Source organism: the organism of the source record quoted next, unplaced genomic scaffold (assembly GCF_019419815.1).
Source record: "Pyrus x bretschneideri cultivar Hongxiangsu unplaced genomic scaffold, Pyrus_bretschneideri_v1 Contig3, whole genome shotgun sequence".
Taxonomy (NCBI): Eukaryota; Viridiplantae; Streptophyta; class Magnoliopsida; order Rosales; family Rosaceae; genus Pyrus; species Pyrus x bretschneideri.
In genome coordinates, this window is record NW_025999612.1 from 6620566 (window position 1) to 6689985 (window position 69420).

Here is a 69420-nt window from a genome sequence, read left to right on the forward strand (position 1 = left end):
CGTGACACTCGAAGATCTATTACTAGATATTGCATCTTCTTTGGGCAGTCACTAGTTTCATGGAAAACTAAGAAGTAAACCACGATAGCACAATTAAGTGCGGAAGCCGAATAATGATCCACGGTGCTACTTGTTGCAAAATTACTTAGTTGAAATATATTTTGCAGGACTTGGGCATCAAACATCCTTATCATGTCAAGTTATATTGTGATAATCAAGCAGCCATATTGCTTCAAACCTAGTCTTTCACGAGTGAACAAAGCATATAGAGATTGACTGTCATCTTGTACGAGGAAAGTTCAAAACGGAATGATCAAGACGACTCACATGTGACAACCCATTCCAGAATTTACGGAACAGAAGGGCTTTTTAGTATTTTCACTTTGGGTTTCTACAAGATTTTTTTAAATGTGCGTTTGGACCTTATTTGGTATGCCCAAAGGGGGCTCAGCCTCTCTCTTCTTCGACTGCCACTTGGCAGCTTTCCCTCACCTTCTCTTTCTTTCATTCTCCCTGAGTCAACTCTCACACTGTCACTCTCGGATCTCTCTCTTTCTCATTTCAACCTCCCTCTCCCCTTCCCAGCGACACACACACTCACTGTCACCCTCACCCAAGACAAGAGGATCGACGACACCACCCACCGTGTTGGACCTTTCTCTCTCTCTCTTTGTCTCTGTGAAGCTCCGGGACACCCAGAGGGCACCCAACCCAAGTCCGACGAGCTCGTGACTTTCGAGCAAGAATCCAGCCACCTCCGGCCATTTCACGATGTGACACAATTACCAAACGCTGTTTCTCATCTCTATCTTCATCTTAGTTGTTAGATCGTAGGTTAAATTGACAAGTCAACGCCAACCAGAGCTCAGGAAGCTCCGGCCTTCGTTCTTAACAAAACCGGGTCAGCCAACCTAAATTCAGCAACCCAAGTCCATTGGCCCAATCCTTTAGGCAGAGCTTTCAGGCCCAAAACCCTTTAGCCCAAAAACCTAAGGGCTTCGGCCCACTGAAAAACCCCAACCCTTAACCTCATTTAACCCAAACCACAAACCCTTTGGAATTGGGCCTTTGGGCCTTGCCAGCTCGGGCCTTCGGCCCGTTGAGCTTTAAACCCAAAACCCTTTAACCCTGGACTAGGCTTTCAAGCCCAAGCCCAGTTGTACCAACCCATTGGACCCAAACCCCAAGACCCTTGGGTTGGGCTACCAACCCACTGACCCAAGCCCAAGAACCAAACCCAAGCCCAGACCCAGATCCTAAGAACCCAGACCGCACATGGGCCTGCGTGTGAACACAAGTGAAGGGCTGCCAGTGCCGGCGCGTGGAGCACACGCACCACTATCCATAGCGGCGCCGGAGACTTTTCTGGCCAACTTTCTGGCGACTTTTCCCGGTGTGCTGCAGCGCGTGTGGGTACCAAAGATCTCCCTTTACGTTTTTCGACGTCCTGAATCCGTTTTTGACGTCTGTTTTTTGAAATTCAATCATTATGATAGAGTTTTATTAATTGGACCCTTTATGTGCTTAGGTGTGTTTATTAGGGGCGATTTTGTTCTTCCCATTTCGCACGGCTCTTCGACGACGAAGTATCTGTGAGTTGACCGCTTCTAAAATGCATGTTTTAATAGTAGAAATGCACACATGAAAAGCATGATTTAATGGTTACGTTTTATGAGTAAACTAGATTTACACTTTATGATTATCATGTTTTACCAAGAATATTTTGGAATACCATACTTTATCAAATTTATGTCCTTTGTAGTATATAGGATGGATGACTATATACTATTTATGAACATGTTTTTACACTTCTTTGTAGCATATATGGGCCTTCGGCCGAAAGATATTTATATTAGCCTACGGGTCGGGTGATGTATGGGCCTATGGGTCGTATGATACTTATATTGGCCTACGGGTCGGAATATATTTATATTGGCCTACGGGTCAGGTGATGTAAGGGCCTAGGAGTCGTATGATACTTATATTAGCCTACGGGTCGAGTAATGTAGGGGCCTACGGGACGATTATGATACCACTAGTTAGCACATTATATACAATATATGTTTTATGAAAGGTTTTATGGCATGCTAGGGTTTTCAGAAAAACCTATTACATATTATACTATTGATTTTCCATAAAACTTTGGGGGTTAGTACGTTGAATAACTGTTTCAGTATTATGTATATATCAACTTGGTCGATTCATGTTTGTTTTGCGCCCCCTCAGGACTTAGATTCAAGACGTACAAAAACGGCGTCAAGGCATTTCCACATCAGCGTCTTTAAGTCCTCTCGGTGTAGGACCCATTCCTTTGCTCATTCAATTTTATATTATTTCTTTTTAGTGTTCTAGTTAGTTGTATGTTCTGAACAAGTTCCTAAGTTGCATACTCATTATATTTAAATTTATAAGTCTTATTTATATTCATTGGTTCTCATGCATATTAGTATGGCTTCGTCACCTTCGGGTGTCGGCTAGCACGTGCCTACCCTGGTGTTCAGGGAATATCAAGGCCAGGCGTGTCATCACATATCTACATCACAGCAACCAGCCGACATCTTCACAAAGTCATTAAGCTCTACGCAATTCACTACTTTACTTGGCAAATTAGGAATCATTGACATACATTCCAACTTGAGGGGGAGTGTTAAGGAAAGTAAAATCAGTTGATTCTCTATTATGGTAATTTCCTTGTATCATGGAAAGTCAACTAATATTGATTCACCTTCCATTCTGTACAAATACGTAAACTACGAAACAATTTGTATAGGCTTTAATTTAGGATTGTGCGTAGTCTTTGTATTGCATAAAACTCCCATGTAACAATCCAATTAATCATATTCAGCTAAAATCAAAATTTTCAACAAACTTGAGATTGGGATTTGATGCTTGAATCTCATTTCTAACAAATTCAAATCTTCCAATCGTTTGCTACTTAGTACTACGGTTTAGTGGTATTCCTCTGCATATGTAAGTGAGAGGTCTTAGGTTCGATTATCACCAAAGGCAAGATAAATCATCCATGAAAATGACATAATAATGATAACTAGAAACGGAATCAACAATTGACATCCACACATCAGAATGAACAATGAAAAAAAGGAATAGACAACGAAGCAAGAGCTTTAGGAGATGAAAACGAAAATAGATATAGTCCATCTCTACATAGGCCCTGAAGAAATATACAATAAAAGGAAGGACGAAAAAAATGGCAACGTTATTATCATATGTAAACCTATCTATAAAAGAAATTTTTACGTAATGAAAGAGCAAGAAAGACACTACGAAGAAAAAATTGGAATTGTACCAGTGGAAGTTATGTCAAGAGTATCACCATTACCCAATTCAACTGAGTTGTGACCGTGATAGTGGTGTGGATGTTAAAAGAGCATTTGCATCCCCGATCATAGGATGTGCGGCGCTAAATAGGAATGATACTATGTAAAAAACCTAAAACAGGTAAACCGGATTGTTAGAAGCCTTAGCTATCCTTCATTCATTCAATCGTATAAGTACATTTGATTACAGAGTCCTATTGGGATACAAAGTTTTCCCATCTATATCTCAAATACAAGATAACATATTTCACTAACATTGGATTTGTTCACTAGACTAACGGAATGGCTTTTGATAAGGACTCTTGTTTATTTTGTCCATTTTTTATTAATTAAGTTAGACTAATAACATTCCAGATAGTCGGTCATGACATTTCTTCTTCCGCACGTTCAGCTCTGCCACTATGAAGTTCCTTCTAGCCCCTTATGCCCTTTTGCATTTTGGTGGTGACTGTCGTCCAAGTTTACACGCCACTGTGATCGTCGCAAACTTCCAAAATAAATATTTTTCTTTATTCAAAACGCTTAATGTATTTTCAATAAAGCTGACTTCTTTTTTTTGTTTTCAAGCTAGACAAAACAAGTCACATGGCAATAAATTTGTGTTGTATAAACGTCGTTCATTTTCGGAGTGATTTTTAAATGTCGGTAAATATCCATTGCCAAATTACCCACAAAAAAAAAAATTTGCCACGGAAAGATGCAGTGGCCACTAGCTGTGAGATTGAGATCGACGAAAGAAACTAATACGTTCCCATTTGAAATAAGTGATCCTTTCTTAGCTGACCCGCCATGTGCTCCTGCATGCAATCGCTGCCACCTCCATTTACCGTAATTTTGTTTAATTGTTTATGTGTTTGGTGTTTTTTATATCCGAATTTGCATGCATTTACGAACCATACCACAACGAGACCCCGCGTGTAGACCAATATACATTAATTGATGTGGTTGATTATTAAGTTTTGTTTATTTCTATTTTTTCAAAAATAGATCAGTCGGTCGTTTCGTCATGGTAATCCATTTTTTCGAAGATCGAGAAGGCTCGCTGAAGTATTTCAATTTCTCTCTAACCATCATCGTATGATTCATTAAAAGTAGAAATTAAACTTAAAACATACCGTATGAAATACGAATCTAAAATTTATCATCAATTACCGGATCATCCCGTAGTGGTTGGTTAAATATTAGTTCAAGACGGTCCAAGACTCCAAGTGCGTACGCGATGGGGTAACATATGTTTCCAATAATTGCCACAGCCATTGCCATGTGTCCGCGGAAGAGACATGGGACAGAGCCAAACAATAGTTGAAGGCAAGTGCATGGACTTTTTTATTTAATGGATGGATCGAGCATGGGCCCATGCATCTTCTCCGGTCCATTTCATTCATCGTCCACACCCTACTTTTGGACACTTTCCATGTTTTTGTGCAGAGATAATCGTAGTTGTTGAACTTCAATTTCCTTTTCGTCGACTTTGAATAATAATGTTGTGGAGTCCACTTGGCCATTTGGAAGGTGGATGGTATTCAAATATGGGGTCCAAAATGTTTGAACAAATTAATGTCTATCTCTCAAATTTTATCTTTGTTACATTTTATTGTGAATTTCACGAACGCAACGAATTAAAAACTTTAAACCTATTTAGTTTGTTAAAATAAAAAATGTAGGGTTCATTGGTAACAATTTTTATTTTTTGTGCTCGCTATAGGAGACGAGTATATAGAAGAAGGAATCAAGAAGACTGGGAAAGAGGGGAAAAAGTAAGAAAACGGATGAAAAAAAAACTAGTCAAAATAGTTTTTGGTTTTCTATTTTGTGGCCTTACATATACATTTCTTCATCTCTTCAGCCAACCTTTTGTTGCTCTTCTTCATCTAATTTTTTTTTTTTTTTTTTCCTCTCTGTCACTAACACAAAAAATAAAAACTAAAAACTAAAACCGAAATGATTATTAAATGAATTCATAAATTGTTTATATATGAGCATCAAACTCAATTTTAACCAAATAATGGAAATCTTGATGACCTTATAAAATTGTGGCGAGCTTGACACGGCGGGATTTATATATATTGCTTTGGTTAGGTTTCTAATTTATGAATAAAAATGGTTCTATGTTTAGATTTTTGCCGTCTTGAAGTTTGCATCTCACGCACGCAACCAGCCGACGACCATTGACTAATAATTTATCAAATATGTTAATGTATAAGTTCCTTTTTCGAAGGTTTCAAATCTTGTTACGAAATGTGGTTCGTTAGTTGATACACATTTTTAGTGGAAGTCAACATATGTTTAATGTAAATGTAATTTAGTCAATATATATACATATATATATATGGAATGATTGATGTTAGACTGGAGAGCCAGAAGTGCTTATTGGGTGCCGCCAGCATTGAACAAGCATATTCCAATGGCATCACACCAAGCCTAGCAAGCTAGGGTCCAATTTCATAGCATGATCCTGTTTTCGTTTTTTTTTCTTCTGCTAATATACGGTTTTAATCGACAGTCGAATTTGAGACGCTTTAACTTTTCGTTATTTTGCAAAGTCAAAAATTACAAAATAACCGATTAATTAAATATGTACGTCTTGAGCAATGCTACAGATTAACTATTTAGACCAAATATCATAAATCATATGATGTGATTATTAACGATTGAATTATTACTTATGTATTGATTAACGTGTTTATTTTTTATTGATGACACATCACATAATTTACAAATTTAATCTAAAAAACTGGCCTCCTTACCATTACTCACTCGACTTAGCTTCTTTTTATTTATGAGAACTTTAACGAAAAACTCCTGATACTATTTATTTTAACGAAAACCATATTTTTACACTAAAAAGTCAATCCTGGTACTATTCACTTTACTCTTTATTTTGTCCATATTTTTAAAACTCAAAGTTTTAAAATTATTTTCATTAGTTTTATTTATTTATTTATTTATTGGTGTTTTGTATTTTTACATACAAAAGGCAATGACAGATAATCCCACCTCCTATGTATACATGTCATTCTGATTCATACGCATACATCAATTTTGCCAACCCATTAAATGTAAAGCTATCCTTGCAGTTGCAGAGTCCAACCCTACCCAAATCCTGACATAGATACACACACACACACACACACATTGATCAGGTTATAAGACCAACCACACACGAAAAAAATATCAAGATCAAGATGGAGAACCACCACCAAAAAGCTACCAATGGTTTCTCCAAACCAACCGGTTACAGTACAGCCGGAAAGGTCATCACTTGCAAAGGTAATGGATTCATTTTGTAAAAGAAATATTCATATTTTCTCGTTCTTTTATGTCCATTTTATAGAACACTAAAACTTACATGTGTTTGTGGTGGTGAAGCTGCTGTTGTATGGGTTCCAGGAGAACCTTTTGTCATGGAACAAGTTCAAGTCGATCCACCTCAAAAATTGGAGGTTCGAATCAAGATCCTCTTCACCTCAATCTGCCACACTGATCTTAGTGCTTGGAAAGGAGATGTATGTATATATAATATATAAATATGTCGCTAAATCGATACACACACACACACACACTAGTATATTTAAGCTAATCTTTCTTGTTATTTTTTATAGAATGAAGCTCAACGAGCCTTTCCTCGAATATTAGGCCATGAAGCTTCCGGGTAGGTCATGTCTAACAAAAATTTACAGTACATATAACGCTGACCTTATAGATAACAATATCAACTAAATATCGATCAAAATATCAATCAAACTATTAGTCTTACCCTTTTTAGAATTAAACCCCTCAAGTTAATCTATTTCTATTTGTTGGGAAATGAACAGAATTGTTGAGAGTGTGGGTGAAGGTGTGATGGACATAAAAGAAGGGGACCATGTGGTACCAATTTTCAACGGAGAGTGTGGCGAGTGCAAGTGTTGCAAGTCTGAGAAAACCAATATTTGCAGTAATTCTGGAGTGAACGGATTTAAGAAGGTGATGACTAACGATGGAAAAAGTAGGTTTTCGACCAAAGATGGAAAGGCAATCTACCATTTTCTCAACACTTCAACTTTCAGTGAGTATACAGTGCTTGAATCTGCTTGTGTTGTCAAGATCGACCGTGAGGCTCCTATGAAGAAGATGACCCTGCTAAGTTGTGGTGTTTCAACTGGTAAGTCATGCATCAAATGTGTTGAATCAGTCAGTGCATGCTTTTGACCAAAAAAAAAAAATCAGTGTACGTGTTTATTCTTTTTGGTTATAATTTATAATAATCTGGGGGTCTATTTTAAGATCAACTTGTCCCTTGCCATCAACCACACGTTACATTCTACTTTGAGATTTTTGTTTAGAAAAAAAGCTAAAGAGACCAAATAAATTAAATTTTGTAAACCAAATTATATACGGTTATTAATTATTAGATTATTATTTAAGTATTGATTAACTTACTTATTTTCTATTGATGACACATCATTTAATTTGCAAATTTAATTTATAAATTTGATATTCCTAACATTATTCTTTTCTTTTTTTTTTTCATGTGTGATCTCAAATTCAGGTCTTTGGTCAATCATACGTATATGACTTTTTTTTTTGTCATGGCACCACAAATAGCAATTTCTTATTAGCGTCATGTGAAGATAAATTTGTGTATAGTTAGGTTAGTTTTGTTGGTTTTTTGCACCCAATTTTGATGTGGCGGCTATAATTGGATTCATCCTCTTTTTTAGGGATTAAGTAATGTTAGGGAAACTCAATTTGGAGACTCAATTTTGGAAACTAAAGAACATAGAAGTTGATTATTGGTTTATTAGTTAAGCGTTGATGGATGTGTTCATTTATATTGGTGATAGATCATTTAGTTTGTAATTTGAGTTTCCAAATTTAATCTCTCTAGCATTACTCTTCGGGATTTCATATATCTTATTAAAATGAGATGCTATAATAATAGTGTACTTTGTGACATATGAGTAATTCTCAAACATCAAGAGAGCCATTAAAATAATTTTGAACGAAGGATGGTGTTATTGTAAAAAACAATATAAAAAAATCTATCAACTTGAAACATTAATGTTTTGTTAATTTTATTTACAAACGAATATTGAAGTACTTATTTGAAAATAATGTCCCTTTTAATCTTATTATTTTTATGGGGACTAGTAGGGATCTCATTATGAGTAACCATCACCTTAAAATCAAGAATTTACCATCTATTTTTTTCTTTAAAATATCTTTACAATGAATGGTCATAATCCTCCTTATCAAACGAGACCTTATAATGTTAATAATAGCTCACGCTTTATTTAGGTATTTAATCTTTTATTAAATATTATATTTCCATGAAATATGATATAGGAGTCGGTGCTGCATGGAATACTGCTAATGTGCAACCTGCCTCAACTGTCGCCATTTTCGGTTTAGGATCCGTGGGACTTGCTGTGAGTTTCTTGACCTTTTTGTTGAGTTGCCGAGAGTTTGCTTAATGATGATTTTTTAGGTGTAGTAAATACACTTTTTTCACTTTAAAAAGAAGGAAATGTGAAGTCAAGTTCTCAGATTAGTTGTATGTTCACCAGTTATTTTTCAACATACACGATTCACCAGGTATTGACTTGTACAAAATATATCGATGCTTAACCCAATATTTACTACTAAATCAACACGAATGTGAACTTAAACTATATTTGAATTATTTTGCTTTATAATATTTAATTTAATTGTTCCTTAATTTCATGCTCAACTGGGGTTTCTTAATCCCCAAATTACTCAACTAAATGTGGCTTGCAATCTGGATCAGGTCGCTGAAGGAGCAAGAGTCAGAGGAGCATCTAAAATTATTGGTGTTGACATTAACCCCGATAAATTCATCAAAGGTTCTAGTTTATATTTAATCTAACGTCTAATTGTAATTAGTTTTTAATTAGCACTTATCTTTGGTTTCTAACTGAATGTTTAATCGTTATCTCGTGGGAGTCACGTACTTTATATACATTAATTTTTCGCGTGAACTTTATAGGTCAAGAAATGGGAGTCACAAATTTCATAAACCCAACCGAACCTGGAAAGCCAGTGCATGAGGTCAGTACTTTTACATTAATGTATACACCTAAGTTCCCAACTAGAAAATTGGGGGAAACTAGAAAATTGGCGACGTTGTCATAATTGTTGATGTCATGATGCAATGCTATTACGTTATTCTATTAATGAACACGGAACGCAATATAATTATATGAGGCATGCAATCATATTAAAGAATGCTAGCGCCACACGCTTATTCAATGTCAATAATCGCAAGATAAATATCTACTAGCATATTCCACGACATACTTACTATCTTACAAGATCATGATTTGTGTAACGATAGAAAATTTCATTTTATTGACATGGTTGCAGAGGATAAGAGAAATTACGGATGGAGGGGTGGACTATAGCTTTGAGTGTGTAGGCAACTTGGATGTTCTTCGGGAGGCCTTTCTGTCCACACATGAGGTACTTAATAACTACTCTATATTCTATATGTTTTTCAATTTCTTTTAAACAGTAGTATGATATAATGTTCTCTTACTTATTGCAGGGTTGGGGGTTTACTGTGATACTGGGAATTCATGCAGCCCCAACAACGCTCCCTTTCCATCCAATGGAGTTGTTTAATGGTCGAGGAATTATTGGGTCTGTGTTTGGAGGCTTCAAAGGGAAGTCCCAACTCCCTCATTTCGCTATACAGTGCATGCGTGGGGTTAGTCGAATTCCACTAATCTCAACCTCTTTTAGTTCAATGTCCAACAACATCAAATGTTTATGTCGACTATGAAATAAAACCATGTTCAATAAGATATTCTTGTCCGAATGTGTGGTTCAAATTTACAGTCTGACGTCATAAACATATGTATCACGAGATAACGTTATCCGTAGTAATTAATTTCCATATCTAAACAAGTTTTGTTGATTTTGTGCTTTTCAGGTTGTAGGTTTGGACAAGTTCATAACGCATGAGCTTCCATTTGAGAAGATAAACGATGCCTTTCAGTTGCTCATTGAAGGCAAGTCATTGAGATGCGTTTTGCAACTCTGAGTTAGCCATTGATGCTCTGCAAGCAGACGTTAATACGATTTTCTTACCTTTTTCTTTACCTTCTCGTTGTGATGTATTTGACGAGTTATTCTAATTGTGTGGTTGTATTATTATGTTGGCTTTGCACATCTCTCTTTACTTCTGGCCATCAAATCGAATAAATCAAACAACAATAACCAATTATAGAACTAAAAAGGGTATTATGCAGAGAAAAAGAATATGTAATTATCACTTTCCTTATCCTTCATTAAAAAATATATATATTATAAAAATTGAAGAGGATAAAATAGCTCATGGACCCTGTATTATTGCACAAATTTTTAAATATTCTCACTAGTATCATTAGTTGGTTGGCAGGTGGACTAAATTACTTTAGGTCTTAAAATAAACCCTTACTTTTTCTTCCTAATCTGTCTAATCTTTTTTCAAAGGCAACACAATAGCCTCGACGTACCATGGGGTGTGGAGTAACTACCAAGTTTTCAAATAAAATCCCTATACAGCACTTACTGTTTCCTTATCATTAAGTTTATTTTCCAAAGACGACGACAATAGCCTCTGCCTACAATTTGGCGTTCAGAAAAATGATTTCTGTACATCTTTTTTCTTTTGCTCCACCTTACTAATTTGGACCTTTTAATTCTCCTTTAGTTATTTGATTCAAAGATCGAAAATAAACCTGTGTATGAATTCATGAGAGATAATAAAGTGTGCAAAAATAACTCCTCAGGAGGCAATAGAATCTTTCTTTCCCTTTGCCTCTCCACAATTACATTTCAGTCCCCTCGTTGCATCCAAAGAACAGTAATACAATTCACAAATTTTATCTGAACCCATCTAACCTCCTTCTATACCCAACTTATTATATTCACTCATATTGTTTTTTTTATTAAAGAATTAATCTCTCTTTAAACCCAAATTTATTACCTAAATTATCATCTCAAACCCAATTCAAAATGTAAAAATATATTTACACTCATTCCCTTTATAAAATAACATCTCTAATTGAATGTTTTTTTTTCTTTCAAAGAGGCGTCCTTTGCCCCTCTATAATTGCATATGCCGTATAGGACTAGCATTTTCATGGCTACTTTTTTTCTTTCTGCTACCACAACCCATCCATGGACTTGGGATCCAAGAGATCATTCCATAGACCTGAATTTGCCAAGAGAATGTTATGCAAGCTCCAATTTAGTCCTTTTTAAATTGAGCATTTTCATGTACTTTTTAAGAAACTTTAAAGTGACATAGGGATGGGTGTTTTGCTGCTACGTTAATAAACACATAAACAAATTGGAGCTATTTCGAATAAAAAAGGTGCAAGACATGCCACCTGCTAGTTCGTGGTTAAGGTTGAGCAATATTTATTTGCACCAAGAATCAAGTTTTATGTCTTTACAATACTAATCAAAAGTCATTGCACTGGTGTTTTGGGGCGCATACAGACGGCAGAGAAAAACAAATACAATATAATATAAAAAGTACGAAATTTAATCCAAAGAAGCAAACAAACAAAATATCCATAAATTGAGTCATACCTTAGTTGGAGAATTGAAAACTTCAAAATCACCATCCATCAATAAAAAAAACTTATTTTTCTCTATCAGAGTTATTAGGATTTTAGTCGGAATGAAAGTAAGATAAACAAAGGGTAATGCTAGGGTTTAATTATAGTTTGAGGGTGTTTTGATAAATTTGATTTTCATTACTAATTTCATTTTGTACTTAATAGTAATTATGCAATAGGATAAAATAGACAACTAATATTTAAAATTAAGTTAGGTGTAGAAAGATGTTAGATGCATTTAAACAAAAATTCCCTAAATACTGTGTTTTCAGACCGAAAAGGAAGCATTGCTGATATTGCCTCAAGACAGAACAAAATATGGGGTAGAATCCTCATTCCTCCAACACATCCAGTAAAATGCGGCAGTCCGGGCGTGCCTCGTGTGTGCTCGCAAGCGTAAGCATTCGTGTATGTACGCAACACAGAGAGGGAGTAATCCATGAAATATGAACAGATTCAATCCAGGCATCCATTAACAAAAGGACCACATTTCATTGAACTTACAAAGGGCTGTTAAAAGGGGGGGTCTTCATGTGTCGTCAAGAACTACTTTGCAACGCTTAGTCCAAGGACCGGACCAAACCAAAAGGAATAATACATCGAATCGTCATTTAAGCCTCAAGGTTTTTTTTTGTCCAACTCTATAGTCCAGGACATCATAATAAACCTCTAAAGAGAACAAAAGATCAAAGGCCAAGAAAGCCGAGGACAAGTATGCGACAAAACGCAACGATCAGAGAGGCACGGAGAACATCTTTACATAGTTGTATGTGTATTTAAATATATTTCAGCTGGATACTTAAATCAGTCTGGGATGCCGAAGATTACTCAATGTATGGGAAGGCGAGGAGCGCGTGGACGAACAGGTGTCTTTGAAGGACTTACCCTGCTTGTACAAGACGCCATATATTAATATACCAAAATGAAGCTTATCTCGAAATTATATAACTCAAAGGGGTAGGAAAAACAAAGAAAACTCCAGTCGGAATATAGATCAAAAAGCATGCAATGGCTGGACGAGTGGAATGAGGGAAAGCGGCTTAACCTGATTGGCAATGATCCCAAAACCACACCACTACAGTTGAGAGCAGCAATTGCACTTTCAGCCTGCAGGAATGGAAGTACATTACAATTAGACTTTTATGAATTGCAGCATTGAATCTGGAGTTCTATTTTTTATGTGTATGACTAGGTAGGTGGACATCAAGTTTACGGAACTCAATTTGCAATCCAACTTCATCACTGACGTATCTTTGCAGGCTTTCTGGAGAACATGCATGCTATGGGTTACACACATGATTCAAGCCACTTAACAAATCTTTTGATTTACTTCTACTCATCTGTTGCCATAGAAATCAGGAAGTGTGCCTAAGAAATGCATGTTTCCAACGTCCTTACATGCTCTCGTGCCCCTAAATTTCACAACCACTAAAATATTCCCAGCATGCATACATCAACACTCAAGCAATACAAATCCTACCTTACCCATACCTTCTGTCCCGAAAAACCTAACATAAACTTTAGCATCACCCGACAGAGATTTTCCCAGAGGAGAAACACAGAAACTTGGGTTTTGTTGAGTTGTTTCTGACAGTGGAGCTGAAAGGCATCAACTGCTTCAACATCACAGTTGGACATTAACGCCAACAAAAATAAACCGTTTGGAAACACCACCACTCTCCAAATATACTCTCTTAAGCAGCAACCAAGCTTCTCAGTACATTCCACAATGCACAAAAAATTTAATCTCTAAGAATATGAAACATAACTAAATTGACAAGACCTAAAAAGTCTTCCCTCCAATAAGCTGGATATCACAAGATAGGTACTGCAGAAATAAGCTTACTACATAATAAACACATGGGCTGGAGAGGGCATGCAAGAACAACGTTGTATGACTACGGCAAAACGTTGTTTGACAATGGCAAAAAAGGATGGTAAAAGCAACAATAGGAAAATAAGATACACTTGTCAAAACCAAAAACAGGACCTAAGAATCAGGGGGAAGGAGAAGGAGCCACGCTTAATAAGTGACCACCTCACAAACAAAGGTACGAGCACAGGAGAAGATCTATGAGACATGGTCAGCAACCACTGCTCAGACAATGGTACTGTTTAAAATTTCTGGCAGTTTACCACATGACGTCTCTGATTTCAAATCTGACCCATTCCAAGAAAATCAAGATCCTGTATATTCTCAGCCCCAAAAAGCAAAAAAATCTAATAAATTCATTTCCACTTTTAACATAATTCATCTCCTTTTATACCCAGACATACAGATAATGCCAAGGAAACTTACGAGTTTTAAGTTCTTCGGATACAATTTTTCATTTCTTCATTCAACATACCTTGAAACTAGTGGGTTATCTATTTCAAACCAATCCTAGACACCCAACGAGTTTTTAAGTTCTTCGGATGCATAAACTATTGTTTACAATCACCAACTAACCTTCCATGAACCATATACTTGGCCTTTACTAAACTAAAGACCTCAAAATATCCTATCAAATGATTTCATGACAGAAAGGATAGAGACGAATGAACTTCAACGCACAACACAGATTTTCAAAGAATATTCTCCCTCTATCAGAGTACTACAGCCCCATTCCTTCTAATCATTTATCTTATCCCTTTAAGTAGCAAATGATTTCTTAAATAGCAAATGCTTTGCATCATTTAGAAACATTAGTCACACTTGTAAAGTGAAAATCAGAGATGCATTCAAGGGTTGAATACTAATCTGGAAAAATAAGAGAGTTCCATGTATTACTACATAATCCACGTTTATACCGAGCTTGTCGTCATGGCTTAAAAATAAACCAAATAACGATAAGGAAAATAATAAAACAGCATGCAAAGTGTAGAGGAATAAGCAATTACCATCACAAACTCAACAAAGGCAATGCGAGTAGAGTGGTGATAGTCCCCTAGTAACCTCAAACGATAAACCTGCATCAGATTCATAAGAGATGTCCTCATGAATAGTCCAATACATTAGAGTGTAAACGACATAATAGCATTGTTGCCCAAAAATGAAATGTAAAATACAAACTTCCAATGAAATCACAAACCTCTCCACAGACAGATTCAAAAAAGAGTTTGACATCAGCTTGAGTAACCTGCACAAATACAGCCATGTAAAATTTTAGAATTCACAACCTGGGCCACATCAATGACAAAAAATTCCAAGAAACTTACCTTTTTGTCAATATTTGTACAATAGATAGTTCTTGCACACATCTCACGTTCGTCTTCAGTCTGAAACCAAAATACAAATGGATAAACAAGTTACCATGCAAGAACATATTGATTCCAAAAGGCCAAAACTTTCTCTGGTACAGAATTTTGCAACTGCCACAAAAGAGTAGACTCACCCGGGGCAAGAATGTGGGGTTAACAGGCGCAATAGCTGTCTTAGAGGGCAACACCCTAACGGGGTAGAATCCAAGCATTGTCCCAGCCAGACTCAAAGCAGCTCGTGCACCATCTGCATAATGAAAAACCACAACCAATCAGTATCATAAATCATAAAAACATCTATTCAAGCTTATGCAGCCACATGATCTCCGCATACACCATCTAAATTACCTTCGTCAGTGAACTCAATAAAGGCAAAACGGAGAACAGAATTAGGATCACCACAAATTCGGCAGTCAACAACCTTCAGCAACAGAAAAGTGAAATTATTCAAAACCAGAATTTACAATCAACCAATTACAGAGCTCTTCGAACGAAGATCATTACCTGCCCACAAGTAACAAAGAGAGCTGCAAGCTGTTCCTCAGTGACCTATGTCCCAAAAAGACCAGAACTTTAGTCTCACATGCACCAAAATTGAAAATGCTAATCACAAACCAAAGGAAATAAATGTGGTCATTTGTACCTGTTGATCAATGTCAGACACGTACACAGTCCTTCGGATTCTATCTTCCCGTTGCGCTAGACTAGTTCTGCTGTTGATTCTCCGTTTCCCTTGATTGTTTCTCTGATAAAAAAACAAACAGGAAAGCAAAATAGAAACACCCATTAAATTTAGTTCCCTAATTCTTCTCCAAAAACTTAACCAACACAAAATACCAAACAATACACAATTTTCCCATTCATTTTCTCAGCAGCCAAACAAATAATAAAAAAAGGAAAGAACCCAGAAAAGCTGAAGTCTTATACATACCCGTCGACCAGGAAAGCCATTAGCTTGTCCAATTCTGTTCCTGTTCTGCATCATCAGTGCCATGTTAACAAACCCAGCATTGAGTCCATGGCCGTTAGCCAGTGAAGGCGGCACGAACTCCTCCGCCATGGGGTTGAGCTTCGAGAAGAGCTCCCTCAGCTCCCTCATATCCCGGTCCACGTCGTGACGATGATCCCCATTACTCATCTGAAAATCTCCGCCGTTAGATCTCTGCTGCTGATGATGATGATTCGCCACGTGATCAAAGCAACCCAACTGAGCCGCCACCACCTGGCCGTTGCCGTTGATGTTGCCGTTTCCACTAGGGGGCGGCGTGACCATCACGTACATGCTCTGATCGATGCGGTGCCGTAAAGGGGCAGCGGAGGCGCTGTTAAGCTTGGACTGATCCTGATCGTTGGATGCGGCAACAACACCGCCGTCCTGCGTCGTAGCAGTCTCCGGGTTCCGATTCGCCGAGTTCGACCCCACGCTCTTCCCAAGCTCCACCCCTGCATTCTCAACCACGGCCATAGCTCTCTCTCTCCTTTCCTGTCTCTCTCTCTCTCTTCTCCCTTTTTCTGAAATGGGTATTTTAAATAAGTAATTAAAAATTAATTCTTTGATGGGTCGATCAACAGCCAGACAGAGCCTAAGAACAATCGCGCCTCGAGATCACTACTACGGAGAAAACGAAATGAAAACAGTTTTTAAAAACAACCCAAATATTATAAAAACGACTCAGAAATTCGGGCAGTGATTTTTGGGGGGTTTTTGTTTTTATCTCTCTGCGAGCTGTTTTTTTTTTATCAGTGAAGAAGGAGAGTGACGAACCGAAAAAGGAGGTTCCTTTTCGGATTGGATTGGATCAAACCTCTCTCTCTCTCTCTCTCTCTCTCTCTCTCTCTGAGTTGTGAAGATCGTCTTCAATTCCAATACGACATCGTCTTAGGAGGCTCTTCAACTCAGATTCTGCTGTTCCTCCTCTCTCTCTCTCTCTCTCTCTCTCTTCCCCCCCATTGTCAAATGTACTGCCTCTTTGTTTGATCGTCTGTCATGCATACATGCATGCATACGCATCCGCATGATGGTGATGGTGATGATGATGATCATGGGATGTAGCGCAGTGGTATATGGACACGTGGCGGGGTGGGACTGGAGGTTTAGGAGGAAGGGCAGGCGATTGATTGTGTGGGATCATTTTATTGAAGGCCTTCATTTTTGACCTTTCCGTACTATTTGGATTTTTACAGTAGCGGGAACAGCAGGGGCTTTTGTGTTATTTTGCATTATCAAATTCAAGGGAGTAATTTGATCGATTTTTTTTTTTTTTCCAACAAAATTATCACGTGAGGCATATGTTAGGTAAATTGGACTTTTTTTGACAAATTGATTTGGGATTGTGGTACTTTAAAAAAAAAACAGTATATTAAAAAATCTGAAACATTAAATGTGTTTGGTAAAATAAATAAAAAAAATGTTTTTTTTAACTGTTGTCAATGAAATTAAAAAAGCATATAAAAGTAAAAGTAGGATCTATCAAACATTTAACAACTTTATTTTATAATTGTTTATTTTCACAACACATTGAAAGCAGTTTTTTTTTTTATTATTTTAAACACAGCAATACAAAACTAGCCCTACATGTGGGTCTCTCAATTATATAGAGTGGTACTGTACACACCCAAAGTCTTATTTTCTCACACCACAAAATGTTTACAAAAATCAAACAATCTCTTCTCACCCATTTATATTCCTAGATATCCCTAACAGTTTTAAGGTTTAAATAAAATAAATATAAAAAATGATTGAATCGTGGAGATTTTAGGGAAAATAGAACATCAACAAATGTTCCCGCCTAATCCAGTTGAAAGTAACCACAACCAAGCACCATATACAACGACGGTAACTCCTTAACTCTTTGTCCCTGGGAAAGTCACCTTCCTTTATTCCTATTTGTCTCTTTCTTTCTCCCCCTACCAAATTTGGATTTAAGATTCATATCCATATTTATTTTCGAATTCCAATTCATAATTAAGGATTGAAAAGTCGAGAAAAAAAATAAGAGATTGAATTTGGGGTGGGTGGGGTGGACGGAAGTGATAAAAGATGGAGAGGGAGGAAATAATCAGAAATAGTGAGGGATTAAGAGATAAAATGAGGAGATTTGATTCGTTTCTCATTTTAAGTTTTTAATTTTTTTTTATTACAAAAAATATATAAATGGATTAATTTTTAACAGGGCTTTTGATGTCTTTTTTAATTAATTGAGATTCACTCGTTAATTTCCGTAGAATTCTTTGATGTGCTTTCAGTTATTAAATTCATACTTAACAATTTATATCATACATCGATGTAAAACACCTCTCATGCAGCCATACCTTGCAAATTCGTTAAAATTTTGACAAAATTAAAGAATTATCCTTCAACCGGAACAATTTAAAATTGTAAAATAATAATAATAAATTGTACGTTCAAAGTGAAAATTTATTGATAAGAATTTTCATTTCTAATTGCTGTTAATGTTTTATTTCATTTACCCTATACTGATAGAACAAATTTACCTCGCAATGAAAAAAATAAAGATAGTATTATTCACATTCTTATTTTTATCTCTCATATATTTTTATTAATTTTTTATTCTTGATCTTCTTTAATTCATTTGATCTAACGATTAAATATTGAGGAAAATATGTAAAATTAAAAATCAACGTGTGAATATTCCTATCCAAAATAAAGGATGTATGGCCTCCAATTTGACTTTTGGGCATGAGAGGGTTCGAATATTAAAATGTAGGTGGAACCTTCAATAATACATATAGAAGAATATGCTCCCATGATGATATGAATATTGGTACTTCAGTGTACATTTGTACATTTTTTATGTGTCCAAATTTTTAATTTTAATTTTTTCCTACTTTGTGGTTAGCAGACGGTCAAAATTAATAATTTGTTCTTATTTTTTGTTTAAAAAAATAATTTGTTCTTATTTCTATTGGGGCGTGACAGATGATTTTTTTAGTCATTATTGCAGCATCCATGGGCGATTGGTTTCAAAGGAAAGATTAAATTTTGTAGTAAAGCAAATGATGGTTTTGAAGACAATAACAAATGACAATTAACTATGGTACATAAATAAATATTTTAAATATAGTTTTGAAGACAGCTTAATTATTTAATCTACTAACGTTATTGTTTGTAAAAAAAAAAAATTATTATTAGCACATGTGGTTGCAGGAAGATAAAAAAATAGTAAAAAAAAATTGTGCGAAATTATCACTAGCCCATGATTTTTCTTTTTTGATACTTTTTATTGAATTATGAATAGAAGACCAAATCGTCTTTTCATCATTTTTTTGTTGACAGAGAATTCTCTCTTACTATAGTAAAGAGAGAAATCCAACCACTAAGTTTGCTTCTTATGACATTGTTGCTGCAACGATGTGAATGGCCAAGTATTTTTTTTTTTTTAAACGAGACTCATATATTATACTTAATAATTGAACTCACTCAAATTATGTGACATCCCGTCCCGGAGTTATCGGAACCGTACGCGTGAAATTACCATTTTACCCCTAGTTACTTTGTTATGTTGTTTGGTTGTTTGTGTCGTGTTGGCAAACTTTGGGCCACACACACACACACACACTGTCTCACTCACCCTCACCCTCTGTCTCTGTCTCTGTCACTCTCTCCCTCCCGTGTCTCTCTCTCCCCCTTCTTCTTCACCATATACGTACGGACATACACACACACACCCTAAAACGTCACAGATCGAGGGATCCAAGGCTACCATTGAACTCGTGGAGCTGAGAGGAGTCTAGTGGTGCCATTTTCAGGTAAGAATCTCGACGTTTTCACGTCGATTTCACAAGGTCCGTTTTGGGTTACTATTCATGCAAACCTAATCTAGGATGTTTTTGGACATTTTAAGCTTGTAGTTGTGTTAGTGAGGCCTCAAGGAGCTTGGGAATGCTTCGTTGGGTGAATTTGGACGTCGGGAAGGCTTAGTTCCAAAGTTGGCCGAACTTAGATCGTTGTTGCAGGTGAGATTCCTTGATTTTTAGGCCTTAAAAGTAGTCTAACGTGATTCTACTAGTCCTAAGCTTCATTTTGGTATAAAGAACGTGAAAAATGGTTGAAAAACGAGGGAGAAAACAAAGTTTGAAAAATTTCCAGTTTTCCGGCGACGGCGGCGGCGCAGACGGCGGCGGCTCGCCGGAGAGGACAGGGGAATATTCCGTTAAGTTTTAACGGAATATTCCTACAGGACTAACGGCGTCAGTTAGGGAATATTCCGTCAGTCAAACGGCACGTGGCCGCGCGTGGGGGCGCGTGGACCCGTGCCATTCCAGGCGCGTGGGGGCGCGTGACGTGTCCAAAAATTATTTTAAAAATATGGTTGTGATCGTGAGGTTGTGTAGGTCACGTTGGTATATTCATTTGTCCATTTTGAGCAATGTATGAGAAGTTATTTTGAACGGATGGTTATGTGCTTTAAAGTTAACGTTTTTGTAGTTAATTCGCATATAGGTGACACGTATCCCGAGGACGAGCGTGCACATTCGAGGCAGGGGGGCTACGACCCTTCTACTTACCAGTGAGTGGGCTTTTGTTTTCCGTATATACCTATATACATGTTATTTCCCAGAAATTAGTATAAATGCTTCGTTTTACGCCGTTAATTTTATATGTTTGACTATGCATGATTAGTGGCATATGAGTTGGTTTATATATTTATTCTTACGTCATTTACATATTTATTGGTGCTGCGGCGGCCTAGGTAAGTGCCAGGTAAGCGTTGTTTTACATTCGCATTAAATAGTGGTTCGAGGTGCTTAGAGAGCTCATAACCTGCACCCCCGGTGTTAGTGCTCCCGCCCAGAGTAGGGCACAGTCTTTCACGTGTTGTTCACCTCCCGCACCACACTCTCAGCTTGAATCCAAGTTAGGTGCACAGTCCTGTCGTACAGACCACTATAGGTGGTTCCGACTCGTAGGTGACCCGCGATTATTCGCACAGCCTTCACGTGATCGTAGCACTAGAGCTTTTATATGTATTATACCCAGGCTTGTCGTACAGACCACTATAGGTGGTTCCGACTCGTGGGCAGGTTTAAGGACTGAGTTGTGATTTGAGCTCTAGATTCAGCCGTACAGGTCACTTAGGGGACTCCGGCTGCCAGTTTAATTATGCTAATGATGTGATTTACATGTTTGAGCACTTGCATATTATTACGTGGCGTTGAGCATGACGGCATGCAATTGAGCATGTTGGCATATCCTTGAGTATACTTGGTATCTTTATACATACGTATATATGTTTAGTCCTGGGAAGTATACAGGTTTTACGACGAGGGGTTATATTATGTTTTATGAAATGGTTTTCTAAGAGATTTGTTTTGCCCACTCACGCTTTTGTTTTTGCGCCCCTCCAGGTTCTAGTAGCTTAGCGGGTTCGGTGGTTTCCCCAGGGACGTCCCGGCATTCTGACAGACCTTCACCTATGTAGGGTCGCCTACGGGCGCACTATTGTCGTAACATTTATATTTGGGCTGCTGTATGCCTTAGGCTCTGAATTCAGTGTTTTAATTACTAACACATATCCTATTACTCTATAGTTGCTAGTTTTAAATTATTCGTACTTTTCTATTACTGTTTCTAGCTTCCGCACTGTGCACATGGCTACGTCACTTCCACGTGGCGGCCAGCATGCCCCGATCTCGGTTGGGGTGTGTCAAATTAGATTTAAGTGTTCCAACTCACCATGAGAATTTCATTCTAACTTTCATGCCACTCTTAATCGTCTAACGAGAAAATTCTCACGAACCATCTTATTTGCTGACCCTCTGAAATAAAACATCTTAAAAAGTAAATTTGGAGCAGGTCCAACCACTCGTAAACCACATATATCACATACACCAATAAAAATCTCTTGCGTTAGTATATGAAATGGTTTTTTTAATCAAAAAATGCACCTTTATGTTTAGCTAAGTCATAGTTTGACTTTTTATGTTTTCAACTCATTAATTTCGTCCCTTATTTATTTCTCCATTCATCAATGTGTTCCTTGTAATCTCATTTTGTTATACTTTGTTGACATGGAAATCGTGTGAACCTACATCGCCAATTATATTATGCCATGTGAATGAAATAAAAAAAATCAGTTTCTTTATCTAAAAAGAAAAATAGTTTAGAATTTCATAACGCCTTAGACTTTTTTTTATAAATAAAATCAATCAACTTAAAAGTAACGCTGTCGGGTCGGGAAAATCTTGGATGGGTGGGGAGGTGTGCGACGACGTGGTGGAGGGGGAAAGGGGGAAAGAAAGGGCCTGGGGAAACTTGGGTGGGTGAGGAGGTGTGCGACGATGTGGTGGAGGGAGAGAGACAGGGCTTGGGAAATCTAGGTGGTGGGGGAGAGGGTGATGGCGGGGGAGAGTGTGGCGAGTGAAGGTGGGAATCACGATTGGAAGGGGTTGGGACTGAATTTGGTCGGAGAATGCAGGAATGGGGAGGCAACTTCAACCCCAACCCCTGCAACTAATTAGCAGAGGGTGAGTTGGGGAGGAGGTAACTTCGGGTAGAGAGGGAGAGAGAGTGCTTTTTTTAGTTTTTATTTCTTTTGTTTTATTTTCTTTTTTGTTTCTTATTGTTTTAAAATTTTAAAATATTTATGAGAATAAGATTTAGTTCATGTGGCATCATATGATTGGTTTTATAGGCTTCATTTAGTTTTACATCCAGCATTTGAATAGATTTTTTAACGGAATTTGACATCAATGATCACATTGATGAGCGAAAAAATAAATAAAAAACGAAATTAATGAGTTTGAAACATAAAAAATTATTGATACGTGCTTCAAGATGCTTCGCAAATCGTAATGTGGCTTTGTCCCAACGCTACCACCCATTTCACACACAAAATTAAATTACCAAAAAAACAAAAAAAAAAAAGGCGAGGGACGAAAAAATTGACATGTGGGTCGAAAAGAAAGGTCCATCGGACCGTCAGTGTGTCCATTCCCAAAGCCCAATGAGACCCATTCCCATTGCGAGTCGAAACGCAGCGTCTCGAAAGTCGTCTGAACGCTCCGACAAACCACGGCCCGGCTCTTTCCAGTTTCCACGAGTCGCATATTTAGGAGCCGTAACGAGCCGAGCCGAGCTGAGCCGTCTAAACGAGTCAATACTCCACGGACGCCAAACACAAAATCCACAAAACTCAGAAAAACAAAATTAAAAACATAAACTGGCTTTCTCTCTCTCTTTCAGTTCCGCTCAATCCTCTGCAAGAAGAAGAAGCCATTTTCTTCGCTACGGACAGAGATCCCCAGAAGCCAGAGGTCAGAGGTTTCCAGATTCCAGGTACCGGAATTCTCAATCCCTAAATCTTTCGATGTTTGGGTGATTTATTGCATAGAATTTACAAGAATCCGTAGTTTTTTTTGAAATTTTGAAAACAATGCATCCGGATTGAGAATTAGGGGAATTGGGATTTTAGGGTTAGGGTTAGGGTTAGGTTTAAGTGTAAGGGGTTGCTTGTTTGGTTGCAGAGATAGTTGGGGTTTTTAAGTTTTGGAGGGTAGGAGGTTGTAGCTATGAAGGGTCGGTCGCACCGGCTTCAGAGTTCGGACCCGCCGGATGACTGGGTTAACGGGTCGTGGACCGTGGACTGCCTGTGCGGTGTCAATTTTGACGATGGGGAAGAGATGGTCAATTGCGACGAGTGTAGCGTTTGGGTGCACACCCGGTGCTCTAGGTATGTGAAGGGAGATGATAATTTTGTTTGTGATAAGTGTAAGAGTAAGAACAATAGGAATGATAGTGAGGAAACTGAGGTTGCGCAGTTGTTGGTTGAGCTTCCGACGAAGACTGTGAGGATGGAGAGCTCTTATGCACATCCGCCTAATGTGCCTACCAGGCGGCCTTTCCGGCTTTGGACTGATATACCGATGGAGGAGAGGGTGCATGTTCAGGGAATCCCGGGCGGGGACCCTGCTCTATTTGGTGGGTTGTCGTCGGTTTTTACTCCGGAGCTGTGGAAGTCTACTGGGTATGTCCCCAAAAAGTTTAATTTTCAGTATAGGGAGTTCCCTTGTTGGGATGAGAAGAAGGAGGATGATGCTAAATTTGACGAGGAAAATGAGAATCCGGTTGATAGAGGTGCTGGCGTTCTGTTCTCCTTGTTGAAGGAGAGTATGTTGGCAAACCCAGTAGCTTCTTTGGTGGGGATGAGGGGCCGAACAGAGGATGGGGCGTATAACAAGAATGCATCTTTGAAAGAGAGGAAAAGGTGGGATAATGAAGCTGTTGATCTTAGGTGTGCTCAGAGTGGTGTGAAGAAGGAGAGAAGTCTACTTCGGCCTGTTGTGTTACATTCGGGCAAGCGGAAAAAGGATGATTTGGGGACATCCAAAGATCGGAGTGGCAAGAAGAAGGCTAGAGCCGCTGAGAAAGAGGCTGATGCAAAGAAGAGAGGTGCACAATCTTCTAAATCAGGTGATTTTCTGTGCTTTGGACGCTTTCTGTTATACTTATCTTTTATGATGGGAAAATATTAGTTTTTGGTTTTGAGAACTTACATGGCAAGAATATTAACCCTTGGTCAACTTACATGGCAAGAATTTTATGATCGGAAAATATCTGTTTGACTCCAAATTTTGTGTTTTAATTTTTATTACTAGTGTTTACACCCACGAGTGATGCAAAACAATTGGAATTTTCTGAGGACAGAGGTCCGAAGATTTCCAAGGGTGACATTCAGAGTAAGAATAGCAAGAAGTTTAGCGATTCCATGGTCAGAGAACCTGCATCAGATGGTTGTCTTCCAGTAGACTCTACTGTTGAAAAACACTTGTCAGAAGCCTTAATTTCTGACACGCATAAACAGAAAATTTCAATTGGTGATGGACTGAAGGAAGACAAGGTCGGCCACCAAGTTCCTGTAGTGCCGGAGAATCTCACTCTCACCAAAACTATTGATGCTGTTGCTTCATTGTTAGAGCACAATGATGGTGCAACTGATTGTGAAAAGAAAGAGGTACGCTTTATTGATACTCATCTTAGTCGGTTGCTAGTGTTGATTAAGTATTTTGTTGCTTTATTTAACCATTCATCCACGTAATGGAACTATTACTGCAAAATCCACTTTCTTTTTATATTTATTCACCATGGATAATTGAATTATTCACAATTAATTTTTGGAATTTCATGCCAAGCATATAGTAAACCTTTTAACAAGGAAAAAAAGAAACCATACACATAAGCATCAATATCAACTCTCTATGCACAAAATGGATTTGTACATTTCTTGACTACTGAGTTTGGCACTATTTAATGCTAGTTCATTGGACTGCACATCTGTGTATTGTGTGTTTGTGCACATAGACATCTCTAAGTGTTTCAGATTTGAGACAAAACAATTTTTTGGAATTGACATTTCTTGTGCCATAGGGAGATAGGACAGCAGATGACACGTTGGATGTGCAACCTCTGATTGGAGATGTCGCTGCTTCAGAAGTTAAGAATCAGATTCAATATTCTACTGGTGGGATCTCTGTAGAACCTCATTCTAAATTGAAAACAGAAGAACGTAATGAGAATTGTAGTAGCTCATTGAAAGTTCAGCATTCTCCTCATGCTGATGCAAAAGATCTCAGCGTATCTTCTGATCACATGTCTGAAAGTCTGAGAATCAATGAGGTACTAGTAAACAGCCCACTATCAAGTGACCATAAGGTGCTTGGTGCTGACAGAAATTCAGAAGCGGCTAGTGATTCTCGTAAAGACAAGGGCGATGAGTTATCTGGTGATCCTTGTCAACTTAAACAGGAATTGGAAGGTTCTGAGGGTTCCATGGCTCTGCAACAAAGTCCGGCAGATCCCAAACACAGTTTGGGGTCTCCTGAAGAGCTTTCAAAACCAGATGGAATTATGTTAAACTCTCCGGCCATACCCAGTCAGTGTAAAACAATAGCATGTGCTGGAAAATCTTCTGCCGTTTCATCCACCGTTGCAGTGTCCATATCATCCACTTCTGATAACTTAAAATCTGGTGATGCTCAGAATCCTCATCCAATTTCGAAGCAACGAGTAATATCTGAAAGTAATGTTAGCACTAAGAAGGATCGTGCTTCATGTGACAACTTGGACGAAGACAGGGACAATATGTCAAGGAAAACAGTAAAAGAGCATATCAGATCCTCTACAAATTCTACTCTGAAAACCTCACACTTGAGCAGGAATCATGATTCCAAGGGGGCCACATCAGAATCAAAAGATTCAATGCATCACTCATCTTCCAAGACATCTCCAGCAGGGAATACTGCTGTTCCTTCAGGATCTAGTGAGCCTGCTGGATCACTGCCCAGCCAGAAGGCTTTACATGTACAAAATAAGAGTTCAGCTTCTAGTGCATTGCAAAGAGGTGAAAAGTTCAACCATACAACTTCATCTAAGACTAATCAGAATCACACACCATCTGCTTTTCCCCCTGCACCACCAAGTGTGCAGGCACAATTAAGTGACCAGGAGGTAAGAAAAGAAGTTTCATTTCGTTATCTTATTATCTTTTATTGCTGGTAAGTTATTGGGATGACATCTTAAATATTTTATTGGGAATTTGGCAGATAGCTATGCTTTTGCATCAAGAGCTCAACAGTTCTCCGAGAGTACCTCGTGTACCACGTGTTCGCAATGCGTCTAGCTTACCTCAATTGACTTCTCCAAGTGCAACAAGCACGTTAATGAAGCGTACATCTAATTCTGGAGGAAAGGATCACAGTTCGGTAAGATGTCAAACTTATTTCATCTTTTGAGAAAAATATGATGTTGATTTTATCATCTTTTGATGAAGAGGATGTCTTGCACTCGTATATATCTGAGTCAAGTTTGTGCCAACTAATCCCATTAATACAATCTCTAGGTCTTTAGAAGAAAAATCAGGGATGCACCTAAAGATGGGTCCCGAAGTTCACGTGAACATGATGAAGAAGCTAAAAGGACGGGCAGAATATCATCTTCTCCAGATCGAAGACGACAAGATGCATCAGATGTTGCTAGTAAGAGGGAGGACAATGGATCTTCGGCAGCGGTACTCTCTGGCAGGAAGAATATTCATTCTTCCTCCACTCATACTGCAAACAGTGGACCATCTTCGTCCAATGAGGCTAATGATCGCAATATGTCATCTGTACGCAGTTCGCCTAGGAATGTCTCTGATGATGATACAGGCTCAGTTGGTCCGATTCATCGTACATTACCAGGTAGCTGTAATTCTGTAAGGTTTCCCATTTCTTCTTAGGTTTTGTTCATTATTTGCTCATTGTGTTTTCCTTGTACAGCCTTGATAAATGAGATTATGAGTAAAGGCAGACGCATGACATATGAGGAGCTTTGTAATGCTGTGATGCCGGTATGGTTGCTTTCAAAAGAATACTTGAAGTTTTTCTTGTTGTTTAATTGTAGTACGCCATAGTGCGTGAAGAACAATGAATGTATCTGAATTTTTTTTCTCCTCTCTTGTTTCTTTTTGCAGCACTGGCATAACCTGAGAAAGCATAATGGAGAGCGTTATGCATACACAAGTCCTTCACAGGCTGTTCTTGATTGCCTTCGAAATCGACATGAATGGGCTCGGTTAGTTGATCGTGGTCCTAAGGTATCCTCATCAACATACTCGCATTTGTGTTTGATCAATGCACATATGCTTTATTGCATCCTTTACTAATTTCATTGCAAAAGTCTGTTGCATGATCCAAATTATTAAAACTGCTGAACCAAAAACATGAACTGTCAATATTCAACCATGGTCGTTTATGTGCTTTACATGTTTCTCTTTTTTATTTTGGGGTGGGGGCGGGGTGTGGGTAATTAATCAATCACCTGATAATTGGAATAAACTGGTGTAGCAAGAGAACTTCCCATGTGAACCTGGTGAGACATGGATGTGGGACAACTTAAGTTCATAATAAGGAGCTGACATTGTGTAGTTTGGGTAGAATAAAATGTTCAGATTGTGGCTCAGTGTTCTCTCGTTCCTATTTTGCTGAAAACAGTAGTTATTAGGACTATGCATTTTCTCATGTTTTTTTTTATCTCTGTAGCAGACAAATTCAAGTAGGAAAAGGCGAAAAGCAGATGCTGAAGATTCAGATGATAATGAATATGGCAAGGGAAAAAATCCAAAGGAGTTGGATGGTAAAAGCATTGAGACACAGAGAGAGGACTACCCCAAGGGCAAGAGAAAAGCTCGAAAACGTAGGAGATTGGCTCTTCAGGGAAAAGGTATAAAGGATGTCAGGGAGAAGCGGAAGGCAGATATGCTTACCGACGATGATGTTGGACAGTCATTTTCTAATTCCACCGAGGGAAGCATGTCCACTGAGGATGATATTCAGGGAGGCGGAGCATGCCCGGTAAGAGGAAGTGAGGCCTCTACTAGTTCGGATGATGAGACCGGGGCAACGTGATTTTTCGTTGTTTGCACTGTTTGGTCTGATATCAAGGCTCTCAATGTGGCCATGAAGCCTCTCAGTCCACCATCCCTTCTTTCCCGTGACGCTGTTGCAGCTGCCCTACGGCTTTGACAGCTTTTCGTGATGAAGTCCCAGTTGGGATTTCATGCTGGATCCGAAAAATGTAATACCAGTGTACATATGAGTTGTTTAATTTTTGTGACAGTGGATTAGAACTCCTCGTTTATTGAGGCGTAGATTCGATTTGATTCTGTAAAAACTTAGGCAGGCTGCACCTCCTCCATAAATTAAACCTAACCTTTTGTGAATTCATCATCTTGGTTTGTTCGGCTCAGGGAAAGGTCAGGATCCATTTCAATATATGGTCTTCACCTTCAAATTTGTGATTGTACGCAGAGGATTAAAAATGAGAATATACCCTTTGCCTTGCGTGGACTGGTTTAACTTTTGCAACAAGAAATATGAGAGTTAAAAGTGAATACTGCATCTTTTTATTCATTGTATGCAGTATTCATCCGTATCTAGTATACATTAGCGTATAATGTATAATAGAATTTTTGACTAGTGAATCTTTAGTCACTCATTCAACGCTTCATTCTTTCGTTTGCATGCAAAATATGAAGTTTCGTCGTCAAATCAGTTGGTCTGTCAAAATACCGGTATATTTTAAAATATTGGTATGTAAGATGGCCGTAACACGATACGTATGCAAGTGGACCGTCGCGTTGCGTCCACCAAACACCAAGAAGTCTTGAGGAATTCAATATCTCCCGTGGAAGTTGGGCCTTTAAGTTTACCCGTTCAATCTTCTCTCTCTCTCTCTCTCTCTCTCTCTAGATATAAAAAGGCCATTCAGACGAAGGGGACAAATCATTGAAAGACGGTAAGAGATTTCTGGGGCATTTCTCTCTCCCCCTCCCACAGATCATTACCCATTGCCTTTACCCCCACCAACTACCTTCAACTGCAATCCCTCCACGCTCCTCCGCCGTCCCGCGGCTGCTGCCGCTTTTCACATTCTCTCTCCGCCGCGATCTGGTTCGTCCGATTTCTCAATTTCGCTTGATATTTATGTGTTTAATTTGTTGCTTGTCGATTTTGTTTAATTGTGGTCTCGATTGAATTGGGCCGGATTCGAATTTGGGATCTTTGTTTCTTTCTTATTTGATTTGTTGATTGGTTAGGTTGTGTGAATCATCAGCCATGACAATTCCGGACTCGGATTTCATGATGGAAAACGGAGTTAGTTGCTTACCCAACACGCCGGAGGAGGAGAAGCGGATCGTCGATGAATTGGCTCGAAAATCGGATGCCAACGTCAAAGAAGGCAACTTGTTCTATGTTGTTTCCAATAGGTGTGTGCTCCTCTTTCTTTGAATTTAATGCTAAAGGTTTTATCTTTGGATTGGCAGCCATCTATTTGCATGTTCGTGTTGCTTTTGTTTTGAATCTTTATTGAGAAGTGCTTTTCGCATCGTAATTGTTTGGTTAATTAAGGGTTCTTAGCTTCTTGTGGATTTTACGTGCTTTCTAAGCCAAGAGCATGCATTTGTGCTATGCTTCTGTATCGAGCAATTGGGTACTTGATTATATTTTCTTTTGTTTATTTTCGTGTTGAGGAAGTCACTCTCTTTTTTGTTTTCTTTTAGCGCATTCATATGGTTGCTTTTTACATGGAGCATGTTGATTCCAAACTTTGGTTCGACAAATTAAGACCATAAAATTGAACAATCACACCAAGAACATGAGTGAAGCGATGTAACACGGTTCACCTAAGTAGCACTGTGTCCACATTGATTTGTATTGTGTTTTCACTGAAAGTGTTGCCTTTACTTAGAAGGCTCGAGAGCCTTTTTTGAGAGAGTGAGAGTGAATGTAGATGGAGTTGGTTACTACGAGAGGGGGAACCTTTTAAATAGGCTAAGGCTTGAGCTTTTTAAACTGGTGGGCCTCCTTTGTGGGCTAAGGCTCGGCCATCGGTGTAGCAAACCATGCGAAAAGGACTCCCCCAAGTCTCCCAAGCATTTATTAGGGCTTGTTTGAAACTGCTTTTAGGATGATTTAAACCACAATCTGAAAACCCAAGGTGTTTTGACATTGTTTGACATAAAATCTTAAATAGTACTTCTGAATTTCAAAAGTTATTTTTAGTATATCTAGAGGGCACCTCCCTTCTACTTTAACAGAAGCATTACTAAATGAAGTTTTAATCTGGTGCTTTTACAAAAATTGGTTATGACGTTGTTCAGTATGACCAATATCGGGATCAGTTTTAACTAGGCCAAATTTTCCTTACACTTTGTAGAACAGATTTAACGTTATCTGCATTACAAGAATCTATACTACTGTATGGGTGACACTACTTTGAAGACTTCTTGACTGTAATTTGGGTTTGTGGCTGTTGTTTCAATAGTAAAAATGCTTGCATGTTTGTAACTGGGTTTATTCTACTGTTTGTCCAGGTGGCACTCAAGCTGGAAGAGGTATGTTGAGCAAGGCACTGGAAAACATCTATATGACGAGCAGGATTCTGTGTCTCAAAAGTTGGATCTGCTCTCATCTAAAAATATAGCTAGACCTGGACCTATTGATAATTCTGATATAGTTGTAAATGAATCTGAGGGCGGTGATTTACAGCTGCATAGAACACTGGTGGAAGAGCATGACTATGTCTTAGTTTCTCAAGAAGTTTGGGAAAAGCTTTTCGACTGGTAATTACTTACTTTGCATCAAACCACTTTCACTTGTATTCTATTTTCTTTAAAAGTTTACAGGGAGTGTGTTTAATAGTAAATTCAACTTAAAATAGGTGCAAGGGCACCTTTTTCATATTTTGTTCCGTATTTTTTATAAAAATATCCTTTAAATCTTACAGGTACAAAGGAGGTCCAGCATTACCAAGAAAGATGATTTCTCAGGGTGACCTTATCAAGAATCTGATGGTGGAGGTCTACCCGCTCTGTCTTAAGATTATTGATTCAAAAGACAGCAGCCAGACAGTTATAAGATTAAGCAAAAAGGTACATTAATCTTTCTTTTGCTTTTTCCTTCATACATATAAGTTTTGGAAAATTTTTCATTGCTTGTAGAAAAGGATATGTAAGGGGTTGCCATCTAGAGCTGTATTTTCATTGTTTTTATTTGTCTGATGGTGTTGCATTCTTGGAAGTGTGTAAACTTTGGCTGTCGTGGTTGTGAATCTTGTGATGACTTTGACCATATGTATATACTATACAATGAAGGTTTTAACAAATTTAGTCTGTTTCAGGCTTCTGTACAGGAGCTTTACGAGAAGGTGTGCAAAATTAGAGGAATAGGGCAACAAAAGGTACATATACATAGTTGTTCCCCCCTTGCTGTCTTTTGGGAGTTTTCGACTTAATTTACTATGAAGTTAATCACATTGGTTTTTCCTTTCCTTCTTAATTTTTGATCACAGGCTCGTATTTGGGACTACTTCAACATGAAGAAGAATTCATTATTGAGTGCTTCAAACCAAACCCTGGAGCAGCTGAACTTGCAGATGGATCAAGAAGTGAGTTATACTGTATTATTAATTTATTTATCATTAATTAGGATGTTCTTTGTTACTTGAATTGAATGATTGCTTATCATAAATTATTATACAAAAGAATAAATCGAATTGGTAAAGATAAAAATGAGATATACTAAGTTGGGTTTTCCAGCCTACTTATTACTGATTAAGCTGCATTTTTAAGTAGACATTTGCTGCGTGGTTGTTATTTCTGCACTCCTTTCTTATTTCCCGCTTGGGATTGGGTTTTATGTGCATCAGCATTTTACTTTGACTTCTGAATTCTTTCTGGATTATCATGAGATTTGTCAGTTGTGACGTTTATTTTGATTTTTCTAATGACTTTATTGATCTATACTTTTCCTGCAGATTCTTCTTGAGGTGCAAGTTAATGGGAACTTATCTTCTCAATTCTCCATGGATTCAACAGGAAATGAGTTAGCATTGGTACCCCTAGAACCATCAAGGTCATCTATGACAATTGCAGGAGGGCCTTCCTTGTCAAATGGTCATTCAATGGATTATAGTTATAATAATTTGCACCAGGGAAGTGCCTTAAGCAGCTCAACATCAACAGAAACAGATGATAAAAGTTATGTTTATAATCCAATGAAAAAATTAGATAGGGGAGGTTTGGCTGGATTGCAAAATCTTGGAAACACATGTTTTATGAATAGTTCACTTCAGTGCTTAGTCCATACGCCTCCACTTGTTGAGTATTTCTTGCAAGATTACTCCGATGAGATCAACACTGACAATCCTTTAGGGATGCATGTAAGTGTGGTTATCATTTTAGTATCTCCTTCACGCCTCCTCCATGCAGATATTATTGAATATTAATTTATTTTCTCCCTTTTTTTCCTTTAAAATCTGACATATGGAGTAATTCTGCAGGGTGAGCTTGCTCTTGCCTTCGGTGAGTTGTTGAGAAAATTGTGGTCATCAGGACGAACAACAATTGCACCACGTGCTTTCAAGGGAAAACTTTCTCGATTTGCTCCCCAGTTTAGTGGCTATAATCAACATGATTCTCAAGTTAGTACTATTTGTTTTCTTAATATCTTCTGTTTAATGCTTTTCAATGTAATAGTATGCTATTATCTAATGTTAAATGTGCAACAGTGTTTCTTTTTTTAAACAAAATGTCACTTGATCTTGAAAAGCCACCAAGAGTGTTTTTCTACGGTATTTATAACAAGCTAAATTACTATTGTATTTTTCTGAATGGTGAGTTCTTTTTTCAGGAACTTCTTGCGTTCTTACTTGATGGACTACATGAAGATTTGAATCGTGTCAAGAGTAAGCCATACATTGAAACAAAAGATTCAGATGGTCGTCCAGATGAGGAAGTTGCAATTGAATGTTGGAAAAATCACAAGGCCCGAAATGATTCATTGATTGTGGATGTTTGCCAAGTAAGAATTCTTTTGTGACTGTTAGTGTTATATCAGACAATGTGTGCATGTTGCTATTGCTAGATCTTAAATGTCAGCTCTTTTTCTCTCTTCAGTAATCCTATGTTTGTTATGCTAATATTTTTCAATTTGGTTCTTTTGACCAATTTGATCAATTTATATCGAAATGGACTTGCTCTTTTGTATTTAGCTGTGTCTTTTTTTTGTTTCAAGAGTAATTTTTGCTTCTCTGTGTAGTTGGATGTTCACTGTGTCATACAAGTAATCTATTTCTTAATTTAGGAACTTTTGTTAAATGTATCTTTTGGTTATTGACTCACATTTCTGGTTTAACTAATGTCCAGGGTCAATATAAATCAACATTGGTATGCCCAGTTTGTAGCAAGGTTTCAATTACTTTTGATCCCTTTATGTACTTATCATTGCCACTACCTTCAACTGTCACCCGGTCAATGACGGTAACTGTGCTTTATGGAGATGGGCGTGGGCTTCCACTTCCGTACACTGTAACCTTGATAAAAGATCGGTGCTGTAAGGATCTTATTGAGGCATTGGCTACCGCATGCTGCTTGAACAGTGATGAAACCCTTCTGCTTGCTGAGGTAATATGGAGTTCACTGACTTAATAGTTCCTTTTGTTTTTCATTCTTTATTTTTTCTGTAGCATCAAAACCTTTTTGTTAGCTCGAAATCATTTGTTGGCTCATTTCAGCATTCCCTCTAGTTTAAGTTTTTAAGCTACAGAAGTAGCCTATATGGTATCAAATTTATGGTCTCAAGAGGCGTTGGAAACCTCTCATCCCCATTCCCCAATTAACTGTGAACTATAGATTGAGGCCCATGCATATGTTTCTCTCTCGACCACATGCAATATAATATATAGGGGCTGCAAGTTAAAGGGGTGTTAACTTGATATATATTATTGTTGGCACCTAACAACTTGAGTTTTTGGGTAAATTATTAGTCTTAACACTTCCATTTCAGGTATATGAACATCGAATTTATCGATATTTGGACAACCTTTCAGAACCATTGTCTTCAATTAAGAATGATGATCGGATTGTGGCCTATAGATATTCTAAAGCAGTAGCTTCCAGAACCAGACTTGAAATTATTCATCGACGGCAGGAAAAGTGAGTCTGCTTCCTTTATCTCTTGTAGTTGAGTTTGCATGCAGGTAAACTTACAAAGTGTGAACTCTAATTTGCCCTGGGCTTCTAAGGTTTAATTTACATAAGCAAGGAATGTCGATTTCAGTGAAAAATCTGAGGACCATGGAATTGTTCTTTTTTTGTAAACCCTGAGAAATAGGTGATTAAGTATAATTGCTTAATCACCTAGGTTCTGCGTGTATCCATTGGATGGGCTCTTTATCATTATTGTGTTTTCCTTTTTGGCTGAATTATTAACAAAAGCTATTGTCAATTTGCAGATGTGCTTTAGATCCTCTGAAGGGTCAGAGAAAGCTTTTTGGAACACCTTTGGTTGCCTATCTAGGAGAAGACCGGATAACTGGTGTTGATGTCGGTAGAGCTGTTTCTAAAATTCTGTTGCCTTTGAAGAGAGTGGTTAAGCTTCATAGCACGAAACAAAATGGATTAGTTTCAGAAGCCATTCATGAACCATCAAACAGCCACAATTTGAGGCCCACGGAGAACATAGAACTAGAGGAAACATCAAGTGGCGAGTTATCCTTCCAGCTATTTTTAGCTGATGAGAGGGGTATGAACTGCAAACCACTTGAAAAGTCTTCATCCATAAGTCCCGGTAAAATCATAAAGATATTTGTGGACTGGACCGACCAAGGAGACGAAGTATATGATGCTAGCTATCTCAGGGATCTACCTGAGGTACACAAGAATGGGTTCACAGCAAAGAAAACTCGGCAAGAAGCTATTTCCTTATTTACATGCTTGGAGGCGTTTTTGAAGGAAGAACCTCTAGGTCCCGATGATATGTGGTTTGTTCTTTTACCTATTCTAATGGTTTCTGTACGGCATTATTTATAATTTTCAGGCAAGTAGGTATCATCGTTGACGTATGTTATTGAATTTTGCAATACAGGTACTGCCCTAAGTGCAAGGAACATAGACAAGCTACAAAGAAACTGGATTTGTGGATGTTGCCGGAGGTTCTTGTTTTTCACCTGAAACGGTTCTCATATAGCAGATACTCAAAGAATAAACTTGATACTCTGGTGACTTTTCCAATTCATAATCTTGATTTGAGTCGATATGTGAAAAGCAAGGATGGAAAGCCTCATCTCTATGAGCTATACGCCATTAGCAACCATTACGGCGGTCTAGGTGGTGGGCACTACACTGCATATGCGAAGGTAGGATAGCTCTAGTGCATCTCATCATCTTTAATTTGAATAGTTTCTGTCGGTCGGTCAAGTATTAGCATGGCAAGCCTTTAAGTGACATGTTATCTTTCCGATTTTGCAGTTGATTGATGAGAACAGATGGTACCATTTTGACGACGGTCACGTATCTCCGGTCAATGAAACTGATATCAAGACTTCGGCCGCCTATGTGCTGTTTTATCGGAGAGTTAAAAGTGGACAAAATACCGGAGAGGCCGAGTCATCAGGGACTCATATGGAATCTTGAGCGTGGATGTCTCGTGCATCTTGCTATATTGTAAGGTTTTGAAACTTCCCACCAAGTTAAGCCGACTTGGTGCAAGAAGGGCGAGCATTGTGGCTGGTTGAACATACAGATTGCACGGCGCTGGGAGTGGACCAAACGGCAATGCGAGGGGAAGGAGCTGCACGACATGGCGGTTGGTACTAAAAATCTGTTCTCCATCTCATACAATATTTTTTAAGAAAACGAAATTTTGATAGACATTTATTTGTCGGGAACTTGCATAAGACGTTCGTGTTATTACGGCTGCCACGATAAAGCAGTGAAGGCTGTATGTAGACAGAATACATTATGTAACGGAGCACTTGTGTAATGGAACCAGACACGTATTTGGTGGACAATTTCAAAGAGCCTTGTGTTCTACTTGAATGTTGCACGTTAATTGCCGTTTACTTTGTCACAGTTTTTTTCATTTTGGTGACAATTTTCTGTTAATTTCATTACGTACAATGCATATACAAACGATAAGGTGAATGGTGATAACCATTTTGTTTTTTTTTTTTTTTTTTTTTTTTTTTTTTTGAAATTTGAAAACTGAAATCTTTGGAAGGTATTTTTAGTTTTTCAAAGAAAAGAGAACTGAAAATTGCTTTCTTAAGGGCTGTTTAATATTATGTTCTTTTTAGTTTTCAACTTTTTGGAGATTGAAAATTAAAATTTTGTTCGATAACTGTTTTCATTTTTCAAAAGAAATTAAATATTAAAACTTTTCCGAGTTAAGTTATCGGTTATTGGGTTTCAATTTTTTTAAAAGTGAAGTGACAACTAAAATCTGAAACCAAATGTTCATCCAATGAACCCTTGAGTTTTCAAAATTTCGCCTAGAGTTTAATTTAAAATTTTTAGTTTTAATTCTTTTGAAAGTTAAAAATTGAAAATAATTAAGGTAAAAAATACTACAGTCAATACAGTAATAAAAATACTCTTTAAGTACATGAGAAAGGTAAAATATTTTACAAGAACAAATACAAAAGTGGGGCCCCCTCCCCTCTAGCCTCTGCCTTCTAAAACGCTCCTCAGCACCATCATTAAACTTTAATTAAACCCTAATCACCCTCCTACCCTAATCCACTAGAGTTGTTATTAAGACACTGAATTATAAATAAATAATAATTGTCCTGCAAAAGCCCAAAAGAGAGAAAAGTTAGGATAAGCACTTATTGAATAAGGTTTGGTACCAATTGAATTGAGTGCCACCAATTGCCAACTAAAAAGACTAAAAGCCACCCACCACCATCATCACTTTCAGTAAGTGAGCCCCACATCATCTCAAATAATCAAAGCCTAGTTGATGATCTCAAGAAAATATAACCTATATGCATCAAAAGGTGTGGGGCTCATTGCGAATTTTGTGTTAGGACCGAATTACAAGAGATATGATAGCATCACTCTTCTATGAGCGAGTTCTTGACTATTGGTGTGCACGTAGTGTTCACAACGCATCAAGAGTTAAAGAATTTTAATGCGTGAGTAGGGGGCTCATACCAAGCGAACGACTCTTGACCGTTGATACATGACTGTTGATATATGTGAGACTCAAAATGCATTAAAATTCAATAAGCATCGACCAGAAAGTGGGCAACTGACCGTAAATGCATCAACAGTTAAAAATAACCCGTAGTGGGAAATAGTATTTAGCATGGTGGATTAGTTTTACCTTGTTCCTAATTCCCAAGTAACCTCTTCTATTTATTTTCTCTCTTTTCCACCGTCCTTTCAGATTTTGAGATCTGATCTGGAGCAACTTTGGATATTTTGCTCTCAGCTTTTCATCAACAACGAGGCCACCAGCCACATCATCGCAATCCAACCAATCACATGGAATCTCTCCTGCAAACGAAAATAGCAAAAATTAAATAAAAACGATTCCATTTAATCACATGCGACACGACGTCGTATTCCGCGGCACCACCGTCCCCGGTAGTTTTCAACACTGACGACCAATAAGGACTCAACACTTATCCACGATTCCACGGTTAAAAAGTAAACAGTGAAATTGAAAGACTTACCGTGGCGGGGGCGGAGGAAATGGACAAGTATGGCGTGCCGGAAGAACCCGACGGCGACCAACCATTACTAATCGGATTTACCTGTCCCTGGCCCGAACTCGAACCCGAACCCGAACTCGAACTCGAATTAGAGTTACCAAAGGAAATGTTGCCCGTCGAGAGCCCGATCGAGTACGCGGGCGACCCGTCGGGTTTAAACAGCCCGAAGTTCCTCTCTGAACTCGGGCCGGGTTTCATGTTCTCATTGAACAGGGCGAACACGTAGATGTTGAGATCCGACCCGGGCCTGAGCGGCGTGCCCTTCTTCTGGCAAATGAGCTTGATCAGATTTCCGTTGTACTTCTTCGCGTTCTCCGGCGTCGCTCCGGCCTCGTCCTCGTCCCCCTTCGACGGCCACCCGGTCTCGGAGATGTGGACCGGAAGCTTCTTGAAACCGAGGGAACCCAGGGCGGAGTACACGGCGTCGATCTGGGCGAACAGCATGTTGTCGTAGTGGAGATTGGTGGCAGGATCAAGGGAGCCGGAGTTCGGCTGGAAGAGGACGTACTCGAGCGGCACTTGCTTAGGGTTCGATTTGTAAGCGAAGTAAGGGTAGGCATTGATCAGGAACGGCGATCCGGTTTTGGCGTGGAAATTGAGGATCGGAGTGATGCAGCCGGTCAGATCTCGGCGGAAAGCGCCGGCGGACGGCGGATACGAGGTCTGGAGAATGGAGAGGGAGTGGGCGGTGGTGACGGCGACTTGCTTGTCGAGGCCAAGACCGACGAGGGCGGTGTGGACGCTCTGCATTGCCGGGAGGAGATTGTTGCTCAACGACGTGTCGTTGAAGGTGAGGACCTCGTTGCCGACGAAGATGCAGGTGATGTTGGTGGCGGGGAGATGGGCCTGGACATTGGACTTGACCCAGGATTGGGCCTGGGCCGGGTCCTGGACCTTGGCAAGGTAGTCGTTGGGGAGGCCCACTATGAACTCGACGCCGGTGTTGGCGAAGGCTTTGAGGACTTTGGGATCAGCGTCGTAGAGCTTGATCTTGGAGATGCCGATGGATTTCACCAGCGGAACGACGTCGTCGGGAGAAGGTAAGTTGTTGGCGATTTGGCCGTAGTTTATCCCCATTGAATTTACCGTTACTGGAACCATGAACCCTTTTCAAAAACAAAAACAAAAACAAAAAACAGATAAAATGTTGTAAATTAGCTGACCAGAATTCAAAATTTTCAAAAAAGATTGCAACTTTGGAAGCAAATAGGGAAATTGGGAGCTGGGTTTTACCTGAAATGATGAGAATTGAAAGGAAAATTGCAGAGAAGTAGGGGAAGCTAGTGGCTGCCATTTTTGGAGCTCACTGCTCAGCTTGGAGACTGAAAAGGGAAGAATGTAGCTGCAGGTAGCTCCAAATTGGGCAACAATGAGGGGAGAGAGAGAGAGAGAGAGAGAGAGAGAATGGGCAACTGTGAGGAGTGAGAGTGAGCAGTGATAATATAAAGCTGTGAACTTTCACTCTGAGACTCTCACTCTCACAAATTCAGAAATGAGCTGGGACAGTGGGTCCAATGTCCAAGTAGGCACGCAACTGTGAAGTTGAGAGGAGAGAGATTGAGAGTGTGGGAGAGAGAGAGAGCGCTTAGGTTTTAGTTGGTAGAGGGGGTTAGATATTTTGGACTTAAAATGTAAAAAAAAAATGAAAGAAACAATGTGATACAACTGTGATATCATATTAATCTAATAACATGTTGTTATACGTTTTAATTTTTAAAATTAGTAGTACATGACTGTAATACTGTTATTGTGGCATTTGCGGTAAACAGTATCTTAAGCTAATGAAGCAGTGTTATGCATTTAACTTTTTTCAGTTGATATGCGTTTTGATTCAAGATACTATTAATGGACAATTAAGCTAATTAAACAATATTATATATTTATCTTTGACGCGTGACATGTCTTGTTGATTCAAGTTACCGATACATAAGGGTGCAACTTAGGCGAGTTGGAAGGTCAACTCAATCCTAACTTAACTTTTACAATTCGAGTTCGGGTTTAGGTTGGGTTTCATTCGGGTTCATTTGGGTTCATATTTAATTGGGTTAGGGTTTACTTGGGTTGGGTTTGTGTTGTCCAACTTTTTCAAGTTTAATCTTATAATAATTTAGTTTCCAAGAATTCCTAAAAAAATTAAGCCAAGTAGCATCAAAGCTAGCTAACTTTAATTTCATAAATCCATCTACTATAAAGCTTTAGGATTTAGAGACTACAAATATGGGCTAACTAATCAAAGTTTCTTATTTCCTAAAAGCTTAAGTAATTATAAAGGGTAATATATGAAAAAAATATTTGAAAGCGTGTTGGTTTTTTGGACTTGGCTCACTTAGGTGTAATATGAGCATTAATTGATACGTGTTACAATCTGGTTAGATTGTGTTTGGTTAGTCGGGTTGAGTTGGGTTAGGGATGAACTGGCAAATGATCAGCCCAACTCAACACAATCAATAAACGGGTTGGAATTAGATTGGGTTCAGATGAGTTATAACTATAAAAAAAAACTACTTGTTCAGGTTTAAAATCAGGTTAGACATGGGTGGGTTCGGATTGGCCCAATCTAAGTTTCACCCCTACTGATACAATACTTCTAGGTATAAATAAAGAGAACTTTAACGAAAAATTCCCGGTACTGTTTACTTTAATGAAAAATCACATTTTTACTCTAAAAAGTCAATCTTAGTAATATTCACTTACAAAACCATTTTATTATTTTCATTAAAACGCAAAGTTTTCAAATTTTTTTGATTAGTTTTCTTTCTTATAAATGTTCTCCAATTTCACCGGTTCTGGTTAAGCAAGGGAGTGATTTGTGTGAGCTACTTTGATTCTTCCTTGACATCCATGCTATGATTGATGCATTGGTGTTGTCATTTTGCGGTGGTGATGGGGTTTTTGGTGGGGTCCAAATGACTGTTGTCCGACAACCTCCACGTGATCCCCCTTCCCAATCCCACTCAATCTGGGAGAGGTTCTTTTATTTTTTTTATTTTTTTATTTTTTTTTATTTTTAACTTTTTGGGGAGGCAGTGAAAGGATAGAGTGGGCGCAAACTTTGCTTTATTGGGAGGAATGCTAACCACCCTTTCATTTCATATGAACATTCTCAGTTTTATTTTTTTTCAATTTTCCTTGTCGTTCTACCTGCTCGATAATTCAAACTGCTTATTTAAATATATTGGAAATTATTGAAATTCAAAGTGGTTTAGGAATTTAATAATTATTCGATAAATGTACAACCATGTTTTTAATAAAACATTAAAATATTTTGACAACGGTGGTGGTTGTGGCTGGGGAACCTCTCTGCCACCCGCGCCTCTGCTCTGCTGTCCTTGCTCTGCGACCAACATCTCCTGCAACTCACACCTCCTGCCACTTTTGTACCCGCATCCTCCTTCACCCTGGACACGAATCGGCTTTATTAGTTTATTTTAGTTTCATGCATTTTGTTTTCTTGGTTTTTTTGTTGTATTCTCTAGATTAGTAGATTTTGTGAGTCCTTACAACGATTGTTTGTGTTCCGGCGATTTATGTGTCCTCGTTGTTTGCGATGGATGTCAGTGAGATACTTATTTTAGGTTTGTCAGGTTTATCGTCTTTGCAGCAGATCTATTCCAAAACTCTTGATTTTAATGGTCTTTTGTAATAGCTGTATAGAAGTTTGAAATTATCAACGTTCTGTGCGAATTATCTTCAGATCAAAAAAAATGTAACATCTACCATTCTTTATGCTTGATGTATATGGTAGTAAAACACTTTATCGTTTCTGTAAAAAATTTGAAAAAAAAGTCCGTTAGAAAAGATCGGTAGCATCTCTTACTTTAAATTTACGATTGACCTTTTTGTCTTTATCTTTTTTTAATTTTTTTTTTTTAATTTATTTTTGAAGGAGCTGCTATTGCGGTAGGTTTTTTTTTTAGGGTTCGAGAAAAACGGCAGAGGCAATTGCCAAACAGAAGGAAGATACGTGGCATGCATGCCAAGCAAAGGAAAGCTGTGTGAATCGCCGTTTCTGGCTGGTTGCTGGTTGGGAAGAATACTAAATCTTATCTCCTTCATTATCTTCTTGAACTCTGATTTGCTTTTGCTTTGTTTTAAAGGTTTATGATTTAATTATTCAACGGCCGCAAACAAAATATGAGATATTTGCTGATCCAAAGTCCGCACCTCATGTGTCACTCCTACGTAAATTTATTGTCTTTTATTCATAACGACTTATATACCATGAATTCACTTTCACACGTTATGTTGGTAATATAAAATCATATATTATTGGTATAGGATGCCAACGTTATGATAAACTTGTGCCATAAAAGTTTTTCTTCTTTTCTCCACCATGTCCATTTGCGCCTTTTGCAATTAATTTCATATAAATATTATGAGGAATCTATTTGATCCACAAGAGAGGGTGCCTTGATATAGCAATTCGAACGTTGAGAGAAATTAGCGTGCGATCGTATATCAGAAATTAAAGGACGGCGTATTTTTGTGCGAGTTGTCTTATAAGTTTTTCTCTTTATATATTGAATCGTGCCCTAGAGCATCATCATGATTGTTGCTGAAATTATTACTCGGAGCATTTGGGTTGATTACTCGAGTCCTGACTAACTATTATTATTCTACATTCCTCCACCATCATATGCCCTTTTGTTACTTCTAATTGATTGTGGGTTGAAAGTTCCAACTTAAATCTTTCATTTTTGAGGACTCGGACGAGTTTTGTTGAGATTTTCTATGGTGTTATGGAGTATCAAATACTCTTAAACTTTCTATCCGTAAGATATTTCGTTAGAAATATAAAAATCAAGATCTAACAATTAAACAACTCGAACTATCTTGTACCGCAAAGCATGGTAGAGATTTTAAAGGTTTGTTTGCTCAATATCTTCTTTCTCAATTCTGTTTCTTGTGTGCTCAACGTTTGATGGATTCGAAACACTTGGATGATCAAACACCTCAGTCGTAATCGAATCTGGCCCGTCTGGAGGGATCTAATCTTGCACTCATAGGTCCTGTTGAAAGACTTCTCCGACTCACTTTTATGTATCTTTACTTCAAATTGAAGACAAACACCCTTACGAAAGAAAGGATAATCTTTAGTGTCAACGGGGTGTCTAGTGAGAGATTGCGACACATGAGTTTATATGCCCCGGTGACACGGTATAATCTCTTGAAAACAAGGCACGTCAACGCTTGCCAAAGACCACTATAATAGCTTAGGACTCCACGAAAACATAGTGTTCTACAAACATATGTCCAAGTATTCACAACCGCATCAAAGACGAGTCAGATTCATTATGTTCTTACAAACTTAATTGATCATAGAACAATCCCATAGATTTCCACCAAGAAGCTGGAGGTGATACAAACCAGTAGCCATTGTCACAGGTGGAAGTTGGCATACTAGCTTGTACGTTAATATTCGAAACCTAATGCTCAGGGAGTGGCAACATTTTCCTTTGCAAGCGGGGCAATCTCTTCCCCTTCAAGGCCTTGTTCGTTGCCAGCAACTTCCAGGCTCAACAGCAGCTTTTCCCATTGTTTCGAAGGTCCCTGAATGAAAGACAACGTTGTTCAATTACTGTTCTAATTGCAGAATAAAAATTAAACTCGACTTAGCAACTCCGAGTTAAACTAACCTTCCACGAAAGATCTTGGGCCATGCAATTCTGGATCATCTCATTCAATGCAGGAGTACCATAAGTTGCAACAGCTCTCTTGACAGTAGTAGCAATTGCAGCTACATCTGCTGGATCAACTTTGTCACACTGAAAAAAATCACGAGAGAAATTTGTTGTTATAGTTATATAAGTAGCACAAAGGAATAGAAACTATAGTGCAATTCTGTGTCGTAGATGCAAGCCAAGCATTGACTTACTTCGACGTTGAAATCTCCCATCTGAAATCCAGTAAAACCTTCTTTGACAGTGTCGACAAGTCCACCAGTTGAGGCAACAATAGGCACCTGAAGTTGTTGCATTCATCAGTTGAAGGCATCAGCAATGCAAGTATCAAACGAGAACAAAGTGGTGAAAGGGGAGTGATCTAGCTCCTTACCGTTCCATATCTCATTGCGTGCAACTGAATGAGACCGCAGGGTTCGAATCTGCTTGGGATCAACATGAAATCAGAACCACCAATGATCATGTGGGCTAACGGGACATTGAATTTTGTAACTCCTATGGCCTTTCCCGGATATTTGATCTCTAGCTGTTCTATCTGCGTCTCCATGTACTTCTTGCCGGTTCCCTAATAGAAAGTACATATCCTTCTATCAAACTCAAACTCTCTATGCTTAGTGCCAACAGAAAAGTGCTAAAGAAAGCAAACAAATGAGATCTTACAAGGATTATTATTTGCATGTCCTCCTCTCCAACAAATTTCGAGATAGCTTCTACTAGAATATCCGAACCCTTCTGCTCCTCTAGCCTACCGATGAATCCAAACACGGGGATGTTCCTGTCAACTGGCAGCCCAACTTCTGCTTGAAGAGCCTCCTTCAACAAAGGCTTTGCATCCAGTACCTGAACATACAATTCTGATCAGTAAAAAGTTTTCTTTTCCTGCTCCATACATCAAGGAATTTAAAATTCTTAGGAGTTACTCACAGTTGTATTATCATATTTGATATCTAAGTATTTGTCAGTGGCCGGATTCCACTCTTGAACGTCCATGCCATTCACGATACCAGTGATGCCGGTTTTGCGAATGATGTTATCTAATTCCACACCTTTGTCTTCTCCAGAAACAAGTTCATGGGCATAGTACGGGCTCACAGTTACAACCCTGTCGGATTCAAGTATTCCGGCTTTCATCCAATTGATTTTTCTTCCTTTCACGGGTTTGTCATACCTGCAAACAGAACATTCACAAAAAGGAACAATTTCTCATTTCCGCAAACAAACCTTTACAGTCCATCGTATAGTTTCGACATCAAATGTGTCATATGTTATACATACCCATCAATGAAGTCGAAAGAACCCTTAAGGTTGTCGGGCAAATCAAGAAGTGAGAAGTCCGAAAAAGGAAATCTGCCCTGGTAAGCTATGTTGTGGATGCAAAATGCGACCTGCCATTCAGTAATCCAGCATTGTTTCAGTTTTCATTTAAACAAAATTGTTGTGGACTCCAAAATGGTGCTCTTCAAACGCAGGCTACCTTACCTTGGCTTTTTTGTAAATCCCCTTCGGTTTGTAGATGGTTTTTAAGTAGCAGGGAAGAAGAGCACTGTGCCAATCATTAGCAATGAATACAACATCCTCACCTGCATTGTGGTACCGATGGATATACATCGTTAGTTATTCTCTTTCTTCCAAGAAATTATACTTTTTGTTAAGAAAAAGTTTTTGAGGAAAAGAGAAAGATGCACACCATATGGTCCAGAGAAGTATTTGTTGCTGTTCAAATTAAGAACCCTTGGTGCCTCCAGAGCAGCCTGAAAGATCGAAAAATTCACAATTGAACCTTATGCGTGTTTCAGGTTTGTAAGATTCATCCATTGCTTTTCGTGAAGAAATCCTTCGATAAATTAGATAACACCAGGATAGTTTCATTTTCTATTCTTTCAAGCGGATAATTTCTAAAGTTTGAGAAAAATAAATCAAACAAAGAGCATGACATGCCCGGCACAGCAAGCTGAAGCGAAATTGGTTGTCCATGTAGTCCACTCCTGTCCTCGGGCCATAGATTTTGGATCCCGTTTTACCCCATACCTTCACATCCACATTGCTCAAGCATCAGTTGAAGATCTAATCAACACATATTCATGCAATATCCTAGAAACTTTCAGCAAATAGCCTTAGACAATTGGAAATCAATTTCATACCTTCTCAAGGAACAGTGGGTGATCCACAAAGACACGGTCAACTCCGCGTTTGTAGCAGTGGAAGAAGCGAACAGTTTCAACCCTACCACCAATTTCTATCTGTACATACAACTTTTGATCATTCAAAGAGAGTTTCCACCAAAGCATACATTACTCACTGAAGCATGAAACTGCGAAAGCATCTCCGAAACATTTTAACATTGTTCAAGTATAAGAAGCATATAGAACCTGCATATCTTACCTCAAGTAGTACACTAGTGTCCCATGCATCTTTGTACTGGTCGTAGCGTGGAGACACGGTCATAACACGGTGCCCGTTAGCCTAGACATGAATCAGGCACAAAAATCAGTTCAATTAAACCCAATGAGATGAAATGTAAAACTCACAGATCAAACTTAAAAAATTCACTAACCGCCATAGCTGGTGGAAGTCCTCCAAGAACATCACCAAGGCCACCAGTTTTGCTCCATGGACCAACTTCAGCCCCCACAAACACCAAGTTCATTCCATTCCCACATACAGTCTCCCCCACAGACAGATCACTCTCTGCCTTCTCAGATTTCCTCATGGCTTGCCTAGCAACCGCAGTGCGACGGATCTTCATCCTAAGCATATCCAAATTCCTCAAAGATCCGAGCCCATTGTGAGCCATGGGTTGGTTCCACATACCCATCTGCCCCAAGTTTGTTCTGATTTCTAACCCTGAAGTTCCATCGACATGGGAACTCTTTGATACAAATTGTGAGGCTGCCAGAGTTGCCATTTATGGAGTCCTTGCTTTGAAACACATCAACCAAACCAATATTTCAGAAGAAAAAAAGTATAATCAAATCCACAAATTTATTTTTATTCGAGCGGTATTCTAATTAATTTAATCTAATCTACGTGAAAGGGGATTCGTAACCAGCTAGACTAATTCCATGTCTGCAAAGTCAACAACTATTAAGCCAAAAAAATTAACATGAATACAGAACAAGATGATCAAGCAAAATCAAAGACAGATTACCCTAAAAAGATGACCAAGGAAAATTTGTGAAGTTTCAGGCTCATAGGGTTGACAGATTAATAAAAAATATAGACCTAAAAATTATGATCATGCAAATTTGAACACTTTGAAGATCATGGGATCTTTAGATTACTCAAGCAACAGAGACACAATGAAAGGATCATTAAATCAAACACCAAAACGATTACCTTAATACTAAAAATTGAAATTATAACAAACTGAGAAAATCTCTGAATATTCTTTCATGCAAATTTGAAGACTTTGAAGATCATGGGATCTTTAGATTACTCAAGCAACAGAGACACAATGAAACGATCATTAAATCAAACACAAAAATGATTACTTTAATACTAAAAATTGAAATTATAACAAATTGAGAAAATCTCTGATTATTCTTTCATGCAGTGATCAAAATGTTAGCGAAAATAGGAACAGATCATACCAAATTATGTGACACATTACAAATTTAAATCAGTTGCAAAAAAATTGTTTGATTTGATTAGATGAAGCTACTTACCAGATCACAAAAACCAGAGATGGTGTCAGTCTCCGAGTCTCACTCAACAGCTAGCTCAGAGTGTTCGTGCGAAATGGAAACCGGGGAGTGTAAATGTGTGGGGTTTATCTACTTGCTGCACAATATTGTCGCATGAAACGTGTCAAAATGGCAACGGTCGAGCTTTCTGGCCTTCCAGAATGATCACATGCAATCATTCCGTCATATTGTTATTAATTCACTTGTTATAATTAGACGACATGAATAATATTTTTTTAAATATATAGAATAGTATTAATAACTTAATACACGTGTTATGATACGAGAGAGATAATTGATTTTGTATGACTGTAAGATGATCACATCAAAAAATTATTAGGCGTTGCATGTAAGGAGTTAGCTCACCCTTATTGCGAATTGTTTTAGGTTAGATACTCATATTTTAATAGACGGATTGCCCTAATTTTGCGTTTTTAGAATATACACCTAAAATATTTATCTCGTAATAAATGATATGCTTCATTTCTAGAGTATATTTAAAAAAATTCAAATACATATATTATCATTTGACAGTGTTCCGAGTACATCATTAAACCTCCCACAAACGAGAGGCGATTCATTTCACCTCATGTTCATTGCAAGTTGGAAAGAGAGCAACTGGAAAATCTTTTTCTTGAATCAAGTGGCGGAAACGACACCGTTGCGAGCGGTGTGCGGTTGAGAATGCATGGTTTGGTGGTGGGGAGGATTCTGAGGTTGACGGTTCCCACATAGGAAAACGACATCCCGAAATTTTGTGAAACAGTGAAGCTACCTGGTACGTTAACGTTGCTTTCTTCCACATGTTTGTTGACTCCTATGGAATGTGGAGTTGCTGAGATAATCGACGGTGGAAACCTTAAAAAAAAGTTGTGTTATTGACATTTTAAAATTTTCATTTTACACTTTTTATAAAATGTATTTTTTTTTATAATATAGAAAATTTGGAGTGTAAAATGAAGTTTTTTTAGTGCTAATAATAATTCTCGAAAAAAAAAAAGGAAAACTAATGAAGATGGTTTGAAAACTTTGAGTTTTGACAATAATGACAAACTAAAGGGTAAAGTGAATAGTACCAGGATTGCCTTTTAAGTGTAAAAATATGATTTTTCTTTAAAATAAATAGTATCAGAAGCTTTTCGTTAAAGTTACCGAAAAAAATTGTATCAAGTTGCAGTTTTGTATTATATTCTGCATGGACATCGTTGAAGCGGCAATCTTTATCACAATGATCTGGAGGTTGGAAAATTGCTTTCAACCCATCTTTTTTATCAATTTTTTTCTTGATTTGACCGGAAGAGTTGGTTCTGCACCATTTTTTGTGATTTAAAATTACTAATGCCATTGAAATTAAGAAAAGTAGAAGGAACAACATTATTTGCATTGTGAATAAGGCTACATTTCTATGCCATCTTGCCAACATGACTACTTGCTCTTTACCCTTCTACTTAATTAGTAATGGGGAAGTTCAAATTTCAAACAAAGTAACCTGACTTGTTGAATCCATGGCATCTTAATAAGGTGAATTGGCTTACAAATGTTCTAATTGTTGAAAAGTTATTGGGTGGTGCTGGAACACAAGGTATAATTAGTTAATGTACATGTCTTATAATATGGATGAACAAGATAGATTAAGACCAAGGGTCTGATTGACACGTCCCGATCTCGATATTCCCTGAATACCAGGATAGGCATATGCTGGCCAACACCCAAGGGTGACGAAAACCATTTATTGAGTGTAAATGCTGAAAACAAGGGGTAGATAAGGCTTATAAATATAAAAGAATAATAAATATGCATTTAAGGAACATGTTCAGAGCATTCAACTAATTAGAACACGTTCCTTAAATGCATATTCATTATTCTTTTATATTTATAAGTCTTATCTACCCCTTGTTTTCAGCATTTGCACTCAATACATGGCTTTTGTCACCATCGGGTGTCGGCCAGCACGTGCCTATCCTGGTATTCGGGGAATATCAGAATCGAGGCGTGTCAGATTGGTATCAAAGCCACTCTACCGTGTGGTGCGAGTGTGCCAATGAGGACGTCGGGCCCCTAAGGGGGGTGAATTGTTAGATCCCACATCACCCAGGGGAGATGATCCTCTATGTCTTATATGTACATGCCCACCTCCATATAGCACGAGGCATTTTGGGAGCTCACTTGCTTTAGGTTCCATCGGAACAATATTGTGCTATGGCAGAGTCGAGCCCGGAATGTGGTGGAGCCCGGGTCAGGATGTGACACTAATAGGGAAGTTGAAGGGTCAAAAGGTAAGGTTCCACCATAAAATCAATTTAGCAATATGGAGAGTCGTTGAACTTTTTAATGCAATGTCTTTTTTTCCTTAATGTGAGATTCATATTCTCGACAACCAAAGGTAATGGGGTTTCAGTTGTAGACAAAAGTTGTTCTTATTCTTTGCCAGAGAAATTTTCATGGGATCATTGAAGTGGATGTAAGCAAGATCGGCCGAACCACTATGAATTCTTGTATTCTTGTGTGTTTGTTGCTTTTGCATGTGGTTGTTTATTTCTTTGAGGTTGATTGCGTGTGCAGTCATCAGGGTTGGTCCTGAGTTTTTGATGTCCGGGGCGAACGTTTAAAATGTGTCTTTTGTTAATACACGAACATATATTAAAAAGAAATACAACACGGGGACATAGTACCTAAATCATCATGAGACTCATCACAAACACCTTCTTCTACATCACCACTATTTTCGTGATCATGAGATTCGTCACCAACATCTTGTAAGTCTTCACCAACATCACTTTCTTTTAAATTTTCAAGCACTTAAACTTTGAGCAATTTTTAATTCTTTGCCTTTTTTTTTTCTTTTCATATTACTAAAGAGTTGTTTCCTAATAAGCATAGCTTCAATAAATTTTTTTTGAAAAATTACCTACACCAGATAACAAACAATTCCAATTCAAATTAGGGAGTTTTAACGAAATACTCCATATACTATTCACTTTTAACGAAAAAAACATTTTTACTCTAAAAAGTCACTTTTGGTGCTATTCACTTACAACACATTTTTGTTATTTTGATTAAAACTCAAAATTTTGAAGTTCTTTTAATTAGTTTTCATTTCAAATTATCATTCCAACGTATAGTATATATTATTAAATTACTAACATATCACCCCATGATTCTAGTATATATATTATAAGACATGTTAATATATAAATAATCATTTATATAATATAAAATTAGAAAATTACCTACTCGGGTTTTACTGCTTTGGTGCTTTGCAATTGCAAATGGAAATGATTCTCTCCCATTCTATTATCATCATCTTCCATTCCCTTCTCTCACACTTTCTTTTTTGTCTTTTTCTCTATAAAAAATTCAAATTAAAAATCGACGTAACTTAATCGTAACCATTTAAGTAAAATGATAAACAGAGAGAATCTTACTCTATTGCAAATTGCAGCAAGTTGCAGCTTTAGTGCTTTTTGCAATCTTGGTCTTTCTACTCTTGCAGTTGGAAACTTGCTAAGTTTCACAGCGCATGTCTCAGACTCTGTCACTCTGGTGGCGAAGAATGCGAAGACTTAAGTCACTGTAGCAATTATTTATTTATTTTAATTAATTTACTGCTAAAGGACTTAACTTCGCTGCTGCTGAATTTGCAGCAGCCAAATGCAGTTCACTACAAAATACTTAAAAGGGCTTGTGCATAACATTAATTATTAAAGAACATGACTGTATTTTAATACCTAATAATCTCGTGTTGATTACATATAAATTCAGTTTTTTCCTTTCCATCAACAAAATACAGTTATCCTTTCAATGTTCTGCATTAACCCTAAGTAGCCTATGTTGGAGAGTTGACCTTTGTAATTAGCTTAGTCACCTATATGGGTCCTCGTAATTAGGATAGATATTATTTGGTGTTTCTTTCCTTGTAAATCAATCTTGTACAATATATATTTCCCTCCTTGGTAAGAAGAATAATATCAGAAAAATTAAACCCTAAAGATAAGTTGTAATTAGCATGGTATCAAAGCAGAGATCCTAGGATTTCTGCTCTGCCCGTTCCGTCAAGCAAACTCGGCCCTCCCATGGAGAACCTACCACCACTCGACGGTGAAAACAGCCTCATCCTAACTGATCATACCCTTATACTAAACACTACAACCCTAAACACTACTACCTTAACCGACCCTACCATGAATCCTCTTCCTATTTCGAGTTCTTCCGACATGCCTCCGGAGTCCTCAGGTAACTGTGGTTATGCTTTTAATATGAATAATGGTGTTACTCAGTCTGGTTGGATCATTGACTCCGGTGCCACAGACCATATGACATATGACCCCATCCACTTCGATGAAATATTACTAATGCTAATGGTATCACTTTATTGGTAACTGGCGTTGGCACTCTACGCCTCACGCCTACCATCTCTTTGCCGCATACACTACTTGTACCTTCACTAAAGCATAAATTGATGTCTCCTGGCCAAGCTACTGAGCAATTGAATTGTTGTGTACTATTATATCTGAAGTTTTGTCTTATTCAGAATATTCTCACTAAGGAGATAATTGGTCATGGTACTAAGAAAGGGGATCTTTATTTTGTGGACAATGTCAGTACAGGACGGGTCAATCTTGCCCAAGGAGCCGTTGATCATAAGCGGCGTTAGATATGGTTATGGCATCACCGTTTGGTTCATCTGCCTTTTAGTTATTTACAGTATATGTTTCCAGATTTATTTGTTGGTTGTTCGATTTCAGACCTTAAATGTGACACTTGCGTACTTTCTAAGAGTCACCGTGTTTCTTATTTGTTGAATTCTAATAAAAATGTTATTCCTTTTGGTCTTGTTCATTCAGATGTTTGGGGACCATCTCCGATTACTACTTCATCTGGTATTAGGTGGTTTGTAACTTTCATAGATGATTGCACACGAATGACATGGTTATACCTTTTGAAGCATAAAAGTGATGTGTTTCTGGTGTTTAAGACATTCCACACCATGGTTCAGACACAGTATTCTACTACAATCGAGATTTTACATTCTGATAATGGCGACAAATATGTTAATAATGATTTTACACATTGTTTAACTAATCACGGAGTCCTCCACGAGACTACTTGTCCTCAAACTTCTCAACAGAATGGGGTGGCTAAGCGCAAAAATCGCCATCTATTAGAAATGGCTCGATCGCTATTGATTGGGGCAAATGTTTCCCGTTCCTCTTGGGATGTTACTCTTCAGACTACCACTTACCTTATCAACCGCATGCCATCCAAAGTATTGAACTTTCTTTCACCTTTGCAAGTTCTTGCTAATATTTGTGCCTCTACCGTCCGTTTTAGTGCTCCCACCTTGAGTTTTTGGATGTGTTGCCTTTCTTCATCTACATAAAAATCAACGGACAAAACTTGACCCATGTGATATCCGTTGCGTTTTTATGGCGTATGGACTACATCAGAAAGGGTACAGTTGCTACCACCCTCATTCACGTCAGATGTATACTACCATGGATGTTACTTTTTCCGAGTCTAAGATGTATTACTCTTCGGCTTCTTCCAACCCTCCTCTTCAGGGGGAAGACACTGCATGGCGAGCAGGTTTGGACCATGGCTGCTAGCATTGATCTTCTGCTACCACTGGTAGCTGAGCCTGCAGTGGCTACACTACCAGCCCAGCCAACAAAAGCAACATCGCTGCCCACAAAACCAGCGGCAGGCACGGCAATGTCGTCCTCACCCATGGCACCAGTGTTACCACTTGCCGATCTTGAAACTTCTATTGATACTACTCCTCCTCGTCTCCAAATGTAGCACCACCAGATGATCATACTCCTGAGAATATTCCTGAGGTACGGTCTACGATCCCTATTGATGTATTCGATGTTCCGAATTATCAATTACCTTTCAGGCACAACCGAGGAAAGCCACCCAATTGATATTCACCGGAAACAACGAAAGGCTCTAAATATCCCATTGCCAACTGTGTGTCATCACATAAATTATCAGAACCCGGCAAAGCTTTTGTACAACAAATATCCAATGATAGCACACCAAGTTCATTGAAGGAGGCACTATCTAATGATCGATATACCAAGGCAATGGAGGAAGAAATGGATGCACTTCAGAAAAATCAAACATGAGATTTAGTTCCGTTACCCTGAGGAAAGAAAATAATGGGATGTTGATGGGTGTACACCATCAAGTACAAAGCTGATGGGTCGATTGAACGATACAAAGCACGTTTGGTGGCCAAGGGATACACTCAGACGTATAGTGTTGATTATACAGAAACATTTGCTCCGGTGGCAAAGATTAATATGGTAAGAGTGTTACTTTCGTAGGTGGCTAACTTGGATTGGCCATTACAACAATTTGATGTGAAAAATGCTTTCTTACATGGTAATCTTAAAGGAGAGTGTATATGGATATTCCACCTGGTTATGCATCGGTTTCACAACCCGGAATGGTGTGTAAGTTGAATAAGGCATTGTATGGATTGAAACAATCACCTCGGGCATGGTTTGGTAAGTTCCGGACGACTATGAGGAAGTATGGGTTCAGGCAAAGCAATTCCGATCATACACTTTTCTTGAAACGTCGAATGGGTAAATTGACGGCACTTATTATTTATGTGGATGATATGATTGTTACAGGTGATGATAAAGAGGAAATCAGGGAATATTATTGATCGACGGTCCACATCTGGATACTTTACATTTGTGGGGGGAAATTTAGTGACTTGGAGGAGTAAAAAACAGAAAGTGGTTACTTTATCAAGTGCAAAGGCAAAATATAGGGGTATGGCGAATGAGTATGTGAATTATTATGGCTTCGGAGGTTACTCGCAGAACTCAGGTGTCCTTCAATGTCGGCTTCGAATTTGTTTTGTGATCATAAAACAGCCATTGATATCTCACACAATCCAATCCAGCATGATTGCACGAAACATGTAGAAGTTAACAGACACTTCATTAAGGAGAAGTTGGATGAGAATATTATTCAATTCATGTTCGTAAAGTTAGGGGATCAATTAGCAGACATCTTAATTAAAACTGTTGCGAGTCAAGCGTTCTACAACTCTCTCGTCAAGTTAGGCATGAACGACATTTATGCACCAACTTAAGGAGGAGTGTTGGAGAGTTGACCTTTGTAATTAGCTTAGTGACCTATTTGGGTCCTTGTAATCAGGATATAATTAGGATAGATATTATTTGGTGTTTCTTTCCTTGTAAATCAATCTTGTACAATATATATTTCCCTCCTTAGTGAGAAGAATAATATCAGAAAAATTAAACCCTAAAGATAAGCTATAATTAGCAGCCTAATGAAGAACACTTCATATATCAATGACAGTCAGGCTGTAAAGTGCAATCTTCGGCCTAATACGTGTTACTAATACGTGTTAATTAATGATCGAGCCACAAAAAAAACACATCCTAAATATATGCAGAAGATTTGGATTTGAACACAAGCCACTGCATTCATGGCCCACGTGCACTTCAAGTTTTCATCAAACTATTGCCGTATGCGTTCTTCAGATTTTATTTTATATTTTCCCAACTCCACTTCTTCTTCCATAAAACTAATATTATAGATTTATTCTTTCAAAAAAATATATTATAGATTTATAATTTCATTTTTATCCTCCATTTCCATTGGCCCATATTTTTTCTACAAATTATGGTGTGGCCGTTGCAATGATATTCACTTTTTAATAGTTCAATGAAGCATGCATCATCGTCTAAATTATAAATTAATATTACAAAACAATTCGTGATTTAGTCGTGTTTTTCTTCTCAATATTATAACATGTTTCTTTTTTAAGTTCTCTTCTTGTCTTGTCAAACAATTAGTATATTCTTTTTCTCTTACACATTTCTTTGTATTTATCTAGCTTTTAAGTTGAATAAAAAAATAAAAAATAAATAAATAAAAAAAACTAAGAAACGAAAGAAAAAAAAAAGTTAAAAAGAACATCTCCAACAAATTCCATAAATCCACTTTTGACTAAATTTGTAGAACCATATTTTCAAAACTGGCTCCAAGAGACTCTACAAAATAGCTCATCAAATTTGGGACTCAATTCTCTCTCTACGAATGTGTAGTATGAGAAAGTCACTCTGCAAATGTTTATTTGCAATAATAATAATATATATAAAATAAAATAAAAAGGAACAATACACGCAATTATACCAAAATTTATATAGAAAGGAAAATCAACACTTTTGTACTAGATGTTGTGATTGGCTCACAAATTAGTGATTAATTATGAGTTGGCAACAATTTTGCATATGTAACTTTGTGAATGCTACAAAGAAATGGCAGCAGTCATTTGTGACTTTGTGTTTGCTTTCGGTCGTGGTGTGGAAGTCTTCGTTCAAGAGAAGACATGATGATTGCCACAAGCAAAGTTGAAAGCAGGTCTTGATGCACTTGTGCATGCTTTCTCTTCTATGCCTATAACTAGATGCAATATTTGTGCATTTGGTAATCATTTGAAGGAGAACACAGAGGAGAGAAAACAAAGAGTGAGAGTGAGAAATTCATGGGGTAGAGTGAGCTCTTGGAGAAATTCTATGAGTGGGTATATAAGGGATTCGGGTTTGGATTATATCGATTTTACTCAAATATATCTTCTACCAGTTATCCTCATCGTGAAGAGTATTATTTCTCTGAAGACGTAGACAACATTTTGTTGATCCTAGTAAATTTCTTAGTGTCTTTATTTTTTGTATTTTATTTTATTCAACTGTAAATTTGTATTTTGGTGAGGTTGTAATTTGAAGTTCGGTTCCACACTCAACTGACTGGCCAAAAGCACAACAATAAATGTATAAAATAATAAAATATGCGGAATCTGTTGGACTGCAAAATTATGAAGTACTAAATTTTATTCTTTAAACTGTCACATAGATAACAAAATGTAATCAAAGAGTCAAATTTGTAATGTCTCAAAGACTCTCAAAGAAAACAAAAGTGTTTTATCACAAATATAAATAAATGATGGATTAGAATATGAGGACATGCGTTTTTGTGGAATCCACTTAATAATGTATTTTAACAATTTAATTGTCAATCTTTTATGGTTTACCTCAAAGATAACATATGTCAAAAATCACTCAAATCCGAAACTATATGGTTGTTGGATTAAATTTAGCGTCTTTTTGTAGAACCGTATTCTTCACTCCAAATTAATGTCTTTATGGTTTTGGATTTTTATAATTTTTTTACCAGGATAATCTATGAATAATGTACTAAAATATAAACGGTTCAGATTGTTGAAATACAGTACGAAGTAGGCCACTTAGTACTACGGTCTAGTGGTGTTCTTCTTCACTTGTAAGTGAGAGGTCTTAAATTCGATTATCGCCAATGGGTGAATTTGAACCAAATTATTGCTAGCCCACTGTGAGGCTAAACTCATCTCTTCTCTCTTAATGTAGATAATATTGTTTGTCCTTTAAAAAAAAAAAAATAGAGTAGCAAAATGTGTGTAAAAAACGCGTGTTCCCAAATCCTAATTCATAAATGAATATTAGTGCTTTCTTGAATAGTCGTACACGGTGTGGCCAATATGTTTTAAATAATCTCAACCACAATCCTTTTACAGATCGAAGTCATCAAAATTGTTGGATTACAATTTACAAGGGTAAACATCATGGTCATTGTTGGACCACTCATGATTTTTTGTAAACAAACTTATGTGGTATCCAGTCATCGTAGATTTATAAATAGGAAGCAAAAATAATTGAAGCATTGAGAAAAAAAAAAAAAAAAATATATATATATATATATATATATATATATTAGGATGTTGGAGACCCATCCTTCTATGGAGACTCTATCGCCAGAAACACACCGGCATCTCTATAACACTTATTACGTAATGAAATTTGAAAGACGTGATCAGAAAAAAAATTCAATTACGCAATGAGTGTTATAAAATAGAATAATCAGTGTTGTTATAAACGTGTGAATGTGTAAGCTCGGGATACCTAAAATTCTCCAGAATCTGAGTCTCTATGTCTCACCACAAAAATCTGACAGGCCATCGACACATCCGAAGATGGAAACTACTTTAACAATAAAAAGTAGTTGGAAACTTTGTTAATCTAATTCATAAAGGTGCGGTAGCTGCACTACCTTTTTCTTGCAAAGATCTGTTTATATGCGCCTTCCTCTTGTGACCAAACAACCAGCGACAGCGTTCAAAAAAAAAAAAAAAAAAAAACAACCAGCGACACGACAAAGATTCATAGAATGACAGCCAGAGATCTGTGCGTCAAATTCTACGGCTACCAATGCTCCCGAGTACCGTAGAATTGTTCAACAAAGCAATCAAAATTTTAAGCCAACATTAAAAACCAAGTATCACAAGTGAATATGCCACTGTGACTGTATTTTAAATTCTCGAATCAGTCAAATAATGATATGCGTTTTAACTTTTTACATAACATTAACATTTTGTTTTAACTGTTTACATAACATTAACATTTTGTGACATGAAAGTCATGTACGTAACAAAAGGGATTGAGATTCGCAGCTCGCGGACCGAACAATCTGGAACCTTCAATTTAAATCGTACGATCCCTATTAGCCATCTCACACATAGCGCCTCTCCCCAACGATCAAATATCTCTCCCTCTTGAACGCTCCCGATTGCTTAGTCCGTAAGGATCGGAATTTGAGATCCAGAAAGGATCTCAATCCTACCTCACTCGAATTGGCCGATAACTTATACTATTAATTTATTTGTATAACTACCAAATTTAAAATAATACACAGGGCAAGCAAAGCAAACCCAGCACGTTGGATAATTAGAAATGATAAGACAAAAATCAAACCCACCAAATCCTTTCTTCTTACAATTAACAATTAACAAAAAGTTCAAAACAAAAAATAAAACGTAATTTCCAACATTGAAAACCACCAACAGGAATTGGAAGCATATGATTTAAGAAAAACTAATGAAAAAAACTTGAAAATTTTGAGTTTTAACAATAAGGACAAAATAAATAGTCAAATGAATAGTATCAAGATTGACTTTTAAAAATGTGATTTTTCGTTAAAATAAACAATACCGGAAACGTTAAAATTTCTATGGTTTAATTGTTTGTACAATTCCAAGTAATTTCGTCTCGCAGCAAGAAACCCCAATTCGCTACCGAAAATTTACAACGAAATACAAACAATGTCCAGACCTTGTCACATGTACTTCGGGAAATCACGAAGATTCCTATGATCACCAAAATTTCAAAAAATTAAAATTAAAAAAATAAGCTTCTCATTTAATTAATATGAGATTAAATGGTAATTAATATGAATTCTGAGATTGGAGAGCCTAAATTCAACACCCAAAAGGGACCCAATCACAAATCGACGCCAAAGTCTTCAACTTTGGAAAAATACGAAAAAAATAAAGAAGAAAGAAAAAGGAAAGCACAAGTTTTCTTCCTCTGAATCCTAATCGCGGGGCTGACAATTGACTCCAGTGCTCCGCCGTCAAATTAATCATCTGTGCGCCGTCACCAGCGTCTCAATGAACCTCAACCCGTCGAATCTCGGCTCGAATTTATCCTTATCCGACGCCGTATTCGAATTTTGTCCGCCGTTCTTCGTCGCCGGGGAAGAAGAACCCTAGTCAAATGCATTTAACGCCGTAATTAGATTAAGGTTCCGATATATTAGCAGATCCATAAACTAATTTCATGAAATTTGATGAAAAAACAACACCTTGCAGCAGCATTTTGTAATTTTATGCGTACCTGGTTGGACGGTGACGACGTCGTCAGAGCCGACGGTGACGACGTCGTCAGAGCCACCGTCGACGCGGCGACCACCGACGCGACCAGACTGCCGGACCCCTTCATTGTCGGAGAACTCGAAGTCGACGAGAGGAGAGAAACGATGCGTTTCGGAGCTCCAAAACTAATGATTCGAATTGAGGTGGTCGAAACCCGACGAGGCTCGCCGGATCTCGGACCCGAACTTTGCGATTTCGTTTTCTTTTTTTCTTAATTTTCCGTTGCGGAGAGGCGTTGAGTGGCGCCTTTGGTGGGCCGTTATTTATACGCGTTCGCGGGTAAAGAGGGACTTCATCGGACCGCATTTAACGGGATTTAATTTTAAAATTTAGGTCCGGCTTCGTGTTGAGATTCTTTGCCACGCTGGCGTGTTTTGGTTGGTCGGATAGATGGATGGTTGTGATTCCACGGCGTTTGATTTGCAAAAAAAATCTAAAATCGACAGTTACGTGAATAAACGGGCTAGATGTATCTTTCACTGAATCCACTAAAAGAAAACGATTTTTGATAGAATTAATGCGTGCGAAAAAAAATTTGGGTTCCAATCGATTTTTTTTTGCCTAGTTTTGTTATTGAGGCGCTATGTCAAGCATTTGTGGGGCATGTCGATGTCTATTGAGACCTATTGAGTGATGTGCCGAGGCTTATCGGAAATCAACAATTGAATTCTACCAAGCAGCAGGCGTTGGGCGGTGAAGACCCGCCACTATATAAGGCAAATCGTTTCAAAAAATCGGTCTAGAGTTAGGCGGCACTTAGGCGGTTCTAGGCGGATTTGATTTTTTTTTTTAAATTAATTGTGTTCTTTTTTATTTTTTTTAGTTTTATGGTGGTATACTATTGAAAATGGTGTACCTAATTTGCAAGGGATGGATTGACTACAAGTTCATCTAATTGTGAAATGAATTGGAGAACTTTTGAGGGGATACATACAAAAAAAAAAAAAAACTAGATACAACAACGTTAAATGATTTAGTCTATGTCCAATCCAATGCAAGGATCATGAACAAAAAGAATTTAGTCTATCATCCAAGAATACTCCTCATTATGATTATATGCTTACTATTTTTTAAATATTGAACTTGTTGGATGGATGTATTTTGTGTATTTTTCTATTTCTATTTTTGCATTTTATCATTATTCGATTATCCATACAAGTATAGTTTTTATTTTTTATTTTTTTTATTTTTTTTAAGTATAAATAGACATTTATTTACAAGATATATAATAAATTTACATAAATCTGCCTAAGCCGTCTAGGCGCCCGCCTAAGCACTAGGCCCGCCGCCTGAGTAGTGTCGTGTGTTTTTTTAGAACCTTGCCAAGCAGACATTTCAACGAACGCTGATTACTATAGGGTCCTTAGGGAACTTTCCATACCGCTTTTCTATCTTCTATAATGTCTTAAAACTCGACCGGTTCTTTAGACTATACTCCGATCCACGTTAAGAAACTTGATGGTGTGAAGGGTAGGCGTGAGAGTGTGAGGTGTGAAGGTTGGTTTAGTTAATAGAGGTAGGTGCACCATTAGGTTGGGTGAGGGGGAGAGTAGGTTAGAGTGCCTTTTTTTTGGGTACAACAACGAAGATACTTTGGTTGTGCGCCGTAAGATACAAAGGAGGGTGGGTCCCTTTAGCTTGGGGAGTTATGAGTGCATGGAGGGAAGAAGGGGGCTCTAGTTGGCTTGTTGCGTTGCCGTTCATTTGTTTATGCTTGACACTATTTTGGTCAGTCGATCCTGCTCACTTCTAACGCATGCTATCATCTCATATGGAATATTTGAACTTCTTATCTTTGGTTTAAATACATAACTTATGATAATCTTATTTAACATTTTTGTTTTTTTATAGGACATTTGATAACAAATTTTATTTTTATTTATCACATTATTGAAAATTAAAAGTTCGTTTGGTGACTACTTTTAGTTTCAAAAAAAATATTAAATACGAACAAAACTTAAAGGTAAAGACCAAAAAGTGAAAACGCAGTAAACTAGTTTCAATAATGTTATTCTTATCATATATTTGTACCACAATTGTATACCACCTTAGGTGGCATATGATATGGACAACCACATCATCTAAATTGATTAGCATTTAATTTCAAAATGTTAATCAATAATTAATAAAAAGATTGTTAATTAAATAATGATTGTGGTATACGAGAAGTCTCTTTCTTCCACCTAAGATTATTTAAGTGTTTTAATTAATAAAAAGATTGAAATCAAATGATGTAACTTGTCCAACTCATCTGCCACCTAAGATGATAAAGAAATATGGTATAAAATTGTGATAAGAACAACATTACTCAAACCAGTTTTCATTTTTCTTTTTTCACGCTCAACCTATACGACTCGCTCACAGGTGTCGCGACTTGAGCTCGCCTCCTCTCTCACATGTCACGTGCTCCACCCCTTCCTCTCCACCTCAGACCTCTCGCTCCCTCGCTTTCTCGATTTGACGGCGGTTCATCTCTCATCTCACTCATAAATTCCTAATAAAGTGAGGATTGAATGCCACAAGCGAAATAATTGTTTATGATAAATTGCGTTCTTAGAAAGAACCCAACTAAGCAGATTTTTCTGATTATTAGATACGCTTATTCGACAAATAAATCAATCAAATTCAAGACCTGTTGATGTCTTTAGTTGTATCAAAGACTGCGAGGAACGCATCTAATAGCGTTGTGCATAAAGTAGTTGGAAACATCGAATATTACGAGGGAGACGTATGAATATGGTCAAAGATTCTTCAACTCATATCTTTCTTCTGATAGTGCTGCGGTGTAAGTGGATTTCCTGCCTCTTTAAGCACCGGAGGATTCACCAACGAAAGGGATATAAAGATGAAGCACTAGATGTAATCTTCGACCCCTCTAAAAGGAAGTGCTATTTGAAAGCAAAGTCAAAGAGCTTTAGTGGGGCAGATGAGTTGCGAATCAAAGAAAACCCTTTTTCATTTAATTTAGTTTAATTGTTTCTCAATCTAAACAATTTCCCAAACCACTAAGGAAAAGCACTACTTATAATTAAACAAGGAATACCACTTAATTCCAAACACGAACTTCCTACATTTACCAGGAAGTTGGATTCCTAAGGGGAAACTAGCTTGTAATTCCTTTAAAATCCTTAATCCCTTGTCTATAGAAGGTCAATGTTGTTGGCATATCCAGCCCATGATCAATGTTCTAGATTATTCTAGTAAGCAAGTGATGTGACTAGAGCATGCAAGACAATTCTAGCATGTTATTAAGTCGGTGGAAGAAGCTAGAGAGTACTAGTTTTCTTGGTTGCAAATGGAAAGATCTAGAAACTACAATTTTGTGGCTGTCATGCAAGCCCAAAGTCGGTGGGCAATGGGTAAGGCGGCATAAACCCACCTATAAATAGGTGTGTGGGTGTTGCCAGCAAATAAGTGAGTATAAAAGGATCAAGTCCAAAGCTAGAGTTCCACTCCAATAGTGAGAGTGAGAGTGTTCCACTACACATTGTGAGTGAAGTTTAGAGTGATAGAAAGTGTGTGTTATACTTTCTTGTATCCATTAAGCCTTGTCTTTGGCTTGGTAAGACTACTCTTGTTGTACTCATCTTTTTCATATAGCAAAGATTGATTGTTGTTCCGTGGACATAGGCGTTAATTGCCAAACCACATAAATTCTTGGTGTCCATTTCCTACCTTACTTTGTGCATTCTCTATCTTGTAGTACTGACATTCCTAACAAGTGGTATCAGAGCTCTGTTGGCTCATACTACGAGATAAAAGGAAGTGGCACTATGATTAAACTCACTAACTCTAATTGGGTAACATGGAAGCCAAGAACGGAGGACATTCTCTATTGCAAGGATCTGCATGAGCCAATTGAAGGAGATGCCACTAAGCTCGAGAGCATGTCCAATGCCGAGTGGAAGAAGATGAATCGCAAGGCAATTGCATAATTAGACAATGGGTGGACGATAGTGTTTTTCACCGTGTGTCTAATGAAACCAATGCTCGCGAGTTTTGGACGAAGCTTGAGTTCTTGTTCGAGAAGAAGACCCTAACCAAGAAAGCCTTCTTGATCGAAGAGCTCATCAATGTGAAGTACAAGGATGGTTTAAGTGTAGCAGAACACTTTGAACAATTTCTAGAATATGATCAACCAGTTGGCTACTATGAACATGAAAATTAAGGACGAGCTACAAGCGCTCTTGTTGCTTGGATCCTTGATAGACAGTTGGGAGACCTTTGTGGTGAGTGTAAGTAACTCTGCTCCTAATGGTGTTCTTACTCTTGATAATGTTAAAAATAAGATGCTCAATGAAGAAACAAGGAGAAAGACTTCTGGCACAGATAACAGTAAAGTATTTGTCACAAAGAACCGCATAAGAAGTAAAGAGTAGAGGACCTAGAGGTTATGGCAGGAGTCCTAGCCGATCCAAGTCAAAGTTCAGAGGTGTATGCCATCAGGCCATATGAAGAAAAATTGTCGAGTTTGAAAGAGAGAGCAAATGGAAAGAAACAATCAGAAGAAAGATGATACTAGCAATACCACCACTATCATATGTGGTGATGTACCAGAAATATTGTCTGTTGGTGAATGTCTACATATGGGTGATTCTGACAGAGACATTGAATGGATCTTTAACAATGGAGCTTCATTCCATGCTACATCCAAACGGGGAATTCTTCAGTACATACAAAGAAGGTGACTTTGGCATAGTGAAGATGGGGAATGAAAGCTATTCCAAAATTCTTGGAATTGGTGATATTTGCCTTAGAGCTAATCTTGGTTGCCAGATGATGTTGAAAGATGTGAGACATATTCCTGATATACGTCTCAATCTGATATCTATTAGTACCCTTGATCGACAAGGTTATTATCACCATATTGGTGAAGGAAAATTGAAGCTTACTAAAAGCTTAATGGTCGTAGCAAAAGCACGACTTTATTGTACGTTGTACCAACCAAATACCAATGTTTTGAAATGTGAGTTGAATGTTGTGGATGACTCATCTCTAGACTTGTGGCATAAGAGGCTAGGCCACATGAGCAAGAAAGGCCTACAAGTTCTGGCAAAGAAGTCTCACATTCCCTTTGCCAAAGGTACATCGTTAAACTCTTATGAACACTATTTATTCGGTAAACAAAGAAGAGTTAGTTTTTCTGTTCCATCTACAAAGAAAGGAAATTTGTTAGATCTTGTTTATTCAGATGTGTGTGGTCCCATGGAAGTCGAGTCACTTGGAAGAAATAAATATTTTGTTACTTATATTGATGATGCTTCACGAAGGATCTGAGTGTTTTTATTGAAATCCAAAGACCAGGTGTTTCAGACATTCCAAGAGTTCCATGCCAAGGTGGAGAGGGAAACTAGAAAACCTCTTAAGTGCCTTCATAGCAACAATGGCAACGAGTACACATCTCACCAGTTTAGAGAGTATTGTGTGAAACATGGCATATGTCATGAGAAGACAGTTCCTGGAACTCCACTTCATAACATTGTTGCTAAAAGAATAAATTGAACAATCATGGAGAAAGTCAAGTGCATGCTAAGGACTGCAAAGTTATCTAAACAGATAGGGTGAAGCTTTAAGGACAGTCTGCTATTTGATCAACCGATCTCCATTAATACCATTAGGTCTTAATGTTCCAAAGAGAGTATAGACTGGTAATGATGTGTCTTACTCTCATCTGAAGGTGTTTGGTTGCAAAGCTTTTGTGCATGTGCCCAAATAGCAGAGATCGAAGTTAGCCTACAAAGATACATATTGCATCTTTCTTGGTTATGGTGGTGAAGATTTTTGTTACAGATTATGGGATCCATACCAGAAGAAGTTTATCAGAAACAGAGATGTGATCTTTTATGAAGATCAAACAATTGGGGATTCGGATAAAGAGGCACAACTAGATGGCGTAGTCAGATGAGTTGATCCATTAGCTTCAGATGAAGAAAGTCACAGTGACATCCCTGAAGCAGCTGCCAATGAATTGCCTACAGAACCAGATAATGCAGATCAATGGGAGCTTGATCAAGATGAGCCAGACCATGAAATTGCTGATTACAGGGAGCCTGAAGAGCAGATTCAAGGGGAACCCAATCAGAGGGAGCCTCCAGTCTCGCAAGAGAATGAGGACCAAGTCAGAATATCTAGCAGAAGTCGAAGATCGTCTACCAAGTATTCTTCATCAGAGTATATCATGTTGACTAATTATGGAGAGCCTGAAACTTATGAGGAGGCCAAAGCTTATAGTGACAATGAGAGATGGATGAAAGCAATGGAGTCACAGATGGATTCCTTATTAAAAAAATGATACCTATGAGCTGGTGGAGCTTCCAAAGGGCAGAAAAGTATTGAAAACAAGTGGGTGTTCAAATTAAAAAGAGACGACAACATGACTAGGTACAAGGCTTGTTTGGTCATCAAAGGTTTTGGTCAAAGAGTTAACGTTGATGAGATTTTCTCACTAGTGGTGAAGATGACTTCCATTCGAGTTATCCTTGGTATGACAACAAGCATGGATCTTGAGCTCGAGCAGTTAGATGTTAAAACTGCATTTCTCCACGGCAATTTAGAAGAGGAGATATACATGGAGCAACCCAAAGGCTTTGAAGTCAAAGGTAAAGAAAATTTGGTGTGCAAGCTGAAGAAAAGCTTATATGGTCTTAAGCAGGCTCCGAGACAGTGGAATAAGAAATTCAACTCATTCATGGTGAGTAATGGGTACAAGAGAACTCATGCTGACTCTTGTGTCTATATCAAACAATTTTCTGGAGGTAAATTTATCATTTTATTGCTTTATGTTGATGACATGTTGATTGTTGGTCAAGATGCTTCTATGATTAAAAAGCTCAAAGAAGAGTTATCTAAGCCCTTTGATATGAAGGATTTTGATGCGAGAATTATACGCGCACAAATTAAACCCTCTTTTTGTCAATTGTAGTGAAGTGTGTAAGTAGGGATCGTTCTGGACCGGGGATTAGGAGGGATTGTTAATCACTTGGATTTTGACTCAAAAACGTAAAAACAATATAAAACACTAAAGTAGACTCAAAGAATGTGAAACTAAACGTTAAAACATTAAGACAAACCAAAAGACTCAAAATTCTTTAAAAACACAAACTAAATTGATTTCTAACTAATTTGACAATAAAGTAAAGGGGGGATTGTGTTTGGACGAGATTAAATTAAATGGACAAATTGTAATTAAAGGCAAAACGTAAATATGAATGAGATGAAAATATGGATGATGGAATAGCCAAGGGGTTCATCTCCACACATGTTATACTTGCATACAAAATTGATTCTCAGTTGGTCTTTCGATAAATTATGAAACTCAACACCCCGGGTTAATTAGGTCCGCTTAAATTAACCGTCAAGTTTTCCTAATGTTATTGAATTGGATGACATCATTCGACAACCCAAAGCATTCCTCACAAGTTCCCTACATGAATTGCATAATAGAGATACAAGCAAGAATCATTAAGCATCATGAAAACTATAAGTGTTGACGAGGCATTCGTTACTATGATTGCATGAAACTTATGCCAAGAATTTGTTTAACGCGATTGTTTATAAGCAACCTCCACTACTTGTGAATATAAGTTCATAACGATTAGGTGAAATTCACTTATATTCTAGCGTCAAATTCATGCATGAAAATTAAGCGCGCATTCTTAATAAACATACATAAATAAGTTATCAATCAAACAATTAAACAAATTGAATCCACAACTTATGAAATTCCAACGAAAGTTAATCAATTCATATTGCAAATATAAACATAGTTTCGAATCACCCCCTAGCTAAAGGGGGTTTAGTTCTTCATAACCTTGAAATCAAAGAAACACCTAAACATTCCAACAACTCAAACTTGAATTGTATGAACGTTTAGGCACTCTTCTCTTCCATTCCTCATACGTACAAAACAAAGAGAATTGAATTTAAACTTTGAAATCAAAGAAACACCTAAACATTCCAACAACTCAAACTTGAATTGTATGAACGTTTAGGCCCTCTTATCTTCCTCTTTATTGTAGCATAAGGTCTAGGGATAGTTGGTTGGGGGGATGGAAGTGTGGAATGGAGTGGGGAGTGATGGAAATGGAAGATGGTTTTTGGATTCTAAGGGAGAGAAACTCACGGCTAGGGAGAAAGAATGGATGTGTTTGTGTATGAAAATGAGATGTGGAGTGAATGAATGGAAGTGTGGGATGAATTGAATGATGCAAATGAATGAAGTGTGTGTGGTTTATATAGGGAGAGAATGGATGGGAGAGCATGTGAATGATAGCTAGGAGAATGATTAAAGGGGTGTGAATGGTTGGAAGTGCATGTGGGTGAATTGGTGGTGCAATGATGAAAGAATAAGTGCATGTGTGTGTTTTGTGTTGGAATGAATGTGGATGCATGATGAAGAGTTAATAAATAATGCATGTAGGGTTAGGAAATAAAATCATAACTTAAAGGGGGGATGATTAAAGGGTGTGTGAATGCATGTGTTGAATTGGTGGTTCAATGATGAAAGAATAAGTGCATGTGTGTGTGAATGGTGGTAGCTAGGGTGAATTATGATAAATGCATGTGGAATAAAGATGGAGAAGGTGGTGAAATGATGAAGTAGGAAGGTGGAAATGCATGTGAGATGTTCTTTGGAGAAAGGTGGATGAATGTGCATGTGAATTAAGTTGTGAAAGCATGTGGAATGTTTTAAATGGTTGAAATGTGTAGATGATTATGAGTATGATAAGTGATAAGTGTATGGTTATGATAAGTGATAAATGAATGATATGTGGTGATAAATGAATGATATGATAAATGAATGATATGTTAAGTAATAAATGAATGATATGTGGTGAGTGATAAGTGAATGGTTTGATAATTGATAAATGAATGATATGCTAAGTGATAAATGAATGATATGTTAAGTGATAAATGAATGATATGTTAAGTGATGATAAGTAATGATAGGTGGTTATGATAGTTTGGTCTTTAATTTCGTCCATTCCTTTTGCTCCAAATATAAGCTATCCAATCCAAGTCCGATTTTGCTCCAAAATGCTCCAAAAGGCATCCTTTTGCATACCTTGCCCTTAGAACCTGAAAACACACAAAAGAAGCATAAAGGACTAAAATAACTAGAGAAACATAACGTAAATGCACGAGAACAAGCCTTTTAAGTCGCATGAATATGCTCCTATCAGATTTAGGGCTAGCCAAGCAGACTTTGGGCATGGAGATAATTTGTGACAGAAAATCCAAGAAGTTATGGCTGTCACAAGAAAAGTATGTTGAACGGGTGCTTGAAAGGTTCAACATGAAAGCAACCAAATTGGTAAGCTCACCTTTAGCTAATCATATCAAGTTGAGCCAAGAATCGTGTCCAAAAACATATGAAGAAAAGGAGAAAATGGCAGTTATTCCCTACTCTTCAGCGGTATGAAGTATCATGTATGCAATGGTGTGCACACGACTATATATTGCTTATGCAGTAGGTGTGGTGAGCATGTTTCTCTCTAATCTAGGGAAATACCACTGGGAAGTTGTTAAGTGGATTCTCAAATATTTGAAGGGGACTTCTAAGATGTGCTAGTGCTTTAGCAGTTCCAAACCAATCTTGGAAGGATTTACAAATGCTGAAATGGGAGATGACTTGGATGGTAGAAAATCTAAGTCTGGGTACTTGTTTACTTTTACAGAGGGAGCCGTGTCTTGGCAATCCAAGTTACAAAAGTGTGTTGCTTTGTCCACAACCAAGGCTGAATACATAGCCGCTACAGAAGCATGCAAGGAGTTGTTATGACTGAAGCGGTTTCTCCAAGACTTGGGCTTGAAGCAAAGTGATTATGGCGTTTATTGTGATAGTCAGAGTGCTCTGGATTTGAGCAAGAACACTGCATATCATTCACGTACCAAGAACATTGATATTCGTTATCACTAGATTAGAGATGCTATCGAAAATAAGTTGTTACAGCTGAAGAAGATTCATATCGATAATAATTCCTCAAACATGTTGACAAAGGTAGTCACAAAATCAAAGT

At 37.8% G+C, this 69420-nt stretch overlaps 7 protein-coding genes and 1 long non-coding RNA gene across 11 annotated transcripts; 4 read left to right on the plus strand and 4 right to left on the minus strand.

The window, feature by feature from the left end:
• Positions 1-6351: 6351 nt before the first annotated feature.
• On the plus strand, positions 6352-10509 carry LOC103950703 (alcohol dehydrogenase-like 4). 2 transcript variants are annotated; one of them, XM_048589143.1, is made up of 10 exons: positions 6352-6608; positions 6708-6781; positions 6941-6990; positions 7154-7482; positions 8667-8749; positions 9109-9184; positions 9328-9389; positions 9705-9800; positions 9886-10047; positions 10273-10509. In XM_048589143.1, the coding sequence occupies exons 1-10, from the start codon at positions 6524-6526 to the stop codon at positions 10381-10383; spliced, it is 1128 nt and encodes a 375-aa protein (XP_048445100.1). In that variant the 5' UTR covers positions 6352-6523; the 3' UTR covers positions 10384-10509. The 2 variants fall into 2 exon arrangements, with proteins under 2 accessions (XP_048445100.1, XP_009360201.1); XM_009361926.3 differs by having other exon boundaries at positions 6356-6608; positions 6708-6844.
• Positions 10510-12422: 1913 nt separating this feature from the next.
• LOC103950704 (polyadenylate-binding protein-interacting protein 11) lies at positions 12423-16964 on the minus strand. Its single transcript, XM_048589475.1, has 10 exons — positions 16122-16964; positions 15834-15935; positions 15695-15739; positions 15539-15611; positions 15325-15437; positions 15149-15208; positions 15022-15069; positions 14831-14899; positions 12996-13057; positions 12423-12836 (listed from the first exon to the last, which is right to left on the minus strand). The coding sequence occupies exons 1-10, from the start codon at positions 16653-16655 to the stop codon at positions 12779-12781; spliced, it is 1164 nt and encodes a 387-aa protein (XP_048445432.1). The 5' UTR covers positions 16656-16964; the 3' UTR covers positions 12423-12778.
• A 3694-nt stretch (positions 16965-20658) lies between these two features.
• LOC125479623 lies at positions 20659-21773 on the plus strand. The gene is made up of 2 exons (XR_007260136.1): positions 20659-20721; positions 21560-21773. It is a non-coding gene; the product is annotated as an uncharacterized LOC125479623 (long non-coding RNA).
• Positions 21774-23347: 1574 nt separating this feature from the next.
• Positions 23348-28711, plus strand: LOC103950705. The gene is made up of 9 exons (XM_048589414.1): positions 23348-24623; positions 24809-25164; positions 25578-26657; positions 26753-26911; positions 27049-27388; positions 27467-27537; positions 27661-27783; positions 28232-28540; positions 28631-28711. Exons 1-9 carry the CDS (start codon positions 23723-23725, stop codon positions 28709-28711), a joined length of 3420 nt encoding a protein of 1139 aa, XP_048445371.1. The 5' UTR covers positions 23348-23722.
• Positions 28712-29433: 722 nt separating this feature from the next.
• On the plus strand, positions 29434-36561 carry LOC103950706 (ubiquitin carboxyl-terminal hydrolase 9). 2 transcript variants are annotated; one of them, XM_009361930.3, is made up of 14 exons: positions 29434-29638; positions 29785-29955; positions 31063-31311; positions 31476-31620; positions 31869-31928; positions 32040-32135; positions 32505-32909; positions 33030-33170; positions 33380-33550; positions 33895-34152; positions 34535-34683; positions 34983-35510; positions 35615-35885; positions 35998-36561. In XM_009361930.3, exons 2-14 carry the CDS (start codon positions 29804-29806, stop codon positions 36160-36162), a joined length of 2790 nt encoding a protein of 929 aa, XP_009360205.1. In that variant the 5' UTR covers positions 29434-29638; positions 29785-29803; the 3' UTR covers positions 36163-36561. The 2 variants fall into 2 exon arrangements, with proteins under 2 accessions (XP_009360205.1, XP_048445249.1); XM_048589292.1 differs by having other exon boundaries at positions 29802-29955.
• Positions 36562-37104: 543 nt separating this feature from the next.
• On the minus strand, positions 37105-39657 carry LOC103950707 (glucan endo-1,3-beta-glucosidase 11). Of its 2 annotated transcripts, XR_001953456.2 has the most exons (4): positions 39480-39657; positions 38208-39352; positions 37856-38028; positions 37105-37316 (listed from the first exon to the last, which is right to left on the minus strand). XR_001953456.2 is itself a non-coding variant. In XM_048589294.1 (3 exons), exons 1-3 carry the CDS (start codon positions 39538-39540, stop codon positions 37960-37962), a joined length of 1275 nt encoding a protein of 424 aa, XP_048445251.1. In that variant the 5' UTR covers positions 39541-39657; the 3' UTR covers positions 37725-37959. The 2 variants fall into 2 exon arrangements, 1 of the variants encoding a protein (XP_048445251.1); XM_048589294.1 differs by lacking the exon at positions 37105-37316 and having other exon boundaries at positions 37725-38028.
• Positions 39658-43436: 3779 nt separating this feature from the next.
• Positions 43437-47749, minus strand: LOC103950708 (granule-bound starch synthase 1, chloroplastic/amyloplastic). The gene is made up of 14 exons (XM_009361932.3): positions 47593-47749; positions 46482-46846; positions 46310-46390; positions 46069-46167; positions 45866-45955; positions 45615-45678; positions 45407-45507; positions 45203-45312; positions 44852-45095; positions 44588-44767; positions 44301-44492; positions 44122-44208; positions 43883-44011; positions 43437-43796 (listed from the first exon to the last, which is right to left on the minus strand). The coding sequence occupies exons 2-14, from the start codon at positions 46830-46832 to the stop codon at positions 43680-43682; spliced, it is 1845 nt and encodes a 614-aa protein (XP_009360207.1). The 5' UTR covers positions 46833-46846; positions 47593-47749; the 3' UTR covers positions 43437-43679.
• Positions 47750-59070: 11321 nt separating this feature from the next.
• LOC108867497 lies at positions 59071-59686 on the minus strand. Its single transcript, XM_018648287.2, has 2 exons — positions 59364-59686; positions 59071-59235 (listed from the first exon to the last, which is right to left on the minus strand). The coding sequence occupies exons 1-2, from the start codon at positions 59466-59468 to the stop codon at positions 59110-59112; spliced, it is 231 nt and encodes a 76-aa protein (XP_018503803.1). The 5' UTR covers positions 59469-59686; the 3' UTR covers positions 59071-59109.
• Between the last annotated feature and the right edge of the window lie 9734 nt (positions 59687-69420).

What these genes read in the sequence shown, in the direction of transcription:
- LOC103950708 (XM_009361932.3), bottom strand. Translation starts at nt 46,832, where the DNA reads ATGGCAACTCTGGCAGCCTCACAATTTGTATCAAAGAGTTCCCATGTC. An exon ending in GACTTCCACCAGCTATGGCG is followed by an intron (nt 46,391 to 46,481) that starts GTTAGTGAATTT and finishes ATTCATGTCTAG; the next exon opens with GCTAACGGGCACCGTGTTAT. An exon ending in GCTTCAGCTTGCTGTGCCGG is followed by an intron (nt 45,679 to 45,865) that starts GCATGTCATGCT and finishes TCGATCTTTCAG; the next exon opens with GCTGCTCTGGAGGCACCAAG.
- LOC103950703 (XM_009361926.3), top strand. Translation starts at nt 6,524, where the DNA reads ATGGAGAACCACCACCAAAAAGCTACCAATGGTTTCTCCAAACCAACC. An exon ending in AAGTTGTGGTGTTTCAACTG is followed by an intron (nt 7,483 to 8,666) that starts GTAAGTCATGCA and finishes AATATGATATAG; the next exon opens with GAGTCGGTGCTGCATGGAAT. An exon ending in CCCCGATAAATTCATCAAAG is followed by an intron (nt 9,185 to 9,327) that starts GTTCTAGTTTAT and finishes TGAACTTTATAG; the next exon opens with GTCAAGAAATGGGAGTCACA.
- LOC103950705 (XM_048589414.1), top strand. Translation starts at nt 23,723, where the DNA reads ATGAAGGGTCGGTCGCACCGGCTTCAGAGTTCGGACCCGCCGGATGAC. An exon ending in TGCACAATCTTCTAAATCAG is followed by an intron (nt 24,624 to 24,808) that starts GTGATTTTCTGT and finishes TTTTATTACTAG; the next exon opens with TGTTTACACCCACGAGTGAT. An exon ending in GAGGAAAGGATCACAGTTCG is followed by an intron (nt 26,912 to 27,048) that starts GTAAGATGTCAA and finishes TACAATCTCTAG; the next exon opens with GTCTTTAGAAGAAAAATCAG.
- LOC103950707 (XM_048589294.1), bottom strand. Translation starts at nt 39,540, where the DNA reads ATGGCAGCCACTAGCTTCCCCTACTTCTCTGCAATTTTCCTTTCAATT. An exon ending in TTCAATTCTCATCATTTCAG is followed by an intron (nt 39,353 to 39,479) that starts GTAAAACCCAGC and finishes GTTTTTGAAAAG; the next exon opens with GGTTCATGGTTCCAGTAACG. An exon ending in TTTCCTCCGCCCCCGCCACG is followed by an intron (nt 38,029 to 38,207) that starts GTAAGTCTTTCA and finishes TTTCGTTTGCAG; the next exon opens with GAGAGATTCCATGTGATTGG.
- LOC103950704 (XM_048589475.1), bottom strand. Translation starts at nt 16,655, where the DNA reads ATGGCCGTGGTTGAGAATGCAGGGGTGGAGCTTGGGAAGAGCGTGGGG. An exon ending in TCTTTGTTACTTGTGGGCAG is followed by an intron (nt 15,612 to 15,694) that starts GTAATGATCTTC and finishes CTGTTGCTGAAG; the next exon opens with GTTGTTGACTGCCGAATTTG. An exon ending in TTGGGATCATTGCCAATCAG is followed by an intron (nt 12,837 to 12,995) that starts GTTAAGCCGCTT and finishes TTGTACAAGCAG; the next exon opens with GGTAAGTCCTTCAAAGACAC.
- LOC103950706 (XM_009361930.3), top strand. Translation starts at nt 29,804, where the DNA reads ATGACAATTCCGGACTCGGATTTCATGATGGAAAACGGAGTTAGTTGC. An exon ending in ACAATCCTTTAGGGATGCAT is followed by an intron (nt 32,910 to 33,029) that starts GTAAGTGTGGTT and finishes GTAATTCTGCAG; the next exon opens with GGTGAGCTTGCTCTTGCCTT. An exon ending in TGATTGTGGATGTTTGCCAA is followed by an intron (nt 33,551 to 33,894) that starts GTAAGAATTCTT and finishes ACTAATGTCCAG; the next exon opens with GGTCAATATAAATCAACATT.
- LOC108867497 (XM_018648287.2), bottom strand. Translation starts at nt 59,468, where the DNA reads ATGAAGGGGTCCGGCAGTCTGGTCGCGTCGGTGGTCGCCGCGTCGACG. An exon ending in CGTCGTCACCGTCCAACCAG is followed by an intron (nt 59,236 to 59,363) that starts GTACGCATAAAA and finishes GCATTTGACTAG; the next exon opens with GGTTCTTCTTCCCCGGCGAC.